The 72,089-nt window shown below is 38.1% G+C and overlaps 1 long non-coding RNA gene across 1 annotated transcript; it reads left to right on the top strand.

Annotated features, from left to right (window-relative positions):
* Positions 1 to 15,829: 15,829 nt before the first annotated feature.
* Positions 15,830 to 59,019, top strand: LOC137449020 (uncharacterized). Its single transcript, XR_010989297.1, has 3 exons — positions 15,830 to 15,912; positions 37,128 to 37,198; positions 58,978 to 59,019. It is a non-coding gene; the product is annotated as an uncharacterized lncRNA (long non-coding RNA).
* Positions 59,020 to 72,089: the final 13,070 nt, after the last annotated feature.

The raw sequence follows: 72,089 nt of genomic DNA, 5'->3' as shown, positions 1-72,089 counted from the left end.
TTAACAAGCAGCATTTTCCTCTTGGGAGCATCAGTACAGAAAGCAAGCCAGCTCAGCTAGTTTGTCCACCACAATAATTTAAGGCTAACATAATATATTAATGCAAAACAGCAGTATTAAGAGAATTGATAATTTTCAGGCAGGTTTTCATTCTATTCAGAATGCAGAATGTGCAAACAAAGGAAGGAAGGATTTTTGGGGGGAGGGGTTGGGTTTTTTTTGGCAGTGAAGTACTTAATAAAAAAAGGAGGTGTTGACCCACTATTCATTTCTTATTTAAATTCTCCTTAGCCAAGCAAAATTCCCTTTGGAAATTCATCACTTGACTTCCATTGAAGTTTTTGATAAAAGAACTTCTGTATTTGTTTCTGATGGTGAATTCTTTCATTTTCCTTCCTCCTGCTTTGTAAAGGAGCTTTATGTGCATTGTACCATGATGTTACATATGTGCTATCATTCACATTTACTGCAATTCTTCAACAGCCACTTTGACCATGTAATTTCCCATTCATCCTTTCAGCTGTTAAAGAAGCTTTCAGGGACTTGTAAATGTGCATTTTGTGTACAAAATTTCAGCTGCCAACTTGTACTCAGAGACTTGTCCTTTATAACTGTTTCCCTGAGTCTGCATTTCTTAAAGATCAATGATGGGAGTAGTCTGTAATGCAGCTAGGGAGTTACTTGCCCTCTGTCTCTCCAACTTCATTGCAAGTGACTTGAGGGAGAGCTGCATCTCAGTAAACAGGAGCAGAACTGCACCACAGAGGCCCAAATTCCCCAAATAGCGATAACTATTTTAAACTCACTTCCTCGGTTCACTCCTTAAGCTACTGTCTAATGCTCTCAACCCAACAGCCAAATCCATACCTTTAAAAGTAGCAAAAGCTATGAGAGAAACCAGATTTATTCATCTGGGGTTTGTAGCTATGCAAAATTTATGTCTCTGGAAGTTGTAGTAAGGACTTGATTCATTCAGTTGTCTGTACATCAAGAATATCTCTGGAGCATTTACTGTGCTTTGTTTCTCCCTATGCAAATAACAAGGTCATGGTTCTGAAGTGCTTTTGTCTTTGATGAACAAAATCTCTGCTATGTGTGGTTTCGACCTTGCAATGCATGTAACTTAGAGTGCAATTTAAATCAAATTCTGATACATCATTGTAGTTATCTCCATTTCCCCACCCATTGCTGAGTATGATTAGAGACAAAATTAAGTTTTCATCTCAAACATTGGTTTGGAAATTTCAGTACTATACAGACAGGTACAAAATGTCCTTTATTTGTGTTTCTAGAGATGTTGAAAGTCAGACATGGAGTTAATCAACAACAAAAACATTGTTACTATGAATTTAAAATGTGTTGGGACACGTCTAATTTACCAGCTTGGATTTATATTGCTCTTCAGTTAAATCTATTCTAGTCATTTGGGGTCCACCGAATGTGTGTTTTGCCTCAAACTCATAATTCTCATGTCTCCTGTGATTCTTTTAGTTATTTTGTATGGCTTCACAGTGACAGATTGAAGTCTTTTTATAGTTATTGAAGCTGAAACTTATCTTGATTCTACCGTCTCATGTTTTAGTGGAATCTGCAATAGAAATAAAGCTGTACATCTAGAAGAACTCTCTAGTGATCTTTTATCTGGCACATCAAATACAGAGTTTGTTAAACTTTTTTGTTTGGGTGTTTTTGTTGTTGTTGTTGTTGTTGTTGTGTTTTAGTCACAGAATGTTAGGACTTGGAAGGGACATTGAAAGATCGTCTAGTCCACCCCTCCTTCCAGAACAGGATCACTTAGAGCAGGTCACACAGGAGTTGCAACTAGGCAGGTTTTCAATGTCTCCAGAGAAGAAAACTCCACATCTCTGGGCAGTCTATTCCACTGTTTTGTCTCATTTGCAGTGTCAAAGTTTTGCTTTGTTTTTTATGGAACCTCTTATGCTCCAGCTTGTACCTGCTGCCCCTTGTCCTATCACTGGACATCTCTGAGAAGAGTCCTGCTCTGTCCTGCTGACACTTCTGAGGTGTATATTATGATTTTTACTTAAGATATGCTCTTGGCAAGATTTGTTGGTGGTTGTTTTATGCTCGTTTAATTGCTAAGTTTTGTTTGTGCCGTCCTAAAGTAGGTCTTGTAACTACTTGGGATTTCAGTAGAGTTTATAGCCATATTATAGGTTTTACAACTTATAGGGAAACAAATTTACTGAATGACCTCTCTGGTAAAACTGGGGTGTTTATTCTTTTACATGCTTCATGTGGGTGGATGCACACTTTCTTTTGAAAGTCACTAAAGGGGTAATGAATGAGTTGTAGATAATAACGAAACAAGGATGAAAGAAATTAGTGTTCTAAAGACTTCTATGAAAACTCAGGAACTTTTCTTAAAGGTCATTGCATCCTGCTAGTTTTGCCTTTAATGTGACTGACTTGAAAGCATGTGAAAATAAAAGCACAACTAAATACTTGTCTGTAGCTTTGCAGGATTTTTTAGGAAGCTGTAGATTTTCTTGGGCATAAATGCAATAAGAGGTTCATCAGCAATTCTTGCAGAAGCCAACTGTTTTTTCTCTGTAAACAATAAAATTCCACATTTGCAACACTTTTGCAGCTGTGTATAAAAGGATGTGGGTTTAGATCTTTGATTTGTGCTGATTATCAATAAATGGAAAGTGTTAGGAGATAGTTTTTGAAACCTGAAGTGAATAGCTTCAATTACGTTCATCATATTGTATTATCAGAAGAGGCTATCAGAGCTTCCACAGTTGTGATATGGCAACAGTTTATTTCATTTTAGAATCTGGTTTTGAGCCCCACTCACAACACTATGGAAAAATTTCTGAGCAAAATCATGAGTCATTTCTGTTGCTCTCCTTTAGGTGTAGCAGAGTCACTATTTATTTAGTTTAACAGGAAAAAAAAAACCCTGCTAGTGACAATGTACACATCATGCTCTACTACAAAAAGGCTTTAGGATACCTAAAAAAATCATAATGATAGAAAACTTGAGTAAAATAAGTCAAGCTGCTTTGTTGATGCACATTATAAAAACATCTGGCTTTTTCAGAAGTGATGCTCTCTTGAAAAGCAATCAGTCACATTTTGCACTTAAAGACTGCAACCAGAACCTTTATGAACACATTTCATTCATAATTATTATTTTATAAATCCCAATACAAAGAAATTAATAATTTAGCTTATTTGCTCAAGGGATGCATTTCTTTTTGAATAGGATAGAAGACATTAGCAAGTTAATATCGTCCCACTGTGGTGGAAAGTGAGTGAAAATTAATGAAGATAATAGGCTTTACTTAGATCACTTCATTATTGTCATAGCTTTACCTGCCCTGTTGTACAACTGGCTTATTGTCTGCAGTGAAATTACCATCTTAGCTCTGCCTGAATTACTTTATAAAACAGCTAAAAGGGATCAAATTACATAGAGTAAGTGTTTTCACATCTTGTTGCTGCAATTAGTTGTTTTTATAGGTAGTGGGTTGTTTTTTCGTGTGTGTGTGTGGCTTTCCTAAGGTTTGCAGAAGTAGGAGGGGATGTATTATTAGTTTTGAACTACACACTGTATACCTAAATTCAAATGTAAGCTTCTGTTTGTGGACCCTGATGATTCCTCAGTTCTCATTGGACCACATGACCGTAGAGAAAACTTCAGGTCCCTAAATGGCAACTTAAACTTTCTCCTTCATTAGATGATTGGCTCCTTTGGGGCACTTTCCTGAAGGATGCCAAAATTTATCTGTCTCTGCTAGGGGATGGGAATAAATAAGGTACATAAATAAAATCTCCCTAAATGTTCACAGGAATACTCAAGGACTCTACTGAAACATCACTAAATGTGACAAGTTCCCATTATGACCTTAAAAGCATGCAAAGTTCATGTTATTACTTTTAAACTTTGGTGTGTTTAAATACCTCAAAATGTCTGCTTCTGACAGGAAGCTCGCCAAAAGGCGAGGAACACCTGCATGGTTCAAACTATTATTTATTTTATTTTCCACCCTCTAATAAAAATTGAGGCATTTAGATAAAAATTAACAATGCCTATGGGAAATAGTACTTCTGTGGGAAATTCATTTGTAGAAATTGAAAAAGTTTTTGAAACAGAAAATGCTCTACTGACTCTCTGGGGTAGATTATTGAACCTTTCTTCTTGTTGCTGCTGTATTAGTTCAATAAAATACAGTAATATCAACACATCTACTACATTTTTCTGTGTGACACAAAATGCTCCCTTAACACTTGACTCAAGTAGCATCTCTCCTTGGTGGTAGTACCAGGACTTAGCTGGTGCTTCCAGCCAGCACACGTTCTTGTATTTGGTTTGCTAGGCATATTTGCTTTCCCTTTAGCTCTTCTTCTCTGTCTGGCATGCCAACATTTCTTAGTTCTATCCCATCCTTATGCTTGCTTTCAGTTTTCATTTTTCTCATGCCAAATTTTTTTGCCAAATGTTCTATTTCTTCTATGGATGTGTTTGCAGCAGGCTCCCTCCAAATGTCTGTGTTTCATATTTGAGCAGCTCATCAGCGGGCAGATCAACTGCTCTAGCTGGGAATTTGTTTTCCTCCTCAAAGAGATCTTTGCAGCTTGATGTTGACAGCTTTTGTCTTCCCCTGAGGCAGTTTTCTTTAGGGTCTCTGGGTAGCCTGTCATCTGCTTTTGTAGAAATAAAAAGGCAAACAACTATGCTAATTACTTCAAACATGGCTTGCATGCAAAAATTGCTACGAGTGGAAAGGACACTGTTTTGACCCTTTATTCAGGACATAATAATTCAGACCATATACTTGCAAATATTCAGGTTTCTTTAAAAAAAAATAAAAAATTGAAGTTGTAATTTTTACTAGGGTGTTGATTTCTTTATAAAGCTCCTAGCATCTGCTGATTTGAAATACCCCTTCAACCAGGCTGAAAATGGAAATGTTTCCACCCATATTCCTTACTCTTCTTCTGCATCCTCTATCAGAAAAATGACAAACACAGATATAAGAGGGGGGAAGGCTCCTTAGCACACTGACAGCTCTGGATCGCTTTCCAGTCACAGACCGACAGAAAATGCTCCTTGACACCACACGAGGGTAGGACCGGGGGAAGCACAGACAGGATTTGACTTCCTCGTGACATTGGAGGAGGTGTTACGTGGCAGGTGGCAATGTAGCAGTCTTGTGGAGACCAGTCAGGAGTAATGGGCTGGAAAATCCAAGGTCACCAGTGCAGTTTCATCCTAGTGCTTGCTGCTGGTCTTTCATAAAACAGTGGCTAGGATTATTTAAAGCACAGTTGTAGGAGGCAAAATATGATGCAGCACAGTGTTCCTTCCTGCAGCTTGTTTTTTATGTGAGACTTATTTCATTTGTGTTTTAGGGACAGATGCTCATTTGGTCTTTCCTTTTACACCTGGAAACTGTTATCCATGGCATCTGTCAGCCTTTCCTGAAGTCACATAGTTTGGTGCTGGCTAGTGAGGAATTGAGCCCAGATGCTGCTAAACTATTTGGAGCACTATTCTCCCCGATACTTCATTCCAGGAGTATTTGCCTTTCTTGAAGCAAGTCTGAAAAGGCAAGAAGTACCTCCCAGTGAATACTTGCAGGGGTCTGGACCAGATACCCCATTCAAACTCAACCATTCTGTGAAGTTTGAAATCTAAAGGGATTTCTTTTGAGCCAAATGCTTTTCTTCCATTTGAGTGAGCTACTCCTAACCCACCCGCATGCTCTTGTGTAAGCTAGAATGTCATTCTGTAGTTTGATGTGTTAAAATGTTTCTAGAGGCCCAAGGAGGATATTGCACCAAAAAGGTGAGGGTGAGGTGGAGTGATCTCTACTGCAGAACACTGTTTGCTTTTTTTGTTTCAACAACTAATTATGCAGGCATTTGGTTGGTTTATTTCCACCCCAGATTTTACTTACTTTTGATGGCAGATATTTGCATTGTGTTGGCTCATATTTAGCTGTCTGTCAACTGATACTCTCAGATCCTTGTCCACCAAGTAGTTTTTATCCTCTCTTCCCCAAGCTCGCAACCTTGTGTGGGGTTGTTGTGACCCAAGTGTAGGACTCAGAAGTTGGCTTTCTTGAAATTCATACCGCTGGTCTTGGGTCCATCAATCCAGCCTGTCTGGGTCCTTCTGTTGAGCCTCCCTACCTTTGAGCAGAGAAACACTTCACACCTAAATGGTGTTGCCTGTAAATTCACTGAGGCTCCCCTCATCCAGGTGATTGATAAAGATATTCAAGACCCCAATACTGAGCCCTGAGGAATACCAGTTGGATTTAACTCCATTCACCACAACTCTTTGAGCTCCTCCAGACACTTATTTCTTTTTACCCAGCAAGGCATATGCTCATCAGACCAATAAGTATCGAGTTTCCCCAGGGGAATTCTGTGGGAAACAGTAGTAGATGATATAAACCATCGTCCTGTCTGTTCAAGTAGTTCAGAATACAGTTTCATTTGGTTAGGTGCTTTGTTGTTTGTTGGGTTTTTTAAGCTTGATCACTTTGGTGTTCTTATAGGAAGACAAAGAGAATGACAAGAATAAATATTGTCAAAAAAAAACAACAAAACCAACAAGCAATCAAAAAAACCAACAAACCTTCCCATCCAGTTTCTAGTTTGCACATGTGGATTTTGAGGGGCAAGGGAAACAGCTGAAAGTGATGTCTTTGTCAGAATGGCAGATGATCCCAGTAATGAAACTACCAGCATTGCCAACTCCATTGGGCTAGCTGCCTGTTTCCTTCAATGTCTCAAGATAAGGGACAGCCCTGATAGCAGATTCCCTGGCTTCAAGAGTCCCTGACTCTGGGGCAGGGTAATAAATTGTGTCTGACTTAAGCCAAAAGGTGCCTTTTTCTCTGGGGCCTAGGCAGATACACTTAAAATGTGTACCTCTCAAACCAGATCAGGCAGATCTGGTGTGTTTCAGAGGGCTGGACTGTGCAGCAGATGATGTGTAGTAGTTGTGAGTAGCTAAAGAGAAGGTAAGATGCTCAAGCCTATCAAACAGTAATATTTTTACCTTTCAAATCAGATGAATTCAACTCAGTAGGTATTTGAAGCAGAGAGACCCTGCCTGCATTTTGAAGCTTATGCAATTGAAACATATTTTTGTTACATTCTAGATATCTGATTTGACTTTTGATCATCTACTATGACTCAGGGAGGGCAACATGAGCTCACTGCATCATTCTTTTAAGTTTGCCTCTGTGGCTTTACTTGTTCTCACCTGAATGTATGTAGTCAGAAGATGAGACAAACTTGTCCCACAAACCATCTCTCTGTTTCAAAAGACTCAATTCCTTTTTTTTAAGCTTCATCCTCCCCCTTTATTATACAGCCTACCAGCCTCTCCACTTCCTCTTTTTGACTGTAGTCCATTCATGTCTTTTACTGCTACATTCATCCTGTAGCCTTCATCATCTTTGTAATCCCACCTTTTCAGAATTCACTTGCACATAACCTGTAAGTTTCCAGAAACAAATCCTTACCAGCTACATTTTCCTATTCCTCTCCAATACTTGCAAGCAGATGGTCTTAAAAGTCATTCTTTAGAGAAACTGAGAATAATAGCTCCTCTGGATGTTAGCACAATTTCCTTGAGGAGGTTCAGAGTTCTTCTGCTGTTGAATTCTGAGTCACTGAATGCAGTACCCCTGTGCTATGTCTGTGTTGTCTTGGCTGAATATACCATTCAGCAGAATCATGTACATTTAAAATTAAAAAGTAAGAGTTTTGTTTCTGTAGCAGAAAATTGGAGGAGCTGAGACAGCTCATTTGGCATGGCAGCATTCCGTTGAGTTGAAAGGTAATTTTCAGGGGCTGCATCTTTGGTAAGTATTGCTGCAGCAGTGGGGTAGTGATTTTAATGTGCAGTGCTGCATTTTAATAGCCAATTGAGATGGCTATTAAGATATAGCATTGTGCATTAACATCACTGCCACACAGAGAGGCTGGTGACTGCTCCTCTGACGATGGCTCTCTCTTCCTTCTGCTTCATAGCAGTGGTTTTCATAGTAGCTCTTCTGGTCTCCTGCAAGGGGAATAAAAATCATTATCTAGTTAATATTTCACACTGTGTTGGGCATCCCGATCCCAGAGAAGAGAGCAGGAGAGCAGAGATGTGATGTGGGTGGTTGTGAGGGAAACAGAGGAGGAAAGAGTGTGAGAAAGAAAATCCCCTTGTGAAAGGATCATTTCTTGGTTTTCATCTAGTAGACTCATTTTGGCTCAGTGAAAGCATGGCTTGCTAACCCTGAGCCTTAGGATCCAGTGCTTAAGGGAGGACTGTCAGAAGTAGCTGTGTGTAGCTAAAGAGGCAGCTGAGCACTGAAAATTCATAAGGTGCTGAGAAATGTGAGAAACTGCAAGAATAAATATACAACTGAAAAACTGCGTGTACTTGAAAGGTTACCAGAAGCCTTTAAGAAAATCATTTAACTTCTACCCTTTGCACTTAAAGCCAGCTCATAGAAAGCAAAAGCCTAATTAATTGCCTACCATACGACTTGGCATCTCTTTGCCTATAGTTTTCTGAAGCGAAATGGTTTTTGTTTACTGTCAGTTTGTGCAGCTCACAGGCATCTCCCAACATTTGCATTGCTGAGACTTCAAAACTGTTTTCCCGTGAAAAAACCCTGATTGCACCTGAACAACTTTCCTCACAAAAGTACAGAAATTACAGGATATTGCAGGCTTCCATCTCTGGCAATAGTTGTGAAATTACTCACAGAACAAGGGAACAAATTAATCCCTGTAACATTCTTCACTCCCTTACTTCCCATCCACACGTGGACTAAATCTGCAGATAACCTACGACAAGGAAAGAGGCTGTTGTGAAATGTTGCTATAATGGGGGAGAGATGTATTCAGATACTCCCTTGAATGGCCTTACTGTATCATTTTATCTCCATATTTTCCTTAGGAACGAGGGATGGCAATTATCTTATGACTTAGTTTCTGAAAACTCACTTGAAGCAGAGCTCTGGAGGACACCAGCTGAGGTCAGTAGCTCTGCCTTTCAAATTCTTGCAAATTCACATTCTGTTGAATGGAAATGTTCAGAAGTTTATTTCTAGTTGACAGATTAAATATATATATATAAAATTCCCAGGAAATTGTGAATAGCTTTGGTTGGAAAAAAACCACAAAAAACCCATGCATTGCAACTTAAAAATAAATGAGTATCTGTGAATTCTCATATTAATTCAGAGAATACATTAAACTCATCAGACTGAAATTACTTACTTAAAGCTTCAACCTATAAGTGTTATACATTTTTTTGCTAAGCATTTTGAAAGACAAAATAGAAGGGTTTGTTGGTTTTGATGGAAATAAAGACATCAAAACAAATAGATCTAAGAGAGAAGCACAGAAATGTAGTAATTTCATACATAACTTGCTAAAGAATATATTAGCTCTTAATTGCCTACCTGTCTGTACTTTGTAGTGTGACAGTGAAACCCACCAGCTGTATTGGCTATGTGTGGGTTATCTCTGTTTTATGATACTGTTTATAAAAAACAAGGTTAAATTAATATGGTAAAAATTTATCTTGGTGTTTTCCTTGTTAGTAGTTCATTTCCCAAATATTGCTTTGATTTTAAGATATTTCACAAATACAGTGATGAAGTCGTCTTAACATGAAGGTCTAATTGAGACTAAAGAATATCTCCTGTGAACACCTTCTTTATGGAAAAATCATAGATTTTGATCTTCTTCAGTGTCTAGAATGTCCCAAATGAAGTAGTGACAGTGCCAGCAAGCTAAAGCTTACCTGTTTAATCAAAAGCCTGTGATAGAGAAAACAATATGAAATGGTAAAGACTTGCAGGATGTTTTTTTCCCCAATTATTCTAACGTAATAGTGTCAGCTCAAGGAATTTTTTTTTGTTTGCTACCAAGCAGAAAGCAATGAAACATTCACACTTTTTGCTGTGTGTCATATTCTGCTGTTCTTCTAATTCAGACAAACCAGTGCAAATGTTTGCTAGTTTTTCTTACATGCTGTTTTTAAAACTACGAGGAAACAGAGCAGCAGATCAGAACTTTTGTGCTGATATGCACCACTAGAGGCCATCATATACCTCCTTAAATATTAGATAGATATGCAAATTATTCTAGAGAAGATATGTATTCCCAATGAATGTAAAAGTCACTATAAAAGGGCATGGAAAACTTCTTATTTAAAGAAGACTTCATCACAGCTGATTAGTGTGAACACTACGTCTTCTCAGTCCAGTTCTAATTGATTCGGAGCACCTATATTCTCTCATGCATTCCTGCATGACCTTTTAATAGATCATCAACTGTATGGGGTAAGTGAACTCTGGAGATGGTGCCTGCTCTACACAGTTTGCAGACCTTCTACATCAGTAGATACAGTACAGCTTAGAAAACAAAATGGGAATCTTTTAGGTTGATTTTAGTAGGCTTCATTTTAAACAAGTTTTGCAAACTCATATTAGCAAACTAATGCACAGCACACCATCTGCCTTCACTTTCAGATCTTTACTGCTATGAAAACAGGGGGATTTTCTGCCCATACTTTGTATGCTTCCTTGAAAGGATTGCTGAGAAAGCAGGCCTGTAAACAAGGCCCACTCCGCACCATGAAAGAATGGAAGGTGGATTTTGAAGGCGTTTCATCAAGTCTCAAATTCAATTTCCATTTCTGCACTACCTTCTTCAGGGCACCTGGGCAGCGTGTTCGGAGTCCCTTGCATGGAATGGAGATGTGTGGTGCAGATAACTGACTTGGTCATAATGTAAGTGTGCACAATGCAATGCTTTCTCTCAAGACTTGCTGTCTTGCCAAAAATGGTGCATTTCCAGTCTGTAGGGCTTCTGTAGTCAAACTGACACATCAGCATTTCTTTCCACTCTGTCAATTTATCCGTTTAGATGTTTGTTATCTCCGAGAGGACTCAACCATGTTTCACTGTACGGTGTTGACATGTGATTTGGAGCATGTTGCATTTCATCTTTGTGACTCAATTTCCCACCTGGGAGATGGTGATAACAATGTTAATGTGTCTCATTATTGTCTTGCCTATTTAAACTGTAAGCTCTTCAGGGCAAGGACTGTCTCATACCATATGTCTTCACAGAGACTGGCAGAATGAGTCACTGATTGCATTTGAGGTCTCTTGATGCCACTATAATTAAAAGAGAGACAATAATATTAAAAAGGAAGAAAAGGGGGAAGGTAGGTCTGGTATCAAGAGGCTTGCAGATTTCCTAGTAGCAACCCAAAATCAAGGAAAAAGTTTATCTCCAAGGAGAATCTTTGCTTCTTCAAGTTCTCCAACTCCAAATGTCATTGTTTTTCAAAGAAGTACAACATGAGAGCTTTCCAAGCAGAGTAACCCAGAAGCTAATGGGTGGTATTTTACCATTCCAGATTCTAACTTGAAGAAAAGGGTAAGTAGTATGAACTTCTGCAAGAGTGTGGGTTGGAGAAGAGAGCAAGTTTGAAATAGAATTGCACCTATACAATTAGTGTTTCCTCTTTCCTCATTAGAGGTTGAACAGACGTTTCTGACAGTGGATGAGGTGTTTCCACTCACAGGGCTGCATGATCTGAGAGGAAGAGGCTGATTCACGTTGTACTGGAACACTTCAGCTGCTGGTAGAGCTGTGTTCTGTGCCAGTTCATGGGAAGAAGTCTTTCATCAGTCATTTTATGCAGTAAGATGAGACTAATGACAGGTGTTGCTGCGGTTACTTGAATTAGCTACTGAAATGTAGTTGTGTATGGTAATAGCTCCTGCATGAGCATTTCTAAGTCTAAGTATTCATTGAATATGTTCCTAAGATTTGGGTCCAGTACCCATTTTGCATGTCAGATGAGGACTTCTCTGCAGAGCTAGTATTTTGCAAAACTCTGGACTTGATCAAATGTACCATATACAATAAATCCCTGTTTACACTTTGTCCTTCTTTTTGAGCTGGAGAAAGACAGGGACATGAGGAACCACGCTGTGACTTCTCTGAGAAAGGAATAGGGACAGGAACAGTCACCACAAAAACCTCAGAATCAAAGGGATACTACAGCCTCCCCCTGCCAGAATGTAGACAGAGTCCTGTAAGTAAGTAGGGAGTTGAAGAAAGTCTCCATTAGGAAAGGCAAGCCAGCTGTCTCCTTGCCCATCATGCCTCCCCAGCTGCCACTGAGCAATAGGTATGAGGCTCTAGAGGTGGAGGATTAGTCAGCAGACTATGTGGGTTGATTCATCTGCACTGGACAGGTCACAGATCTAAAAAAGAACTACTTCCTGTGAATTACTATCACCTCCACAAAGAAGAAAAGAAGAGTCATAATTGTAGGTGACTCTCTTCTGAAAGGACAAGAGGGTCTGATATGCCAGGCAGACCCTTCTCATAAGGAAGTCTGTTGCCTCCAGGAGCCCAGGTTAGAAATATCACTAGGAAACTCCCAAGCTTGATGAAGCCCTCAGACTACTACGCACTCTTACACTTCCACACTTCCATGTGTGTGGTGAAGAAGCTGTAATACCTAGCCCATCCTGTTAACCATCCTGTGCCAACAAAAAACGTTTTATGATTAGCTGTGGAATCTTTCTCTTTTTCCATAATTTCCTCCTTATTCTAGAAGGGAAAAAATACTTCTTAGGGAACATAGCTACTTCAGCTGAAAGATGTAACTGCAAAATAAATGCAAAATGTCTGTTGAGTGGGCTGCAGATAGTCTGTATATAAGAGCTTTGCCTTTTTTTGTGCCTATGCTTGCAAAAATGACAGCAAGTCTGTAAATGGAATGGATGTAGGTTGGGAAACAAACCTTTAGTCATATACATGTTCTGTTTATCTATAAGTTTTACATTAGTTATTTCATTAATTGTGGATATTATTAGGGCCATGAGGATGATCAGAGGGCTGGAGCACCTCTCCTATGAGGACAGTCTGAAAGAGTTGGGGCTGTTCAGTCTGGAAAAAAGAAGGCTCTGAGGTGACCTTATTGTGGCCTTCCAGTATCTGAAGGGGGGGCTACAAGATATCAGGGGGAATGGAATGAAGCTGGAGGTGGGGAGATTCAGACTGGACATGAGGAAGAAGCTCTTCACCGTGAAAGTGGTGCAGCCCTGGAATGGGTTGTGCAGGGAGGTGGTTGAAGCCCCATCCCTGGAGGTGTTTAAGAGCAGGCTGGATGAGTCTCTGGCCAGCCTGATCTAGTGTGGGGTGTGCCTGCCCATGGCAGGGGGGTTGGAACTAGGTGATCCTTGTGGTCCCTTCCAACCCTAACTGATTCTATGATACTTCTACAGTTCATAATATTATTTAAATTTTTATTCATGGGTGTAAAAGGAGAATTTTTGTGTCAAGTTATGTGTGGCAATAAATGAAGGCTAGAGAGATTCAGCAAAGCACAGTAATAGTACCCCTGGCTCCACTACTCATGGCTAAGATCTTACTCTGAATTTCCCAATTGTCTAAGGGTAACAACTGGCTTAGATTTGATTTGTTAGCCTGCAGCTGCATCATTCATTTGATGACTCTTTGTTTTTTTTTCTCTGTAATTTATCTCCTTCTCTAGATCATTATGGCTTGTTATTTTCAAGATAAGTTTCAAACAAAAAGTAAGGCTCAAATTATTCAAAGGGTCTAAACCCAGGTGTAAGTTAATATTTTACTTGTGTAGGAATTTCTATTGATTTCAATAGAACTACTTATTGTGCTCCAAGGTGATTATTTTCTGGGTCATAGGCTAGCATCACATAATTCTGAGGAAAAGGACTACATTTATCAGGCTCTGCGTAGTTAATAAGGTGTAGTTAAAAATGTATCTGTGAAGTTTAGATTAGCAGGTAGATTCAAATTTCCTCAGCATTTGGGATTTAGTAGGTTTTGGGGAGATCATCTGTGGAATAAATTTTTGGGTGTTTTTAAACAGCATCTATTATCATGCACATTTATTAAACTGAAAAGACAGATCCCCCTTTAAACCCATAAGAGCTTAATGTTGTAATTGCTTTCAACGTCCTGGCCAAATGTGAATTACCAAAACTCACTGGGAAAAGTGATTACCTGCATTCTCAATTGTAGGGTGACTCTTCTCTTTGTGAATTCCAAATCACCTCATTATATTCAAGTCCTACATAGGTACTTCCACTCAGAAAGGTATTATTGATCACCTTTAATAACAATAATAATAAGGGGGAAAAGACTAGTTAGTTTGGTATATAGCCAAGGTAATTGTGTTGAATTAGCAGTTATTGTGCCATTTTTATCATACTATATCTGCTGTACTTAATCACTATATTTTAATACATTAATAGATAGGCACTAAAAGCACAAGCACCTTGTGTGAAAAAAGTTTCAGCTAACATCTGATGAAAAAGTGGGGCACGAAGGGCATAGGAAAGCTCCAGCTTCTGGCTTTCTTTTTACCACATTTGATCAAATTTCTTTCTCTAATGAATCCCTGATTATCCTAATAGGCTTCCACTGATTGACTGAGAAGCCAAGATACGAGCCTGCATGGGTCAAAAAGATCAAGAATTTATAAAACTCAGTTTTTGGAAACACAGCCTCAGGTTTTGTTCTTCCTCTATCCAAATACCTAATCCAAAACAGTATTAGCAGACTTTTAGAATCGCTATTGGGAATAGATCTGCTAATGCCGTCATTAAATGCCTGGCATTCTGATAGCCTGTTCAGACTGGACCTGGAGCACATCACAGCTGTCCTTCATCCTCCTAGCCTATATGAGCTTGCTTTTGATCACTCAGTTTTAGCAGAGAGCCCGAGGGAGATCTGGTAATCCTCCTTGCTCTAGGAGTGAAATTCATTCATGATGGAGGCAGGATAAACACTTACAACTGGGTGTTCGTGTTCTTTTAGTTGTATACAGCCGCTAATGACCTTCAGGGAAAAAAAAGCCTGTTTTTTAAGTGTGTTCTATTAAGCAGCCAAATGCCACACTAATTAATTTTAGAAAGAATCATAGGGAAGAGCAGTGACTGTTAGGGTTGGGAACTGCAATAAGCAAGGGTAACATTACCGTGTTTTACTATGAAAATTACTGAAGCGATTTATCCAGAAACTGTAGCCATTATCAGAATTCTTAACACCCAGGTTTCTCATTCTCTTTTGTAAGCATTAATCATATTTTATTTTTAACCAGAAACCTCAAAGTAGAATTAAATTAAGTGAAACTTTAATAATGAAATTGCATACAGTATTATTCAGAAGTTATGCAGAGGAGCTTTAATATACTCCATTAGGCAGAGAAAAATGTTGAAAGGATATGGTTAATGTTCATCTGCAGTCAGTTCCTCTTTTTATTACAAGAATTTTACTGTTGACTTTAATGGAAGAAAAACCAGGCTCTGCTGAGGTGGTGAAATAGATTGGGTTAGTCTCCCGAATCACTAAAAAAACCCACATAATAGAATGAAGTCAAACTGAATGATGACACCTGTTAGCACACAGGAAAGAAGACCTTTATTGAAAAGGTCAGAAGTGTGGGTTTAGGGCTGACCTGTGGCCAACATATAAATAGTCAATCATAGCAGGGGTGTCACCAGCAGAGCAGAAAAAAATGCACCTGTAGGGGTGGGTGCTCAGAATTTTGTGCCAGCCTCAGCCAGGTGAAGTGGAGGAACCACTCTTGGTGACTATCAGGCAAAAATGAAGGTAGTAGGGAGGCTGGGTTTAGCCAGTCTTTTCAAGCATTCTGAGCAGGGCTATGCAGAAAGGGAAAGAGAAGGATAGGGGAAAACTGAAAGAAACATAACATTAATTTTCTTATTATTTTTATTTTAAGGGTTAATTAAAGCTGTGCTCTTGAAAAAGTCTTAAAATTACTGGAACTGTGAAGATCAGTGAGGAAAGCTAGCAGCTCCAAGGAGCACTACGTCTGGAAAAAAGGTATGCTCCACTGAAATGTGTTACTGCATGTCTGCCACGTCTTTCAGCAGTGTGTAAAGTACGTGCTCCTTTTGAGCGATCAGTTCTGTGGCCTTAGCCAGACCCTCCGTCTGCTGCTTTTGTAAGATTTCTGGCAACGATGTAATTGTCAGATTTTAAAGACTTTCCCCCTTAAATGAGGGAGGAAATGACAATATTTTCCCCACAGAACAGAGGTCTTCTAGTCTCAGCATTCACATCAAGTATATCTCTAATCTGAAGAGAAGAACATCTGTATGACCCATACTTACCAGACTTGTTTGTTTGTGTGTTTTGTCTTGTTATTGCTGAATATTTTGCAAACATATGGAAAGGGTGCAGAAAGAGTCCATACCACAAAGAAATGCAGTGCACTAGCTAAACACATCCAGTAGGCTATGTGGAAACCAAGACAAATGAATAATAGGAAGCAGGTTACAACATAGTGGCAGATGAGCACCAAAAAAATCTTTGTGATGCTCCTGCTAAATAAATCAGTAATGTCACTGTGGTAGCTACAGTACTACCCTTATATATAACTAATATATATATATAAACACTAATAAATATATTAGTATATGTTAATATATATTAGTATTACACATATATATAATACACTAATATGTCCATTAGTATAGAATAGAATAGAATAAACCAGGTTGGAAGAGACCTTCAAGATCATCACGTCCAACCTATCATCCAACACCACCTAATCAACTAACCCATGGCACCAAGCACCCTGTCAAGTCTCCTCCTGAACACCTCCAGTGACGGCGACAATATTATGCTAATATATATTAGGCCCACTAATAACTCCCTGCAACACCTTGCCCAAAGTTCTGTCTTTAAATGGTACATTAGGCAGCATGTGTACAAATCCTACACACCATGACTATTTCTTTTATTAAGCTAAAATGAAACACATTTTTGTAGCAAAATCAGGGATGGATTTAGGGCACTTTCTGTTGTTCAAATGAGAGAAGCTGCTGAAGTAGCAGCCTTGAACTATTAGACTGCAAAAGTTTACTTAGAAGCTATGTAGTGGAAGAAAAAGTACCATCTCTCTTATTCTCTCTAAAGTTTTAAATACTTATTTTCACATGTAAAGGCTCTGAGATTCCTTGTTGGCATTAGGACAATAACCTTTTCATATTTCAAATCTATATGGAAGTTCTTTTTTCAAACATTTTATGGCTGTGACTTTCCAGACGCAGCTGTGATTTAAGAGCTCAGTTGTTACACAGACATCTCATGAAAGGTAAGTGGCATTGCTAGGGCTGAACGTTAAATGTCCTAGAATCATAGAATTGTAAGGGTTGGAAGGGACCTCAAGGATCATCCAGTTCCAGTTCCCACGGGCAGGGACACCTCACACTAAATCAGGTTGCTCAGTCTTTGAAATCCTTTAGCAACACTAGCAGTGGTCAACTAATAGCTGTCTTGTGAGAGATGATTTTTCTTTGCACATATCTTGAAGAAAAAAATGGACTGCTATACAAATAGCGCTGCAATATGGAAGTATCAACAAATCATCCCATAAAAAGGTCTGTTTTTTTTATTCTGGAGACTGTATATTTATGATAGACCACAGCTGGTATCCTTCAAAGTGACATTAGCAGATAAAATTGTCAACTACTTCATCTGTGCTTAGAGATACCTACTTCTGTGCTTCAATAGTACAACTAAAATAAGTCTATAAATGTAAAACCTTTAGCATATAAACCATGGAAGGTGGGAGGAACTTATTGAAGTGAATGAACCTGTTGAGCTGAGTAAGCCTAGACAGAATTATTTGGCCTGAAATTTAAAGCAAAACAATTTTTATCATTGGTGGAAGTTCAGTTCTTAGGACAAAATCATTGATGCGTTGATTTTCCTGGGTTAGATATTTTACCACAAGGAACTTTTCACTGAAAATGAGATTATTTCCATTGAGTGGGAATTTATACTTCAGACCTATTTGGTGGGTTTGTGTTTGTTTGTTGGTTGGTTCTTGGTTGGTTGTTTTTTTACCTTCTGAAAACTGATGAGAAAAAGCAGTTTATCTTTTGCCAGGCTGTAATATGCAAGGACAGATAGGCATCTGGTGAAGCTGTCATTGCTCCAGAGAATTCTTTGGAGCTGTAACGGTGTCTGGATTTGTCACATCACTTCCTTCCCCCAGTAGTTAGGGGGTTTCTGTAATGATCAATTAGTGTGCATGCAATATGTGTGATTTGGCATATGCCCAATATGAAATTGGGCCTGGATTTTTCTGTAGATTGCTCAAGAATTGGCTCCTGAGCTCTCTGAAGCTTTTGTATTTTTTCCTGGCAGTCAGAATTGTTGATTTCTGGTGTTACAAATATCACCGAGAATACAATTAGCACCTTTCCCTGAATGACTTGCTTCTTTCTACCTTGTGGAGATGGGCATCTTTTGCAAAGTTTACAGTTGTCTCATCACCAATCTAAATATTATTTCAAGAGATGTTCTTTGAACTACTACACTCCTTATTGACCAGAGGAAACTTTCTGTTGACAGTCCATTAAAAAGTCACCACTGTGCCTGGTTTACCAAAGTGGGAAACATACACACAGCTGTCTCAAGAAGTTGCCATGCCCTGAATTTAGAATAAAATAGAATAAACCATGATGGAAGGGACCTTCAAGATAATCATGTCCAACCCATCATCCAACACCCATCTAATCAACTAAACCATGGCACCAAGCACCCCATCAAGTCTCCTCTTAAACATCCCCAATGATGACAACTCTATCACCTCCCTGGGCAGCCCATTCCAATGGGCAATCATTCTCTCTGTGAAGAACTTCCTCCTAACATCCAGTCTAAATCTCCCCTGGTGTATCCTGAGACTGTGTACTCTTGTTCTGGTGCTGGCTGCCTGGGAGAAGAGACCAGCCCCTGCCTTCAGGTACCTCACTTCAGGTAGTTGTAGAGAGCAATAAGGTCTCCCCTGAGCCTCCTCTTCTCCAGGCTAAGCAACCCCAGCTCCCTCAGCCTCTCCTCACAGGGCTTGTGCTCCAGACCCCTCACCAGGTTTGTTGCCCTTCTCTGGAATTTTGTCACTTTTCTCATGATATACCTGTTTGTAACTGTGCTTTGCCTTAAAAATACCTTCTGACATATAATTTTTGCTGTATATTTAGACTTCCTGAAGAGAGGAAACTTTATGGCTTCAGAATTCTGTAATCTTTCTTTGACTTTCATTCAGATTCACAGCAGGATAAGTTTGTCCCCTCTATGTATTTTCTGTCAGCAAACTCTCACCCACAAACAGATGCTGCTCTGGCTTCTGAGGTCTGTGAGCACAGTTGCCATCTGCTCTCTAGCTGTCCAAGAAGCTCCAGCTCTGGTGCCTCTTTCATCAGAAGTCTGTGAAAGTTCAGACAGAAAATACTCAAAAGCTCTCTTCTTGATCCAGAAGGTCTCTCACTATTGCTTATTCCCGCGGAGAAGATGATGAGCCACTCCTTTGTATCAAAGGAGGAAAAAGCTCTGTGCAGACACACTGTGAAATGGTGGGATTATGGAAAACACTAAAATCTTGCTTTGAAGTTCCAAAGGCCACCGAGTGTAATATTTTCTCCCCCCACACTGGTTGTAGAAATATGTTGAAAAGTGTTAGGCTTTAGAGAGTCAAAGAGAGTGCTGACAGTATCTCTACTGCTGGAGTTAACTACTGTGGTTAATGCCTGTAGCTCCTCAGCAGTAATCACGTACCTGTTGGTGTAAGCTGTGCCAAATCCTATGGTGAAAACTTGTAGGTTGTGTAGGTATGAGTGCTTATGGAAGTCATGAAATTACTTTTTGAGTATGTCCATCCCATTTGGAAGCATGATTCCTGTACTCATACAATTTTTCTCTGTTTTAGAGCCTTGCATAAGAACATCTTGTTTGAAGCAGCATGTTTGGTAGGTTGGGAGGAGTTTTGCCAAGTGATCTGGTCATTGCAGTGGGAGGACAGGGATCACCATGGGGTGCAATTCACAACCCTGCTGGAAGTCATTGCCTGCATCAAATACAAACCAAGATTCTGTAGAGCAGAGCAAGCTGCTCAGCAGGAGGCTGTGTGACCTCAATCGGGGTAAGGAGAAAGTTTAAGATTAGAAGTATGAGGAAAAAGAGTACCTTTGGTTATTTGATGTGTTGTGTGTGTATGTTTGAAGCTTAAACTTTTTATGGCCTTTTTTCGGCTGTAGTGTGCATATAAATCATCATACACAGAAAAAAATATAATACATGGTCAAACTAGTGCCTAGGAAATTACTAAATCAACCTTAAAATGAAGTTATCTAAGAAGGATCCTAAAAAACTCCCATATTTACAGGTGGAACAGTAAAACAGCTTTTACACATACTACATCTGGTTTTAGGTACAGAAGAATTTTGACAGAACTATCTAAAAATGTGAAACCCAAAATGGATTTGTGAGTAAGCTAATAATGAATAAAATACTGAAAATGAAAATGCTCTGTTAGAAAGAAAGAAGACCAAAAAAAAGGGGGGGGGGGGGGGGGAGAGGGAACAAGCCAAGAAAATACTCCCTTCCTCTAACTCATGAATAGAAGATAAATTGTAATTAATCAGATCCTATTTGCCTCTCAAACATGCATTAGTTCTTCTTGAGGAGATTTTAGTTCCATAGTCGACAACAGTAGGTAATTAATGTTGTTGACAGCTATCACAGACTAATTAGTAAATCTTTTATACTTCTGTGATATTGATCTAGGGTGAAGTCCAGCTCTACTTCATGATTGATATGTATTGTGGGAACAATTCAAGGGGTCGCTACTTATACAATATAGTAGTGCTCACTTCAACAGTAAATCAGTGAAGAAACACTTGGGGGAAAAAAGTGAGAGGGCTAAGGGTAAAGAGAAAGAAAACATTTTGAAACTAATTGTAATTCAATATAGGCCTGATTATGTGGGGGGAAATCTGGGAGATGTCTGAGAAAATGCAGAAGTTGCAGAGTCAGTTTGCTGTGTGGTGGAGAGAGATTACTCTAAAGTTTTACCTAGCTGTAGGCTCTATGTGGTGTAGATGGAAAAAAAAATCATTTTACTTAGCCACAGTTTTCAAGTCCCTGCTAGTCTTCTCAAGGAAATTAAAGAGTTTGAGACTTGACATTAACATATGTTTTATCTTTAGGAAGTACCAGATCTAGATTGAAGAGAACTTTTGTATGAGTAACAGTGGCTCTTTTGTCCTCTCATTAGTTCACAGCACTGCCATTTCCTTTTAAGTTATGACAGGCTTTGCCCCACTCTTCTGGCTATTCAAATTTTGGCTCCAGAGTAGGTTGGTAAAATCTCCTCTTCTGTAGTCTGTGCCATAGTGGTACACTAAATATCTAGAGCTTTTCTTTCATGAAGCTACATTCATTGCAGCTTGTCATGTCTGAAACAAGCATTCAAAGGGTGATTTGTGTGTCTACATGATAAGTAGTCATCAGATCTGTATCTTTTATGTCTGGAAATTACGTTGTGCATCCTTAGGATGCTTCTAAACAACAGTAAAAAAGATAACAAAGCCACAGTAATTTCTTTAGTGTTGTGCTCTGTATGAACCTCTGTGTGATAGCTCTTCAAGAGCAGCTGTAATATTTCTTGGAGAACATACAACACTTCACACGTTGATATTTTAGTATTTACATTCCAAAGCCAGAAGAAAGAAAACAGTACATCAGCTGGAGATCTTCTCAAGGTTAAAATTCAGCTACAGATTTACAAGTTTTCTGCTTTTGCAGGTATTTATTTGACTAAATGGTGCTAATCTGGACCTATAAATTTGAAGTGATAGAGCTTGATGACCTTGGACAAATTATGAAAGCTTCAGCTGAAATTTAAGTTAAAATTTCTATTTACTTATTTTTAGTTTTATCAGGTTCAGTCTACTGAAAAAAATTGTTAAGCTTTTTACAGATTCTGTCTTTCCATTTTTGTGTAATGTAAGAATCGGAAAGGTGATGAGGATTATTGAGGTAGTGTCCAAATTATATTTCATTTTCCTAAGTGGAAGAGAGCTTTGGGGTTTGTTTTTTTTTTTCATTTTCCCATATGACACATAAAGAAATAATCATTTTTGCAAGCTTGTTTATATTTTCTTTTGTTTGAATGCCCCAAATCCAAATGTGAACTCAGATACAAAGCAGTTATATTCAAAACTTAGCCTGACAGGAAGGTGATAGTTAATTATCTGCTCTGTTTCCAAATACTTGCAAGAAATATGCATTTTCCTTTTTACGATATCATAGTTTTAGAAAGCAGGAAGAAACTGGAAAACAGCCATACACATGACATAATTCCCTCAAAGACTGGAGGGTGTCCAGATAGGAACATCAAGACGCTTTGAGTGTTGTTCAGTTAGAATCAATTTCCATTGTGGGAGGGGGGTAATTTGCAGACAGAAAAGAAAACCAATCTGCAATAGAGATTATGCCTAATAGGTATGGAATAGATGATTACTGAATTTCTGTTTCCAACCCTTCTCAAGATACCATTGCTATGAAATAAAAACAAACAGATCTCTAATTAAATCACCATGATGCATATTCTTGGGTCATTTTCATAGAATCATAAAATGCATTGGGTTGGAAGGAACCTCTAGAGGTCAGCTGGTTCAATTCCCCTGCAGGGATATCCCTGACTAGATCAGGTTGTCCCATCAAGCCTAATCTTGAATGTCTCCAGGGATGGGGTCCTCCACACCCCCCCAGGGCAACCTATTTCAGTGTTCCACCACCCTCATAGCAAAGAACAGATCATCCTGGAATATATGCCAGTGCACATGTGATATAAGGAGGTTATTTGTGACAGCCGATAGGGTTTTGCTGAAGGCAAATCACGCCCAACAAATACTGTGGCCTTCTACAATGGGGCTGCAGCATTGGTGGATAAGGGGAGAGCAACTGATATCTACCTGGACTCATGAAGAATATTTGTCACTGTCCTTTAAAATATTATTGTCTTTAAATTAGAGATACATGATGGACAGAAGGACCACTCCGTGAATAAGGAACCTGCTGAATGCTTGCATTCAAAGAGTCTTAGTCAATGGCTCAATGTCAAGGTGGAGACACTAATATAAAAAGCAATTGGATATCTTTGCTCACATCAGCTGCTTATAAAGATTTTTCATTTTACTTTCTTGGTTTACAAATAATCAGCATGACATGCCTCTAAAAAGATAAAATACAAAATGCCAATCACTTCAGTCTCTAAATACTGTTATGTGCTAAGGAAAAGAGAAGAATTTGGGGTTTCAATTCAAAATGCCATTGCATGTTGACCCTGATGAGTTACAAAGCAAAGTTCCCGAATTTTAGAGCAGGAAGTTACATTTTCAGAGGGTTTGTGTTTTCTTGTTTCAATCAAAATGGGAAGGCAACCATCAACACTGGCGACCATCAAACAAGACCTTTTAAATAGAACAAGACCTGAGTATGTGTAAACAGTATCTATTCTTCTCCTATTCAGGGTCTATCCTTCAAAGTTCACTTCTCAGAACCAGATAGGCATTGAAATGAGCAGGTTAACAAAATGCAATCTGTGAAGTAGTTTCTGACATTTATCTCTAGAGGTAGTACTTGGGAAATCTGTCTCTATTAGAGAACCCATCCTTAGGAAAGCCAGTTTTATCTGAGACAGGATACATACAGTTTAATGCTAGAAATTAACTCCATTCAGTTGGAAAATGTCTATCAGCACAGTATTTTGTTGCATACTGTAATTACAAAGTTAATTTTGCAAATCTCATAAGCTGAGCACTTTGAAGATTCGTTTGAATTCTTTAAATCCTGAGCCCAATAATGTTGCTGGTATTTGGAACAATTTTATTAACCCAAAGTATATTATTCTAAAGCCTTTTAAAAAGAAAATAAATGAAAGGAAAGAAAATAACTCAAACTACTTTGACTTCCCTGTCATTCAAAAGAATAAATCTAGAGATAAAAAGAAGAAAATTTTTAAGGAAACCAATTCTGTTAAGGTCTGATGTGATATTAGTGGATCTTACAATTCCTTGTTTCTGCCTCTTGATTTATGCAACACAGAACATTTTAGCAATGTATCTTTGTTTTGATTCTTAACCCTCGAGATTTCTGAAAGATCTTGAAAACAAGAAAGATAGTTTATCTTCAGTCTTTGGAAAGAAAAGCATGCCAAAAGGCAAATAATACAGCCAGAGGAGAAGACTGAGATGTTAGGTTTAGAGTTGAGCATCCTGGTCCTGATGCCAAAGCTGCTGAGAAGGTGCAGAAACTGAAAATGGATGACAAGACCTTAAGCAAAATCTGTGTCTGTGTACAGAAAGATGAAAGGATGTTCACTTTACCTGTTCTTAAGAAAGAGTCTTCAAGGTTTAGGTAAGATGTATGAGGACCAAGAGGTGTCCCAATTAAGAATCAAATAAGTCTGAACATAATCTTTAAATCTATGCTAAAAACCATCTTTTTATTGACAGGGATTGTTAAGTATCGGTTGAGACAACTGTATTTATGTTGGTGTTACCCCTCTTATAATCAGTAAAATTAAAAATGAACTTATAAAAACTGTTATCCTAAGTGACATTAAATTATTGCTAAGTTGAAATCACTACTTGAATACCATAGGTCTGTGTGCATTTTCCCTCAAATTCCACTGCTAAAGCTATAGCAATTTTTGATCATGTCTTGCCTTGTAGAGTATAAGATGGAATTTTGGATCTGTGGAGGAGCTTAGTATCTCAAGTGTATTTATATCAGAAGCAGAATTTATGAGGATACTTAAAATAAAAAGGATGCTGCAGAGGAGCTTTGGTTTCCTTCAGCCTTCCCCATGCAAGAGTGGCCCAAAAAACTAGCTATTGAAGTGCTTCTAAGCTGCACAGGAATCAAAGCTGCAGATTCAGATGGAACTGTCTAGATCTGATCAGATATATTCCAGGAAAATATATTTGAGAAAGCTTTGATTTCTTTTTATACTGGTTTTCACTAATCATCAGGAGACTTTACCGAAAAAAAAAAAGCATATGGGCAAGCAGGGGGAGTTATTGAAATAGCCACTTGCAAAAAGGCTGAGTTACAAACTCATGAGCAAGATCCTGCTTTCAGACCAGGGCAGGGTAGGTAACCGGGTTTTGTGTAACTAGTATAGGTACAGAAATCCCAGGGCTGTAGGTCCACTTTTTCTGTTTCAGTGGCTGTTTCTTTATGCAAGCAGATGCCATTAAGGAATATGAGAATTAGTGTGTCATTGATAGTATCTCTGTAGGAATAATACCTGGCTTAAATAAGAAACCTTTTCTTGGCCAACTAGGAATCGTCCCAAGAAAGTTTTAAGAGAACGTGTTATTATTATTTTCCTCTAATGAATTGTGCAATCAAATTCCAAGGTGTTTCCTGTTGCTTTTTGAGAAGCATGTTTTTTCCTTGCTTGTTTGCTTTGATATTATTTTTTAAATGTATTTAGAACAAACTCTAACTTTTCATCACAGTGTTTATTTATGGCATTCCAGCCTATACCATGGCATATGCTCTGCTTTTCAAAATTCACCTGAGCTCCTGGGACTTATATGCTGTGCAGGAATTAAGAAGAAAAGAAAGGGAAAGGCTTTGAGACTGTGTGGTATTAGTAATGTTCATTTGACTGTAAATCAAAAGAACAATGTCTATCCTTACACAGTGATTTCTGAGATAGTAGTCTCTTCTATAAATGTATACATAAAATCTAATGTCCTTGATGAGGGACACCAGTTCATCCAGACATCACTCAAACCCAGGACAGCAGGCAGATGTCTTATTCTGTCTCTGGTCACACAGGAAAACATTGTGTGATTCGATCAAAATAATACTTGCAACAGTTCCACACAGTTAGAGTAGCAAAACTAAATAAAACAAAGCCTTTTGAGAATCATTTTACTAAGCTGAGAAGGTGGGGATTCTGTCATGACATTAGGGAAAGGCCACTGCTAAATTTTTCTTCCAACTGTGCACATGATGCACAGCTATAGAGCAAGCATATGTCAAAGAGGTGGAGTTCTACTAAATGGGTATTTAAGCAAATGTTGTAAACTGTTGCTTATGTATGCATATAGAACATCTTTTATACCACTTACTCCAAACTCTTTCTTTCATTTTTCCCTCCCCCTGTGCCCTCAATCCTGTCTTAACCTTTCTCCTTCATGAATGATGGTACAGTGTGTGTGAATTTTGAAGTGTGTCTTTTTTCTGGATTTCAAATTTGGTTGACAAAGGGACACAAGTCTCCTTTGAAAAGAAGAGGGGGGAAGGAAAAAATGTCAAACTAAACAAACCAAACCACCAAAAAAAACAACCCCACAAGTGCTCTTCTGCTTTACTAGATCAATTTTAATTTGAAGGTACCACAAAGTGTTGCACTTCAGATTTCAAAGAAGGTTAATTTTAAATACTTTTAGCTCAGCACTCCTCTCTTTAAGAATTTAATTACAGATATTGTCAGGCCAAAACATTCTTTCCTTACAAAAACCTTTCTTTAGTGTAAACCTAATTTTCATTCTCACAGTGAAGGGAGACAGCACTGCATCCTGTCCCAAATGGAGATGAACATGTGACAAGCTGGGAAATAAGTGGAAATAAAATCAATTTTTCCCTATTAGTGTCAAATTAAAAGCAAAGTAAGCTGTAGAAGTTGCAACAGCAGAAGTGACAATTGAAACAAGTGTTCCAAACAAACAAGCAAGACCAATAGAGAATCAATTTTAACTTTGTTAGGTAACGGGACCTTTGTTGTGGGATTTCACTATCCACAAAAGAGTATCTGTTCAAATTCCAAACCAGCAGCCAAAGACTCCACGTCAACAGGAAGGAAGCTAAAGATGTGAACATAGTGAAACTTAATGGGAATTATTTTTACACCATTTAAATTGTTAATACAGCCCAATATGTATGTCTATGATATCACTAACAAAAATATAAACTGTTGTGGTTTTTCCTTTGATTTGAATTCTTACCGTTTCACAAACTGAAAGAAATGTTTGCATGAAACACAATTATGGTTTCTTACGTTTTCTTCCCCCTTTCTTTTTCACTAAATTCTTTTTTTCTTTTTCTTTTTTTTTTTTTTTCCACCTCTAATTCTCTTAATTCCCTCTGTATGCCTTCAGGACAGTAAACATCTCTTGTTTCCCTTTCTCTTTTGCTTGTGTCTTCCCCTGAATTTGGTACCCGACTCTCTCCCCTACATTAATTTCTCCTAGCTGACTGTCTTTCCCACTGTAATTTATTGTTCTGGCTGATAACTCCAGACATTTACAGCAGCCCTAGCTTATCCCTCTCTTCAAGAGTGTTGGTGACAATACTTCATCTTTCTGGTTTCTTTTGATGCATGCCAGCCTAAGAATCTTGGTACTGCCAAAGGTAGGAAGCAGAAATGTGCAGTAGAATAGATCTTGCCAGGTGATCTGTAAGAAATGTTTAGCTGGGAGCTTAAGGAGAGGACTGATCATGAGAAGCTGACTCTTGCAACAGGATATGATGTACATTAGAGTCATATCCCACTTTCTGTATGCTCTAAGAGAGTAAATAACATTTGGTGTCTATTTTTTCTCTCTTAAGCAAAACAAGAGTAAAAACTTGTACCTGCTTCCAGATTGCTTGTTTTCTGGTTCTGACAAGCTTCACACTAGTCACTTTTATATTCAGGTAGGGATGGGTAAATAACCAAGTTGTTTCAGTTAAAAAAAAATCAATCTAGAAATATATAAGTCAATCTCTGTGACTAAATATCAGCTTTATAAAATGTTTTCCCTTGCTTGCCTTGCACAGGCATTTTTCCAGCTTAAGGTGTAAGGAAATACCAACAATCTGGGTAGTCCAGTCATGGGTGTATAAATAGTGTCCAGAACCACTGACCTATAAATGAAAGCAATAACACAGGAATAATGAGGGAAATATAATTTCTTGAGCTCACTGATGCATTGTAAATAATATATTCTCATAACTGTATTTTCACAATGCCATAGATAATTTGCTTTACATTTTCTGAAGAGATTTGAAGAGGTTTTCATCATCAAACCTATGCTGGAAGTGCTCATTTTGGACTTTCTTTTCAATATCATATGATTGAGCCAATGATTTTACCATCCCAACCCAACATTTCTTTCTCCCCCTTCCTGCCCCCCCCCCCCCCCCAACTCTGCTACAGCTAGAACGGGAAGAAATTGTCAACACACTAAATGTAAAATGCTAAAAAAAAAGGGAAATTTTGAAGTGCTGTGAAGGACTGAAGGAAATTTTTCTGCTATAAAGTCAGTGGTTGCATAATTAACATAAATTGACATAACCAACATTTTGTAATTAGATTCTTTATTAATAAATTCTAACTGTAAAAACACATGGCTTTAATTGACATTTAACATGTTAGCTATTGCAAGCTTGATATCAATTAACACACTTATCAAATGTCAATTACCAGTTTTTCAGTTTTAATTGCTGTGAAATTGACTTGCCATGGGCTACCTTTTTAAATGTTAATGTATTAACAGTGTTCACAGATTTGATGTAATAAATATGACATCTAATGTGCACTTACTGCTTATGCAATTTGACTGCATTATATGAAAAGTTACGTGTGTTTCCTTCATACTTATTAAGCAACAGTAAGAAGCCTTTTACTCCTTAATTTGCCATACAATTAAATGTGATGCCAGTTTGAAATAATTATCCCACAGCTTTCAGAATAGCTAGTCAAAGAGGCAGGTCACCATTTTAAACCAGCATTAGCAGGCATCATTAGAAATATTTCTGAGCGCTGTACTGCTCTGCCAACTTTTTTTAATGGCAATTCCCCATACACCTGCTATATTCTCCTGTGTTACCTCCGTAAAGTAACACGAGGTTATATCCTGCATCCATATGAGACAAAAAAAAAGTAAAAGCCAAAACAACAGCCCTGGAAGTCCAGCTACTGATAATGATCCTTTTGAGTGAGCTGAATAAATATGTCCCTTCTCCTATTCATGGCCCAGCTGATGGCACTGGGCCATGCTACTAGTACAAGATTTTGGCTGCCAGGGGAAGTTTGGGGTCAACATCTCTGTCATTGATATCATCTAAAAGGATGAAATGTCCTTTGTGTGTAGAATAATTACACTAAGTTCATCCATAGCATTTTATTTTAATCTGTAGAACTGCCATACTTTATGAAGCCGAGCACTAGCCCCGTTTTAATAGAGAGGAAAGTGAAATGCAGTAAGGTCAAGTGATTTGCCTAAAGTCCTGAAACTTGTCAGTAGCAGAAGTAAGGAAAATAAGTTCTGGTTCAAGTTACATTTTCAGAGTGGCAAGAGGATCAGGCTTTCCCAAAGGCAGTGTATAGTGGTGACGGATGAAAGGAGCGTTAATCACAGGCCTCCTGGAAAGGAGGGCTGCTTATTTAGCAGAATAGAATGAATATTTAAAAAGACCTTTCAGAGTATTGTGGAATAAATGCATATATCTGTAAGTTATTATGGCTTGAGGGCTAGCTATTAAGTGAAAGGATCAATGCATCAAATAGTAAATGCAGAACTTTTAGAACTAGAGCTATGTGAATCATGGTTTCCCAGTCCGCTATTGAAACACATAGAGTCAGGGATCAAACTTTTTATCAGACCAAACTTAGAATGGAATTCTCCCTTCTGTCCCCCAAGTAGGAATGATCTCTACTGCTAATAAAGCTATACTTCATTAGTAGCAGGGGAAACTCTTCAGCCTGTGTGCTCAAGGACAGCCCCACGAGGAGCAGCCAGCTGTTTCCGCGCCCTGATAGCTACAAACCAAACAAGATGCTTTTCAGAGGTCAGGTAGAACATTTACATCAGCACTTGGCCAAAGGAAGTCAGTTATCAATGAAGTCAAAACCTGCAAATCAATCCCACATTTGCCAGTGTCTCCAGGAGCAAAATCTAATTGAGCTTTTAGTCAATTGTGCATTCATTCCTTCTGGTCTTCATCTGTGGTTTCTGCTCCTTCAAGCTGTGCGGTAAGACCTAGCCAGCCAAGCCTGTTAGCAATGGCTACTGAATTTGCTATTCCCCCTGATGGGTGGCATTTTGGAGCTATTGACTGAACACACATTTTTTGAAGTGTTCTGGTTCCTTGATGGATTATAGTTGTATTCCTATCAAATTAGATGAAAATTTCATTTTAAGTACCATATATGAGTTGATGGCCCTGCTGGATCCAATATAGATTCTTTTCTTCTGAGAGTCACCAAATCATCCTGTTCAAATCTACTTTTTTTTTTTTTTTAACTAACCCCAAACTAACCATATGACAAAATGTACAAATCTTAGCCTTGTCCTTGCCTCATACATGCCTACTTTTCCTTCAGGACCATTTAATCCTCTTTTAGAAATGTGCTCCCTTTCTTTGTGTTAGGATGGAGCTGACAGAAACATGGAGCACAAAGGGCTTCACTTGAATTTAAGGAGAAACTTCTTTGAGGGTGCTGGAGCACTGAAACAGGATGTGAGGAGAGGTTGTGGGGTCTTATCTGGAGTCTTTCAAAACCTGGATGTTTTACTGCCTGGATGTGCTTCTGTGCAACCTGATCTAGGTGTACTTGGGTTAGCAGGGCTGTTGGATTGCATGATCTCCAGAGGTCCCTTTCAAACTCTGCCATTCTGTAATTCTCTGATGCTCACTCTGAGGTGAGTCTCTAATAGCTGATTATCCTAGGTTATTGCCCCTGCTGACATGAGGATCCCATCAGTGTGTTTCCAGTTCAAAAACTATTATGATCTGCTAAAGTACTGGTAGGCCATCTGTTTTAGAGGTCTTCCCAGTGAAAGCCAATTCTCACTCCCCCCAGAAGAAAGCATCTAAGGGTTTATAAGAGTTCAAATGCAAAAACTGGGGGGAAGGAGGGAATAAGAGGAAGAAATCCAAAGTGACCTGTCATGATCCTTTTCTGAAGATCAACAACTCTTCCCTCTACTGATAATTCCCTAAATGATCCCACCAGCTTTCTTGCCTGTTGCTTTCGTATGTGCTGTATCATGACTGCATGTGAGAATTATGAAAAGAAGAATGCAACAAATTAATGAAAGAGTGATTTCCAAATTAATCTATTGTCTCCTTCCAGTCTCAGAAGTCTCTGGGTGCCAATAGAGTTTCATTACATCTATTAGTTTATTATAGCTTTTTGATTGCTATTACTTTATCAAATATATTTCAGGGGAAAAAAGTATACCCCAACGGTGTCAAGTCAGAGAATAATATGAAACCATCAGCTCTACAATACTCTTGTGTCTCTGATTATTAAGAATCATGTTTCATCTGAACTTTTTAAGTGGATTTTTGGGGAGTGAAAATGTTGGCTTGCCATCAACAATGACTACATTTAATTAAAATGTCTCTTCCTGTTCCTTCCAAAAATAATGGCTCTGAAAGTAAACTATCATTTAAGATTTTATTTAAAGATAATATAACAGAAAAAGTGGAGAGTACTACAGCAGACTTACAGGCTGGGGGAAAAAAGAAGGATTGTGTGTCAGGCAAGAACTCACAACAAGTGCTGGTGGTGTTAGATGACATTTGGTGTTTATATGGTAATTTTGTACTTATGCAGTATTTTTATTAGAAAAGAACAAAACAGTATACATTCCAGAGTATTGAGTATTCATACTACATGCCCATGAATGCTAGCAGTATGAAAGGAATCATGCCTTTGATATATGTATGTGTGTGTGTATATATATATATATATATATATATGTATGATTCAGGATTTTATTAAACTGTTATAACTAGCAAATGACAGACTAGGAGGCTTTGTGACAGATTCTCAGAGCTATAGGGTAAACCACTTACATCGTGAACTTTTGATTGAGTCCCTGGCATTCTATCCTCTAATCCATCTCTCCTGAGACTTAATTTCACGCTCCAAACACTGAACAACTTCAGGCAGCTGCCATTTAAAAATAAACGAACATAAATAAACCATCAGTAACAAAGTCCTTCTCCTCTCCAGACGACCACACAGATGCTCACCCTGATCAGAAACAGGACTGCTTTTCCATTCATAAGCAGAATTTTTCCCAAATGTAAGCAAAATCCAGGTACATAATATCTTCCACCCATCTCATTCCGTGGTCTGTTACTTAGAAATGGAGCACAAGCTTCTCTGTTGCAAACCAGAAATTTGTAGGCATTGCAAACCATCGAGGATCCTCCCTCAGAAAAGAAAGGTGCAAACAAAGGGGCATTCCAAGAGCACTAGTGATCTCTCTTAGTTTTCAGATTACTTAAATGCCCAAAAGGTCACGATGCACCAAGTTGTCAGTAGTCTGATCTTCACCTGAAGCAGGCAAATAGTTTATCCTTTTTTTTTTAACTCTTCTTCCTGTCATTTTTGTCTGTCACATGTAATGCTACAGATTATGAACCCTAAAATGTAAGGCTACAGGGGAACACAGAGTTTCTGGCTAGCCAAAGAGCATTTTTCTGTGAAGTTGGCGGAGGTGCTTTCTCAAAAGCATGGCACCCTTGTAAAGCTGATTTACGTTCTTGGGGGGGGTTGGCTGAATTTCTCTGTGAGCACAGATGGGGCCATGCAAGTCATAGTCGAAACAAACTGGAATTGCAGGTGGAATATGCAACTGGGATGGCAACTGTCCTCACCAGTTTGACTGAATCCTCGATAAAACCTGAAATAAGCATCAGGTAACACAATGTGATATTGACAGCATGTAACATCTCAGAACTGAATACCCACTGATATCAGGGTTGAGTTGTTAGAAATGTGTGGTGATAGAGAGGTTTCTGTCAGCACTAATTAAAGAGAATAAACCTCTCTTTGATTTTTCTGCCTGGACTAAAATTGATACAGAGAGATAAATGCCGTATATAACGCCACTGCTTTTTCTGTATTGTGTTTATGTACAAATCTGAGCCATTCAGGCATTCCCAAGCCTGTTGGGTACACAGGCATGAAGTGTCTCAGGCCCATGAAACTTGCATGATTACAGGAAAATCACAGTTGAGTTTTTACTTCTGTTGAAAAATATGTTAAAGAAATGTATATACATTTTATACATGCTCTACATATATTCAGGAAAGATCAAAATATATTTCTGGGATTTTTTTATTTATTTTTTGCTATTCTCAGCTCTTTATCCAGTTAAGTTTGGTGCAGCTTTAAAGGACACTTTGAAACGCTGCCGTTTTTCTTTTCTCACCACTCCTACACTGTTGTATCATAGATAGGTGAAAACAGACTGACTGTTCATGCTCATACAACAAACAGACTTTTCTTTCCCTTTTCTCAGTATATGGAGTCAGGTTGGGGCACAGTGTCAAAAGATGTGATCCTTAAATTTCTAACCTTAGCAATAAAGTGGATGAAGTAATTTTATCCATTACTTCCATGCATTTTTTTTGTCTATAGACCAAGTAACAAGTGAATAAATTTTGTTTTACTGTAGATATAATCAGAGCTATAAAAATTTATCACTACATTCAGTAACACAGCCCAAAGTGCTGGGACTACAGAAAGCAATAATATACAAGCAACCCTTCCTTATTTTCACTACTAATGCTGTTATTTAAGTACTCGTAATTTTATTGGAACTAGAGGTTTAAGAATAACATGTAGGACGTTTAAATGAAGGAGAAATTCACACCTGTCTTCAGAGCTAATCTTGGACTTGTTGTGGCATCTGGCTACGAATGAAATAATACCCATACATTCTAAAGAGGTTTTGGAGTGCTTAATTTTGCAACTAGGAAATAAAATCTCTAGAAACTGTGACGCCAGATACACTGCTTTTCATTTGACTTATTAAAAGATGCTTAACAACTCAAGTGTGGAGCAAGGAATAAATTAGTTAGGGTGAGATACAAATGAGTTATGGCTTGAGTGGTTAGAAGGCAGAAGTTGTCGACAATACTGATTCACTGTAAATTTTTTTAATGTTTTTTTTTGCTAATGGTTGCAATCAATTTTCTGAGACTAATGTATTACTGTTCCTCCTAATGATCACTTTTTGAACAATATTTTCTTGATTAGTTGTCATTACTAATATTGGTGCCATCATCTGTGAGACAACTACCAGAAAGTGAAGAATCTTTTGTTGGCATGACCTGACTTATAAAAGTATTAGAAAGATTTAGTTGTTTCATGTCTCTATGACTTTCCCACCAGGATAAGGTGGTCTGGGGAACTTTCCAGGAAGAAGAGTGTATATTCTTGAACACAAATGTTGTTACTAAGTATTGGTTGATGGTAGGCTGAATATAAGCCTGCAGAATGCCCAGGCGGCCAAGAGGGCCAGTGGCATCCTGGCCTGTATTAGGAACAGTGTGGCCAGCAGGAGCAGGGAGGTCATTCTGCCCCTGTACACTGCACCTTGAGTCCTGTGTCCAGTTCTGGGCCCCTCAGTTTAGGAAAGATGTTGAGTTGCTGGAACGTGTCCAGAGAAGGGCAACAAAGTTGGGGAGGAATTTGGAACATAAGCCCTATGAAGAGAGGCTGAGGGGGCTGGGGTTGCTTAGCCTGGAGAAGAGGAGGCTCAGGGGAGACCTTATTGCTCTCTACAACTACCTGAAGGGAGGTTGTAGACAGGCAGGGGCTGGTCTTTTCTCCCAGGCACCCAGCACCAGAACAAGAGGACACAGTCTCAAGCTGCACCAGGGGAGGTTCAGACTGGGTGTTAGGAAGAAATTCTTCACAGAGAGAGTGATTGCCCATTGGAATGTGCTGCCCGGGGAGGTGGTGGAGTCACCATCACTGGAGGTATTTAGAAGGAGACTTGATAGGGTGATTGGTTGCATGGTTTAGTTGATTAGGTGGTGTTGGATGATAGGTTGGATGCGATGAGCTTGAAGGTCTCTTCCAACCTGGTTTATTCTATTCTAAGTGTGTGAAAGGGATTGTTACACCTGATGTGCTGAGGTTGAGGTGTAGTGAGACCTAAAAGAAAATTTTAGGACTTGGTTGTCAGTGTGTACCAGTATGAGTGGATTTGCCAGTTAGTCTCCAGTGTTCATCCTCTGAATGTAAATAAACCTTATCCTTGATGGGAATCTGAAGATGAGCTTTTGAAAAGCCACTCAGAGTTTTAATTCTGCTCAGAGGATCTAATACGAATGAGAGAAGCTTGCATAACAACAGATTTGTGATCCTGTATGAATTATCAACTAGATCTGATAGCTTAGTTATGCCTTATTGTTGTTTTTATACCATCTGATTATTCTCAGCTTCATGAATTAGTAACATAATTTAATGGAGTACAAGGAGCCCTAGAATAATAACCTTAGGCAAAGTGGGATGATTTAATAATGATCATTGTAGCCTCACACATTATGGACACCACTGTGACATTTTTTAGTGTTTTAAATTTGCCACTGCAGTTGCCATCTTGGCTCAGAATCTGAATGTTTTCACCTTTACTGTGTGCAGGCAGGTTTGGGTTTTAATGAAGTACTAGAACTGTGCAATTTATATGAAAGAACAGGTTTATTAAACTCTCTTTGTTCCTTTTTTTTTTTTTCTTTTGAATAACAACAATAACAACAAAACCACAATGGCTTTAAAGAGTATATTAGGGAAATGTTACAATTAACATTGATCAATGTAAAAGATACTTAGTGCTTCAGAGGAAACTTGTTCCCTTTACAGTTGTCTAGTAATACAAAGTTGTAGCTGAGTCACAGTTGGATAAAAGCAGAGGAGACAAATTTAACAACCTAAACACTGCTGCTGTGTATTCTGGAGTCAGCCTCTAGGGCTACATTTGTGCTAACAAGTCCAGAAGCCCCTCCCTGCTATTGAAGCTAATGTGGCATGGAGCTCCCTAGCTGCCAAACCCAAATGACTATGTGCATACTGACAGTGGCTATGGAGCCTCTGCTATTCAGGCTCATGAAATGAGGCCAAGAACTGCTTTGGAGAATGCTGGTTGAAGGGAGCCAACCACCAGGAAATATTCTTGCAGTTTCAGTGTCATTTCTTTTTCAGTGTATAATCATAGTCCATGCCTTAAGTAAGCGTAGACACGGCCTTCATGCTGTATCCAGAACAATCTCAGGGAGGTATCCTGATACCTATTTCCCTGCAAAATTCTATCACTCTTATGTCATTTATTTAGTCCCTATTTAGGTGCCTTAGTTGCATCTCCCACTTAGCATCCACTATCTTTCAGATTTTTTTCTTACTGCATTTGCTCTTTCTTCACCTTGTTTTTAGGCTGATATTTCCTGAAATATGGTACCAATAAGTAGTCTGAAAGACTGTGAATATAAATTAAAAGGATTCCAGTTGCAGTTAAATTTAGCAGACCACTGACTGGGCTGATTATTTTTTTCCATTTAAGTTCATTGTTCTATCATTCCATAAATATTCCATTTCCCTTTCCTCCCCATTTCTCCCAGATATACTCTGATCATCATACACTGCAAATTTGTCTTACAAATTTCTAATACTTTGGCTTCTAATCTTCTATAGACATAATGATTCCATTTCAGTTCTTGTTCACTGTTCTCTTCCTTAATACTTCTTTTGAGCTACGGCTGTTAATTAAGAGTCAAATTGTCCATTTCCTCTAGAAAATGAATTACTTTCTTATTAAACTGATGCATTTTTTCCCAAGGGATTGTCTTTTAAGGTTGTATTTATTAATGTTTCTAAATATATTTCTTTGAATCAGTTGAACACTACTTTTTTTGTGGGTTTTTTTTTAATAGGGTGTGAGGTTTTCATGCTATTTCTGCATAAACAGATCTGGTTTGATGCCACTGCATTATTTCCACATTATTCTGACATGTCTTTATTTTACTGATGTTGTTGAATAACTTCTTAACCATTGACAATTTCATTAGAAAAGAAGCCCTTTTTGTTCAGCAACTCCCAAGTTTCTCATATTGTTGTATAACAATAATAACAAGCATCATGGTGACACCCATACCATTCTTTGTCTTCATTGACAGTCTTATTTTTAATATTTTAAATATTCTTTAGCTGGGAGCCACACCAGAGGAGTCTGATAACACACTGCCTGGAAGTCAGGGATTAGGGGAGTACTACCTCAGAGTGTCTTAACCTTTCATACTGTTGTTTCAAGATGTGAGAGAGATATTAATATAAGCACATCTTGAAATATAAGCTTGTCTCAACTCTTCCACAGCATGTGAAATCCCCTCTAGAAACCTTCTTGAAGTTGTAATGAACAATTATGCTTACCTGTCTTTATTAGGCTGTTTCACCTCTTCCTGCTGTGATGAAAACGGGGAAAGATCTGCAAAACCAGTGCTGTGTATCTCAAAGGTAATTAAAACTTTGGGTTTTTGTAAATTGTGTATACTACTGAAAAGTAATGCAGTGAAGTTTTCTTCACATGCTATTTTGTATTGAAAATCTCCATGGGTAAAATGTGCTTTAACATTCTCCAGCAACCTTTCCCTAGCAATTTGACGCATATCCATCCTATCTAGTGGAAAAGGTTGGCACTTTAAATACATATCATAGAATCAATAAGGTTGGAAGAGACCTCAAAGATCATCAAGTCCAACCTGTCACCCAACACCTCATGACTAAACCATGGCACCAAGTGCCTTGTCCAATCCCCTCTTGAACACCTCCAGGGATGGTGATTCCACCACCTCCCTGGACAGCACATTCCAATGGTCAACAACACTCTCTGTGAAGAACTTTCTCCTCACCTTGAGCCTAAACTTTCCCTGGTGCAACTTGAGACTGTGTCCTCTTGTTCTGGTGCTGGTTGCCTGGGAGAAGAGATGAACCCCCTCCTGACTACAACCTGCCTTCAGGTAGTTGTAGAGAGCAATAAGGTCTCCCCTGAGCCTCCTCTTCTCCTGGCTAAACAATCCCAGCTCCCTCAACCTCTCCTCATAAGGCTGAAGGAAGCACAGATGCCTCACTGGTAACTATCAAAAGAACAAACGCTCATCAAAAGTAGAAAGGGTCATCTATAAATAGGGATGGGACCCAGGAAGCAATAGGATGAGAAGGCTGTAAATAAATACAGGTTTTGCTGGAGAAATTAAATGGTGCCTGCAATAGCCATTTAGTTGTCTTTCCTGGCATTTATATCAAGTTACACTGAAATAAGGGGAATGTTGTTGGAATGTAACAAGCTAGTCCAGAAACTTTTACTTTTGATTTCCATTTGTTAGTGCAAATAAAAAGATATCTTGGCCACAAGCAATACCAGACTCCTCACACTGTTTGCAACAAAGTGCTGTCAAAATATTTAACAGTGTTGTGGAAACCCATACAAAAGACACAGCTATAGTGTATTATGCTTCTTTATGTATATGTTTTGCTTTCACTCTTTCATATTGGTTGGCTTCTTTCATTTTAGGTATTATCATAGTTCAACATATTTCACATCTGACTTCTCAAATCAAGGTGTATAAACAGAAAAGATCAGTCCTAACAATACTGAATTCTGTGCTGCATTCCTCAAATTAAACTGTTTCCATTCAGGACCAGCCTCTGCAAGTGAAGCTTTTTCTTCATACACTAAGGTTGTGACCTTCTTTAAACTCCTCCACGTCAGTGGAACAACACCAAATGTGTGACCTTGTTTTCACTATCTTTGTGAAAATTTGCTTTTATTTATTTATTTTATTTTGGGAGAGTTTGAACAATACTGATTGTCTTATAAAAGAAATAGGAACTTTTTGGGTTTTCTTCTTCCTGTGACCAGGGATAGTTATTCTTAGTAGCAACTGTTCACTTTTCTACCCTGTTTGTCAATAAATACCACATAACTCTTCTACAGAGAAAGCAAAGCAAGAAAAGAGACAACATTTAGCAACCTTGTGCCATATCAGAAGTGGTAAATTTCCTGCTTCCCTGTGGAAACAATTTCCATACAGACCTTCTAGAATGGATATAAAAACATAGTACTATGAAACAATTTATCATTATTGCTAAAGGTACTATTGATAAGTGAAACAACCAAGGCATGTGCACAATCATAACAGTTGAATGTGAGCCAGTGAGGTATTGCATGGGCTTGTTTGCATGGGTGACGGCAGCCCTCTGAGCTCTCTGCAATTCTCCCTCTGACTTCTGCTTCCCACTCTTAATGTTTTGATAGATCCTTGCTAATTGCCTAGTCCTCACAGTCAGGGCAGAGAAAAGGGATAGGTGTGAGGCTTTTCCTGTAGAGCCATGAAATGAATGACTTGAATGGAAATGGAAATTAGTTGGGTCCCTACCAGAAGAAACTCTTTTCAGCAGGACTGGATCTATAGTGGCCAAGAGTCAAAGGGCACAAACTATTGCAGAAACCTTGAATTTGCTTGTTAATGGTCCTCCTGGGAAGGGAAGTACAAATTGTTCTCCTTGCCAACAGTTCAGCCAAAGACTACTCTGTGGTAACCTCACAATTGTTATTTTTTCTTTTTCACTTGAATGTTTCTGTTTAATTTTCTCACAAATGAGCCCAGGGTGAATCAAATGAACAGGCAAGTGTCCCTTTGATGACTGGACATGCTAACAAAAGGCATGGTGGGAGCTGACATGGCTGAAAAGCTTATCTTTGTCACCTGAATAGTCAGTACTTATCTCCATGGTAGATGCATTCTTGATTTACATTGAAAATGCAACTTACTATATGAAAAATAGTGTGCTGCTTATTTAAGTATCAACAAGAATCACTTAGAAATACAGCACACTCAGTGGGAAAGAGACACAGTGCTGATGGAGAGGTGTTCGTGTAAGCACTACTATTGCAAAGCATTTATCTGTTTCTTTAAAATAGTTTGGCAAATACCCTTCTTTAGAAGATTTATATGTTAATATGTAAATATAGAGAGAGATACATATTTATATGGAAAAGTACCAAGCAAGCCACAGGAGAAACTCTCTCTATCTAAATATTTGGGAATTCAGCTGTCATCCTGTTAAAATGTCCACTCCTGAGAAATACACAGAGAACTTCCCCCAGTAACTCAGTTCTTTACAAACTCATTGATTCAGAAACAATATTTTTCTTCAAGGGAACTTTTCAATATATTGAAAGTTTATTAAGAATACAATAGCAGCAATTCACTGCTGCTCTGACAGTAGGACAGTCAAACAAGAACAAGTAAATCAGTTAAGAAGAAACACACTAAAATAAAAGTCTTCAGCATTTTCTTTCTCACGGAAATTCCTTCTGTTCCCTCCTGATTTCCTGACAGGGTTAGGTCCCTTACCTAATGTTAATTTTAATCACACTTTCCTAGAGCACATCAAAAAAATCTGCAGCTCATCAACTTTACAGAGAACATTGGGAATAGAGAATGTTCAGTGTTGTTTGCATGCAAGAAGATGTAAAATATAGATCAGCTTAGATGGTTTCAAAGGTTTCACACCATTGTCCCAGTTCCAGTTTTGTCTCTGTTGGAGTTTAGTACAGAGGAGGACTGTACAGAGCACATTTCTTGTCATCCTCCTTCATTCTCTTCAGTCCATATAAACTAGAAGAGGGGGCCAGAAGAAGTTGTTCTCTCAAACTGGAGAATGTCTTGTAGGCATTACAAGAAAGGCAACTGTCATTATCCATCCTTACCACTTCCAACATGTGGAAATACCAAGGGTCTTTAATATTCTCAATGAAATACACAGTATCTGTTTATCTTTGTGACAGAAGTAAATCTTCCAGGGAAGGTGTGTTATGCATTTTCAAAACTGTGGTTGTAAAGGTTTCTTTAAAGGCAACTGTTTCAAGTGCTAATAGGCAAATTCTTTGGAGATATTTTTGAGAGATTCAGGATTAAATAACAGGTTGATGCATTTCAAACTCTTACAGAAAAGTTTAATGGGAAATACCAGTGCAGATTTAGGCAAAGATTCCTAAAACCATTCCCCACTGACAATTGGCAGGAAGCTGTCTTTGATAACTCTTTTCATAGCAGATGCATCTGAATGAAAATCAAATAGCAAGAAATTCAATGTGTTTTCTGTATGACACTCCTTTTGTTTAGATTTATGTGTGTGTGTGTGTGTAAACAGATAGGATAGATAATATCTCTCAGTAGGACTCTTGCTGTGAAATGGGTCAGTGATGTGTTTGAGAACTTAGGTAATGGAAAAATAACAGGCAAACAGCATAATGGGGCACTTTCCATAAACACATAAGAAATTTAGCTGTTAAGTTCAGAAGAAACTGATTTTCTTCTATATGCAATTAATAATTATGAATAAAACAATTATGTTTTAAATTTCACTATCACTTTCAACAGGAGGATAGATGAGGTTACCCAACATTACAGGGCGACCAAAGTACCAGTTGCCATCCAGATTCTTATGAACCTGTTCGGTGCTCTGCATGTGATGGCAGGCTGAGCCAGCAGGGAACTTGGCTCTTTTCCTCACTAGTTTCGCCTATGCCTTTTGTTCCCCAGAATTCCTACAGCAGATTTAAAAAGTCTTTTACTAAGCTCTTTTGTTTAGTTGCTTATTTGCTTTATTAAAGCTTCAATGTTCAAATGATGTTTCTTATACTTTTCCAGACATTAAGGATGAGCTGTGTGCTTCATCCTGACTTTAAATGTTGTGCATGAGCATTAAAAAACAAATAAACAAACCTACAAAAGTATTAAGGAGGCTTAGTAGTTTCCAGTTTATCACAATAAAATGTAATTTATCAGGAACTGAGAGAGATGTATAAAACCTTGGTAAGCACTATGAGGATGCTCACTGAAACAAGAATGAGTTTACATCATGTACTCTGCAAGCGCAAACAAGCAAATCCCACAAAACTCCCTCAAGAACTTCAGCAAAGAGTGCTGATAAGTATTTATGCTAGATCTCTAAGGAATGAGCCTTAACCTTGGCACTCTGAAGGAAGTAAAGAGAAAAGTACCCAGGTTCTGCATCCCGACCTGGAAGTGCTCCAGATCTTGGTTTAATTTGTTCATGTGAAAGTTCCCCAAACAGCTGCTGCTATTTAATTTCTCACAGGTAATGACTCACCTGCTTACAAATACCATTTCTCAGCTCAGGTTAGGGTTCCTCTCACAGCCTGTATTGTTTTTCTAAGAACTCATTCAGACTACTTCACATACATTTCTTCCATTTTTAAAGACACTGGTATGACACATCAACAGTTTATAGCAGAGGAAGAAGGGAAAGAGGTACAAACAATATGACAAGATAGAGAGGAAAAAAATACAGTAGTTTATTTCAGAGCTTGAGTTGTTGGGGTTTTTTTAAGCCATCCCTATGCAAAAATGTCTAATATTTCTTATACATCTATAATGTATTATGTGATGAGATTATTTTTTCTAACAGGGTTTTTTAATCAGGGCTGAATTACTGACCATTTCTTTCCTTGCTCTTCCAGAGGCTAAAGAATAAAGTGTGAAAATTCAGTTCCAATAGGTACATAAGTTTGGGGAATAAAAGCTTCCATGCACAAAAACAACAAGCAGGCACATAGAAATACTTTTGTTCTGTCTTATAACTATCTTTTTCTCTTTCTATTTTCTCTCGTTTAAAGATTGAAACAGGTGCATCACTTGCTTTGTAGAATTAAAGAGCAAAAGTTGATTATCAGAGAGAGAAAGATGTATTCCTGCAAGTCTTAATAGACAAATATATTCTTTTTTTTGTAACTGTTTCATGCAGTAAGAAGGGGCCATCCTCTGTGATTAAACCCTTGGCATCAAACAGATTTAAATACAGAATTATTATTTTTCCATCCTGTTCCTTCTGCTTTCTCTTTCCCAAAGGGGCTGCAAATCACACACAGAATCACACACACAGAATCACCGCGGTTGGAAGAGACCTCAAAGATCATCAAGTCCAACCTGTCATCACAGACCTCATGACTAAACCATGGCACCAAGTGCCAGTTTTGATTATCTGCTTATTAAAATGTCTGTCCTTTTTAGAATAATATTAACAACATTTTCTTTTTCTGATGAATAGTTTAAGACTATTTTCTGTGACTCATTTTGTCGATCTCAAAGTACAAAATGCAGTTATCAAATACCACACCAGCAAACCATATTAGTGTCTTAATGTCTTAAGTGTCTTGAGTATGTAGTCTAAAAAAAGACAAGACACAGAATGTAGGTCTGCAGTTTATTTTTTTCCCCCCAGACTGCTGTAATACTTGACTATTCTGTATGATATTTGTTCAGTCTGGATGGAATTAAAAATGGCTCAAATTATTTCTGCAGGGACAGTCAAAAAGTCGAGTTATCTTTTTAATGCTATTTTTTTTCAATGCTGTTTCTTTCTTCACTGCATTTTGTACTATTATTTTTGTGAGCTAAGTAGGTAGACTCAATCTAATAATGACGGTAAGTATGGAAAAAGCAGACCATAAAGCATTTCAAATGTGTCATTTGGAGGGCAGCTCTTTGCTCTGTGCTTGATGGGTACGCTGCAAGCAGGCAGCTCCAGCCAAGGCTGATGCACAGGTAGAGGGAAAAATAGCCATTTATTTCAGCTTGGACATGTCTGATACCAGAGAACACTCCTAAGACCATAACTTGTTTCATGGTACTACTAACCCTCACCTCCCCAAATAGCCCAAGGACCAGTCCTTGCCCCTCACAGCATGAAATCTCACCACAGAGAAATGTTAAAAGAATCTAATTTAAATGACCTTTCTGTGAAATCTGAAGGCCAGTCACAACTTTCTGATAGAAATTCTGCTTTTGCTTTACACCTAACAAAGGGATTTGGCCTTCCCAAGTCTTCCTTTATATAATAGGCACATATCTAAATATGTATTTAAGTAGATTATATATAGATACAGGTATAAGAGGAAGATATGATTGGAATGATGTGTTATGTTTTTAATGGCTCCCTGAGGGATATATTTCTTTTTTCTTTTATTTTTTAAAACTTTATTTAAATAAGCATTTTTCAGGTCTGCTTAAAACAAAATAATGGAGGCATGCTGTCTGTCTGGAAACATTGCAAAGACAGATAATATCCAGAATTTTTCCTTTCATAGCTCATTGTGTCCTAGAGATTTTGTTCATATGTTTTACTGGTGATGACATATGGTGTTATGGCTGCACCTTGGAGAGTTCCTGCATATCTTTACAACTTTTGAGATGAATGACACACTTGATCAGCAAGCAGGGCATTTTCATGCATTCAGTTTGTGGCAGGGTATTTTTGGGCACAGTGTGTAAGTTGTGTAAGAGAAATCTAGGTTTTAGTCTGCCTGCTTCCTTGTATTCTAGGTATGAATGTTACATTAGGATTGCATCTCATACACGTTTTCATGATAAATAAGCATGTATTGAAATTAGAGACTCCTTATTGAGAATATCATGTTGTTCACTTCTGATGGAAGTCTTAGTAGTCTGGCATGAAGGGGAAATAGATTTATCAGAGCAGCTTCTCTGCTAAATTAACATTTTAGGCATTTAATCCTTCATGAACTAACATACTTTGACTTCTTGACGAACCTTTGTCCTTTTGTAAGTCATATTTCACTTACAAAATATAGTCCTGATGCCAAACTGCTTCCTGGGTCCTGCCCCTAGCCAGTGTCAGAATATTTGCCTTGTTCCAGTTTGCAAGTTTTCATCCAGTGATTTTGGCAAAAGCAACCAATACTAACAAACTACTCATAAGGCAGAGTAAATAAGTGTTTCACTCAGTTTCAGCTGCAGCTGATGATGGTACCACACTCTCAATGCAATCCCTATGAATGGGGCCTCTGAGCTACAGAGCCCACTCATAAGATCAGTAGGGTTCCACAAAGATTTCTGCTTTGTGTATTGCATTTTGATATCAGACCTATTTTTTTTCTCCTGTTATATACCTAGAGTATTTCTAGGAAAAATACAAACACAGCAAAGTCTTTATATCCTGAAATGCTGCATACCAGGTGTCAGCCTACAGCAATTCCGTATGCATCGACCTACGTACAGTGCTGAGAAAAACTAATTGCTCAGAAATACAATTTTGAAAAGCAAAACTGTTATTTGAAATTTAAACACATCCCTTCTTGGCTATTAAGGCACAGGCAAGATGATAGCCAAGGTTTTCCTGAAATAGTGGAGGGAGTGGACCCAAAAGCTTCTCTAAATGTATTATTTGGGAACTGATTGTGAACCAAAACTTACAGGACTAATACAAGCTGTTTCTCCTTCAGGAATCCACAGAGCATTTCATTAGAAATGAAAGGTTATGGGCATGCCAGCGTTCTCACAATTGACCTTTTGCTAGATGGCTTTCTAAAACACTGTTGAATGCCTCCAAGGATGCAAATGTAGTTTCTTTAAAACACAGTGACTCTGAACTTTGCATGAAAGCAGTCTAATTCAGAGAATTGCAGGACTTTTGAGTTTACTGTACTGATCTTGATGAATGTTTCTCTGTACAAAATAGCTTACCTTTTCTAATTCTGACATTTCTTTTTCATCCTTAGCTTTAGCCTTTACATCAATAGTTTTCCTCTTTCTTTAACTTCTCAGCATGAGTTAAGGGGGCTGGAGCTCAGAAAGCAAGAGAAGTTTTCATAAAACATCTGCTTTTGGTATTGATTACTGGTTTGTGTTATAGATGATGCTTTAATGGTGAAGGACTCCAGCTGGTCTCTTGTTCCTCAGGCAAGCAGAACTAAGAATAAAAGGTTTCTGCAAAGTTACTATCTGTCCATATATTGACACCCCAGGATTTGTTAATGCATCCAGAGAACACCACCTTATTTTTGGGTAAACACTGAAAGTGTTTAATGAGCAAGAGCGTCATTTCCTCCTCAAGGGCTGAGAGAAGTTTAGGGCAATTTGGGTATCCATAGATATTAACACTTACAGGTACTGGGAGGAAACGCAAGAAAAAAAGGTAAGAGTTCTAATAATTTCTAAGGCTCTTACCTGAAACCTGATAATTTCCAATTAAAGAAAGCAGAGGTTAAATATTTTTTGTATGATAAAAATAATTCCTTTACAGCTTTGCAGCTCAGAGGAAACAGATCTTCACAGCTCCCAGCTAAACAGCTTCATTACTGAATTGCAAATACTCCACTTATGGGGCTTCCATGAGCTCAGAGGTTTTAGAATAGAATAGAATAGAATAGAATAGAATAGAATAGAATAGACCAGACCAGACCAGACCAGACCAGACCAGACCAGACCAGACCAGGTTGGAAGAGACTTCCAAGATCATCGCGTCCAACCTATCACCCAACACCACCTAATCAACTAACCCATGTAACCAAGCACCCTGTCAAGTCTCCTCCTGAACACCTCCAGTGATGGCGATTCCACCACCTCCCCAGGCAGTCCATTCCAATGGGCAATCACTCTCTCTGTGTAAAACTTCCTCCTGACCTCCAGCCTGAACTTCCCCTGGTGCAGCCTGAGACTGTGTCCTCTTGTTCTGGTGCTGGCTGCCTGGGAGAAGAGACCAACCTCTGCCTGTTTACAACCCCCCTTCAGGTAGTTGTAGAGAGCAATAAGGTCACCCCTGAGTCTCCTCCTCTCCAGGCTAAGCAGCCCCAGCTCCCTCAGCCTCTCCTCATAGGGCTTGTGTTCCAAGCCCCTCACCAACTTCGTTGCCTTTCTCTGGACTCGTTCCAGCAAGTCAATGCCCTTCCTAAACTGAGGGGCCCAGAACTGTATGTACATGAAAGGCAGAAGTTTTGCACGAATTGGGGTGTCAACATGATGCTTGCTTCAGACTTTATAGAATCTTTAAAAATTAGATCAAAACAAGAATAAAAAAAACCTAGCCATTAAGCAATTTTGTCCAGTAATCATAAGTCTTCATTTAGTCATTTATGTGCTTTTATAGAGTTTTGGTAAGGGTTAATTATTTTAAAACCATGCATTTACTTTATGAATAACCTCTCTTTGTCCCTGAAGGGGAGGCTACAAATATGTATCACACCTTGACAATGTGGATTTCTGTTTTGGCAGCTACAGTACTGACATAACATTTGGAAATATGGCATGTCTTTTTTATAAAGTAAGCATTCAAAACTCCCAAAAGGCCAATAGATGAATCAATATAATGTTTAATTATTTATTTTAGAACTGAAGAATGCTAGGTGTATCATAAAATATCTGCACTCATTTAGGTTTGTCTTCAATAATGGTTATGATGAAATTATATATATAAAAAAAATATTACTAAGTGACTAGACAGAAAACAGTCTAATTGGAAGAAGTCTAATTAAAGCTAATGTGGGATGTCTAAATTTTTACTACATAGCCTTAGATAAATATTTTTTAATAGCTATTGTCTGGCTTTTGAAAAATCATTTCCAGAAATAATTCAGGTCTGTGTCACACTAGCTTGTAATCAGGGCTTAAACATGCCATTTAGTTCTTCAAAATGCCTCTAAAACCAGACCTTTTTTCTCCCCTTAAACTTGGGTCTTTGGCTGTTTCTCCCCACACCAGTTCTTGTAACAAAACCATAATGGAAAGCAGCAAAGTGTGATGTTTTCTGTAGAACTTCTCAAAGAATATTTTTAACATGAATTTCATGAATCCCTGATTTAACATTGGGTTTATAATTTTTGAAGGCATTTGATATCTAGAAATTATCATAGTTTTTGTTCAAGTGTGGTATCTAAATTTGTCAGTGACTGAAAATTAATTTCCCAAGGCTCTGGAAAGCTTTGTCCTGTTAAAGATAGAGCTTTACAGAGACCGAACGGGGAATGCGTGACAAGATCTTTCAAAATATAGAAGCTTGGTGCTTGTTTGTGATCCGATATGCTAGGCTCAGCGACTACAATATTAGCCCAATTTATTTAATTTAGTAAATTACACTGCTGTTCAACATGATTTACTTTAATATTGATACATTCTTTGGATGCTATGTTTCATTCAATGCCTGATGGCTTCGATGCAGAAGGTACGGTGATTTAGATTCAATAGATTAAGTATCTGATTAGATAGGTTATGTATCTCATTTGGAACGTGGATGATTTAAAAGACTTTTTATATCTATGTAATCTGCAGTAAATTCTCAATTTGTTTAATTCAATATGTGATGTATTTGCAATATATGTAATTGTAGTTAATGTGTTTATGGGAGTACGTAATTCATCTGCAATATTTCTGCATTTTGAATATGCCATTTCAACTACATTTTCCATCATGGGCACAATGCTATAAATTCCTTCTCTTTCTAAGATTTTTACAAACACTTTAGCAGTAAGTCAGTTTGTTGCAGCGTAGATTTGCACAGGATTCTGGAAGGGATTTATTTTTTTTACTGTATTTTGCAGAGAAAACTAATTTGCACTTGGTGCCATGGTCTAGTCATGGGGTCTGTGTTGATGGGTTGGACTCGATGATCCTCGAGGTCCTTTCCAACCTAAGTGATACTGTGATACTGTGATACTGTGAGATGCCTTCTGGCATCGTAAAAGTGCTCGGCCCCCACTACTTATTGATAGAGATTTGAGTGAGACGATGCCTTATGATTGGGCAGAATCTCTTGGACATTGAATGCAAAACTAATATCTTTTATTAGTGTTTCTGTCGTGATCAGGTAGTAGCTGTATCCTTATTTGATTTGAAAGAAAAGTACCCTAAAGAAAGATGAATGCTGGAGAGTACCTTGAGCACTGAGTCCAGTTCTGGGCCCCTCAGTTTAAGAACATTGAGACACTTCAACGTGTCCAGAGAAGGGTGATGAAGCTGGTGAGAGGCCTCGAGCACAATCCCTACGAGGAGAGGCTGAGTGAGCTGGAATTGTTTAGCCTGGAGAGGAGGAGGCCCAGGGGAGACCTTATTGCTCTCTACAACTACCTGAAGGGAGGTTGTAGCCAGGAGGAGGTTGGTCTATTCTCCCAGGCAATCAGTACCAGAACAAGAGGACACAGTCTCAAACTGTGCCAGGGCAAGTTTAGGCTTGAGGTGAGGAGAAAGTTCTTGACAGAGAGAGTTGTTGGTCATTGGAACGTGCTGCCCAGGGAAGTGGTAGAGTCACCATTCCTGGAGGTGTTCAAGAGGGGACTGAACATGGCACTTGGTGCCACGGTCTAGTAGTCATGTGGTGTTGGGTGAAAGGTTGGACTTGATGATCTTTGAGGTCTTTTCCAACCTTATTGATTCTATGATTCTAAGTAAGCAAAAATCACCTCAAGTAGTATTTAAATAAAGATATCAAGTACGATTTTGATTTCTTTTAAATATACCTTCATGATTTCCTATGACAGGTAATTTGAGAATGCCAGGCATTGATAATTTAACAGAAGTGTCTGAAGTTCAACTCAGTTTAAATAATGTATTTGCTGAACCAAAATTTACTTGGAATCATTTCTGCTTAATATGTTAACATCTAAAATGAAGCCTGTTTGACCTCTATCAAAAATACCAGAAGTTGGTCTCTCATTAGCCCATTGGCTCATTGCGTGTGGCCTGGAAGCTCACACACAAACCCATATTACAAGAAATCCAACACTCTCTCTCGAAGATTTAGATATATCTGAAGTGAATTTCACATACCTATTCTAACAAATGGTAAAATCAGTAACTTTCAAAGTATTAGCAGAGTGTGCTTAAAATTATAATTGACTTGATTCAGAATTCTGTCAACTATTTTTATTTTAAGGGTCTGGTGAATTAAGCAAGGATATTTCATTAGTATTTTTGCCATGTGATGATCTGTTTCAACAATGGCATAGGATCACAGAATTATCAAGATTGGAAGGGACCTCAAAAATCATCCAGTTCCAAGCCCCTTGTCATGAGCAGAGACATCTCACACTGGATCAGGTGAGATAGAGATTTTAGTTGTTACCTGCCCTCGGTACTGACAATGTTTAGTGCTTAGCTTTACCAGTCTAAACATTAAACTTATGACTTTGTCGAGCTATGGATGTAATGTCATTGAAAATCCAAGTACTTACATAGATGACTGCAATTAGTGTTAAAGGGAATTGGAGATTTATACGTGCCACTGTCATTATCACTAATGGAAATTTCACATGTAAATTGCCACGCATGGAAATAATACGCTTCTCAGTATGCTTTATCTGAAAGTCATCTGTGCAAGCAGTCAATTTAAATCACAAATTCAGTCCTCTTACACCATGGCAAATACGTCTTTTTAAAGAATCAACTTACTGATTTTCATGTTAAGAATTGTCTTTATACTATTTAAATTAATGAAAATTAAAGGCTAGTCTGTGCCTGACTGTGACATGCAGCTTCCATTGATTTCTTGAGATTACAGGGAAATGTGGCTTTAAACACAACATTGAGAGCTCCTAACTCTACCACAGCACTGGTGTACTTGCTCACAGCAAAATGGTTTTCTGCATGTCATAGATAAGCAGTTTAAATTTTTTGTTCTGATCAGGTTTCTTATTTTACATTTGACTGTTTTTACTCTTTTATGTTCCTGGAATAGTGGAATTTCATTGTCTGCAGCTTTTATATATATAATCACATGTCACTTTAGAAAGTAAACCATTACAAGAGTCCTAAACTAAATGTTCATTTAATTTCCATGGCTAAAAAAGAAGCGATATTAGGATATTAAGAACCAGGCATTAAAGAACACATCTTCAGTGTAGAGGGTAAACAAAACCCGATGAATTTTCATATGCTAAAGTGCTCTAGGTAAAACGTAATAGAGAGAGCATGCTTTACTTAATTCATTAAGCTCATTTATGAAAACATTATCTTCTATCTACACTGGATGTGTTGCCTAAAGAGCATAAATAGACCTCCTAGGTTTAAATAATTCCATAATGGAGGTTTAGACATATCCACACACTTTTCCTTTCTGCTTTTTTAGGAGATTGTGCCTTTGGATATTCAGGAACTGCTTAAAATAGTCAAACTCTCACTGTATCAGGATTAGATGATATAATTAAAGGTTATGTACCTGCTCCAGGTCAATATGCTAAGAGCAATAGTAAAGTGAAGCATCCTCATGAAGATATTCAGATGTTTAAAAATACCCAAACAAACAAAAAGAAGCCCAACCAAAAACAGAACAAAAATGTTTGCTTGACTTATAAAATGTATCTGGTTTAGTGTTGCTTTCCTTAATCAGATATTCCTTTTATATATATATATTTATTTTTTTATATATATATATATATATATTCTATTTTACATAGCTCACACATTGCAACAGACTTTTTAACTTATCTCACTCATGAAATAGTTAGATAAGGCCATGCTCTTAGTAAAGCTCCTTTAAAATAAGAAATGCCATTGCAATTTCACTGTTTGTTAACTATTCTCATGTCTTAATACTATGAAAAGCTTCTCCTCTATTTCCATAGCAAAATACACGAAATGTGGGGTTTGTTCCTCTTCTTTTTGGAACTCTAATTATTTTTTCTATCTTTATGAACATAAAAAACTTATGAAGGAATTATAGCTTTCTGCTCAGATTTGGTTTAGCTTAGTGTAACTATTTAGTTAGGCAAAAGTTGTCTTCCAAAATAGTTATCATCAGATGGTAATTTCAACTGTCTAATTTTTACCAAGTGAAATCGTATGAAATCTTCCTGGATGCTTTCTGGTGAAGCTCTGGGATTTTTAAAGATAATTATACTACACTAAAGTTCTGCTTAAAATTTACGGAGATATATTGTTAGTTTATACATTGGACTTTTATTGTAGTCTCACATGTTGAAGTGAAACAACATAAACCTCATAGGATGATGATGAAAGCCAAACACAGAAACTGGAAAATGCCATGAAATGCATTCCTAATTCTCTTCTTTTGTCAAAATCTGAGAGATTGTCTAGAAAATTAACTTCTCACAAAAAAAGATCTGTTCATCAGAACAAGAGGACACAGTCTCAAGCTGCACCAGGGGAAGTTTAGGCTGGAGGTGAGGGGAAAGTTCTTGACAGAGAGATTTGTTGGCCATTGGAATGTGCTGCCCAGGGAGGTGGTGGAGTCACCATCCCTGGAGGTGTTCAAGAGGGGATTGGACGTGGCACTTGGTGCCATGGTTTCGTAGTCATGAGGTGTTGGGTGACAAGTTGGACTTGATGATCTTTGACGTCTCTTCCAACCTTATTGATTCTATGATTCTATGAATAGGTTTTGAGTTTGCTTGGTTTACACTGCTCTGAATCCCTCTTCCTGTCCGTTGTATCAAAGGTTGAAGATGAAAGAAGTTTGTTGGGTTTTGTTTGTTGTTTTGTGTTTCTTTGTGTATGCTGGGTTGGGTTTTGGATTTGTGTTGGTTTTATTACTGGAAAGATGTGCTTTAGTGTGTCCTATGCATTTTCACAGCTACGTGCATTTATGTTGACAACAAAATTTCTTTGTCAAATGCAGAAGAGGACAGATGACTGAATACAGCAAAAACCTTTCAGTGAGGGAAGACATTTTGAATTTTGGAGATCCAAAGTGTTTCTTGCCCAATGGACTTAGCTTTTATTGAGGACAGTCATAAATAACTTTAAAATATTCCAGTGTGATAGGATGGAGCTGCAGATTAGGTCATTATGGAATTATAGTTCCCTTGCTTAATGATTTTACAAAATTGCCTGGCAATCCAACAAAGAGAAGGAGCACAACGTGGTGAATGCAGGCTAATTAAACCAATAATTGCTTCTTGTTGTGTTCCCAGATAATGTGCCCCTGATAATTTTAAATGAAGTCTTGAAGCTGACTTCTTGAATGAAATGCTGTGCTAGTTAAAGCTTCACTAACTCTCCATGAGCTTAGAAACTGGCCTACTTCTCAAGGTCCCTTGTATTGCTCAAATATTACCGTGGCATGCAAAGAGCACGGGGATAGCTTTCCTGTGCGTTAGGTAGTGGGGCCCTGGATTTCTGTGTTTTCCCTCTTTGCAATATTGTGACTAGATCATCTGATTTCCCTTAGCAATTCTGAAATTAGGGGCTGCAAATTAAGTCTTTGATGTTCAATGTTCTGCTTCCTCTCTGTTTTTAAGACTTTAGAAAAGATGTAAACCTTTATGTACCTCAGGAATGCTACTGTGAATTTAGAGTCACTCCACTGAGAGATGTGAGGAATCTTTTTTTTCTCTTTTCTTTTTTTTTTGAGTTATATCTGTGTCAAATTCTAGTATGTGACTGTTGACTGGCATCTGTGTTTTGAACTTGGGAAATATTTCATGAAGTCCCCAAGAATTTCAAGGTGATCTTCAAAGAGATATGAGGAATAATCTGGGAACTTTTAATGTTAAATTTAGAGGAAGAGTCAGTATCAGTTAATCAGGTAAAAGGACTTCTTCAGATGAGTTGTAATCAAGCTGTAACTGAAACAAGCTGTTGTCTACATTTAACCTGTATCTCTACAAGTGTGACACTTGTTGAGTCTCTAGATCAGACATATTGTAGCTGGGAAGGGGTTGGTCTCTTCTCCCAGGCAACCAGCACCAGAACAAGGGGACACAGTCTCAAGCTGCGCCGGGGGAGGTTTAGACTCGAGGTGAGGAGAAAGTTCTTCACCGAGTGAGTCATTTGTCATTGGAATGTGCTGCCCAGGGAGTTGGTGGAGTCACTGTCCCTGGAGGCATTCAAGAGGGGATTGGATGTGGCACTTGGTGCCATGGTCTAGTCATGGGGTCTGTGTTGATAGGTTGGACTCGATGATCCTCGAGGTCATTTCCAACCTTAGTTATACTGTGATACTGTAAGTATGTGCCATGCTAAGATGTGTGCATACTCATCATCTTATCTAACCTCAGTAAATAAATGCATGTTATTTCTATTTGTTAAACAACATGTATTTTAGGTTACATGCAGGCTGACTGAACACCCATTGTGAAGAGTTAAAATTTTATGAAACCTCAGAAGTGGTTGATCTTTATCTCAATACTATTTAATACTATATAATCTTGAGTGCATGTTTCTTGTCTCCATTGGTGCTTAAGGATTTTTACTGAAAGTTTGGACTGCAGTTTTATACCTTTCCATGTTTTTTTTCTTCTGAATTATCATTCCATTATCCTAGTGGAATGACATAAAGGAAGGTGGTTGAACCATTACCATCAGGACCTTCAAAGTTAGGGAAACTATCTACTACTCTTTTGAGAACTGTCTCAGTATAAGAGAATGTGTGATGCATTTGACTAAGTCAAATGTATGCTTTTGGATGTATGATTGCATTTTAAGTGTTTTCCAAAATTGCTTCTCTAGGAAACATTCAAAATAAATACATGGATGTAATTTTAAAAGCTTATTTTCTAGTACTGAGAACCAAGTTAAAATCACGGTTTCTGGGATAATGAAGACTTGTCAGTCATCGCAGGTACCTACCATATTACAGAATGCACATATGTTTTGTCCTCTGCAATCTGCTAGCCTGCAATAGCCTAAAAACAAAAATCAGAGTCTGTTAGGTCACATGAGCTAAAATTCCTATTGGAACTGATGAAATAGTAAAGTCAAATCTGGCAGCAGATCTTGCCAGTAGTCACTTTTGTGCTAGTTCTTACAGTAAATGTCCATGACTGAAATCTGTAACTACACAGCTCACAAAAATGCCTCTCTGAATTTGTTGTCTTGTAAATTGATAATTATACACTTACGAGTTGTGAAACTGCTTTTATTTTTGTCAGCTTTTTAATGAGAGATAGGTCCAATATATCTTAGCTGGCAGCAACTGGGCAATGAAAAGCAATATTGCTAGTGAAGGTTTTATTTCTGTTTGCTCTGTGTCTTGTTAAGCTTTGCTGATAAAAACCCATCTGTTTAAAAAGCTGTAAAAAATAGACTGCCAACACACATAAAAGCTAAGCACAACAAAATAGTCTTAATATCTACTGGCTGATAATGTGATGCAATGAAAAATGCCTGAAATGGGGGGATGGATGGATGGAGAGGAATACAATTAGCTAAGTGGTGACAATTAAATGGCTGCATTATTTATGATTGCTAATAATCACTTTGTTTTTCTTTAGTGAATATTTATTCACACTCTAATATTTTCTTATCTTAAGTTGTCCTTAAATAGCTTTAAGTGTTACATACAAGTATACTGTTGGACTATACATGACCTAAATATAACGCAAGACAGAAGTAATTTAAACTGATCATATAAATATTGTAAGGAGTCATATATAAAAGCAATAGTATCACACATACCAGGACACTGAAAAGCTCAGGGTAGGTTGGGTGAACCATCATGTCACTGACTAGAAACAAGCTGGGAAAAAAAAAATTATCAGCAATTTGTCAATAAAAACATTTTCCAATGTGTTTGTGCCCTTCTAGGAAGTTCTTCACCATGAGGGTGGTGAGACACTGGAACAGATTGCCCAGACAGGTGGTAGAAGCCTCATTTCTGGAGGTTTTTAAGGGCAGGCTGGATGTGGCTCTGAGTAGCCTGATCTAGTGTGAGGTGTCCCTGCCCATGGCAGGGGTTTGGAACTAGATGAGGTCCCTTCCAACCCTAAAAATTCTAGGATTCTGTGATTTATGTTTTGAAGTAATATTGGCAAAATGAATGAGATCCTTTGAAGTTATAGGGATTTCTTTATATGTATACCTATATATAGATATATCAATATATATACCCCTAGATAGATATATCTATATATGTATTCTTTTATATATATATATATATATATGTATGCATTTAAAACTTTCATTGAAAAAAAATATTATAAATGTCTGAGTTGTGCATAGGAGTTAAATTTTTCCTGGATAAATATACTGAAGACATTCTTCCCACATGAAATCATGATTTACTAATTGACTAAATAATTCACAATGATTGTTAAATCATAGAATAATCCACAAGCAATAATGATCTCAAGGCAGAAAGAGTACAAAGCTAGATTTAACCTCTTCACTGTGAGCTCACCAATATATAATGCACAACTTTATCAAGATTAGAGTGAAATATGCATTTTGATTATTCATAAATTTTATAGTATCTTTCATAAAATATTATTTGTCAGGTCATGTGTAGCTATACTTAAAATACTGAGAGCATTTGTGTATGAAATTGTGGCAAAGTATAGGCACTTTGTTAGCAGTAAAATCAATAATTGTTCAATAATGATAGAATTGTTAAACAGGCCTTTATCTGCTGTTCCCCAGCATCATAGTTCTATTGCTGTTGGTTAAAAGAGGACCACATACCAGCTAAAAGAGGAAACAAGATAAGCAGCAATACAAAAGAAGGGAAATCATGGTACAAATCACTGTTAGAAAGTGTAGAAAAATCATTGCCATGCCTAGATCATATAAGATGAGCAATTTTAGTTTTGATTGATACTCATGATTAAAAGATTTTAAAGTTAAGAAAAGATAACCAGTGAAGCATATATTTTCAGTGTAGTATGTGATCTGTGAGGAAGACTAGAACAGCAAAAACTATGCATAAATAGTGACAGGAAAAGGAACTCTATCTGAGCACAGCTTCGAGATATAATTACCAGAGTATTGTATCTACTTGTGTCCATGAATCACGAAGCAATGGAGATTTTCAGCTGAAGAGAGCTACATGAATGATTCAGTCTGGGAAATATGTTTTGTACCAAAAAGATTGATCTATTTCATTTTTCTGAGAGAAAATGAAGTGACTCGACAGTCTATAACTACCTTTCCTGATTTCTGACAGTAGCCTTCTTATTTATCAAATAGAAGAGACAGAATGAAATCTGGAGTCAGACTAAAAATAGAGACAAAAGTTGAGGTAATTAAGCATTAAACATTTGGATGCTTATTTTATAGGCAACAGGATTAAAATATTTCTGTTACTCTTATGGGCACAGACATTAATGATGTGGCTAATTTTAACTTTGAAGGCTATAGATTTTAAACACATATGATTAAAATGTTTGACGTGGATTTAATGCCTTCAAAACATGGCTTAGTGATTCGTTTACTCATTCTACTTCCATAGTACTTATTTTTCAAACTCACAGTGCTAGAATCAGTGGATGTACACACACTTGCTTTTTAGAAAGGCTTTAATATATATTTGTATTTATTTTTAAAAGCTAGGTAGCAGATGGTTAGCCTTAAAGCACCATTCCCTCGGGTATTTAAAACAGGCAAATATATGAGAAGAAATGAAAGGGAGATGAACGAAACAGATGTTGTGAAGCTGCCGCTGCTGGGGAGACATTGGAGGGTAAGCAGATGTCTTACAAGTTCACCGATCAGTTCTGCAAGGGTGCTGACCACTTGTGAGAGATAATACTATGGCATTCTTTTCTCTGAACATGGATGAAGTGTTTGTCTAGGCTTTGAATGTAAATTGAAAGGAAATAGGCCCCTTTTCATTCAAACTTGAAACTACATTACAGAGACTGCCACCTGTAGTTTCAAATATTGTTCATATTACTCACTGATGAAGAATCTCAGCAGTCTTAAATCATGCAGATCTAATGGGGCTATAACTTGTATGCCAAGACTGAGACAATCTCAAGTTTAACAAACATTTTATTTATATGCAGAAGATTTAGACATTAACAAAGATTAGAGGGTTATTTTTGCTTGGTTGGTTGTTTCGATTTGGCTGTTGGGTTGTTTTTTTTCTGGTTGTTCCTTGACTAGCATCTAGCCAGACAAGCAGAACAGTGCACACAGAATACAGAAACAAAGCAAGAAGGAGAAGATAGAGAAAGAGCAAGAGTCCTGACAATACTAATGACATTCTAATTAAGTCTAAGAACTGAGCTTGTCTGGGCTTACAGTCTTTGGAAACTTTCAGAGTACATGATGGCATCCTATAGGTGAAGAGATTTTGAGATAGTACAGATGAAAAATGAATACACAAGTACAAAAACTTACCAATCAGCTTTGAATAAAACCACAGCCTGGTAGTGACAAGTTATCTCCTATTAAAATATTAATATGCAAACCCAGGAACTGCAAATAACTTACTGAAAATAACCTCAGAAAATACATTCCTCTCTTATCTCTAAGATGCATGAGCTACTGATGTTCATTTCCTCCCTGAAATCCAAGGAATTTACAGATCTTGTTACAGAGTTATGCGCTATGTATCAAATATTTGGCAATGATTCATAGTCTAGTTAATTCATAGATTCTCATTTTGCATGAAGCAAGATAAAAGAAAAGGAAGCTAGCAAAGAAAAGGGGAATCACTCCCCTTTCTTGCACAACTATTGCTATATCTGTGTAACTAAGGAAAACAACTTAAAAAGGGTACTCAAGATTAGAGACTGATCTGTGGAAAGACACGGGACTAGGATGAAGCAAAACATCAACACATAATTTTTTAAAGGCTATATTTTGCATTGAGAATAAACCTCAAACTGATTCCCACCTTTTTAAGGATTTACAATGTTTCCTTTATTAATTTATTTCATGGCTTCCCCCATTTGGTTCGTGGATTGGATTGAAAGGCGGACATCAAACTAGAGCAAGGAGCTTTCCCCTGACATTTTTTATCTATATGATTCCATAAAGCATTTAGAAATTCACAAGGAAAGTCTTTTTCTAGTGTCATCCCTTGAAATTTTTCAGTAATCCTTTGTGTGCTCCAAGATTCATCTCCTAAAATCTTCTGCATTCCTTTCCAAAATTTAATGCAACAGCAATAACCATTACACTAGCAAGAGGTAAGTGGAAGAAGGTTGTTTGCGCTCTTTGCCTCAGCAACACAGTTTGGCATAAAAAGTGCCAGAATCTGCCCTGTAATTATCAGCTTAACATTTTCTGAAGTAGAGAGATGTACAATTAATCATTAATTACTCTGCATCCATCCATCCTCATTGACCTCCAACCTCCAGGCTTGCAATTTGCTTGCTTCCCATTTATTTTAATCTTCAAATCATTTTATTTTATTTTTTTAAGTAGATAAGTTTTATGTGGAATAAATAGTTATCTTGACATTTTCTGCCTGAGAACATGCCTAGAAATTGAATGGATTTGCACCATTCTGGACAGCAGAATCAATTCTGAAGCCTCCCTAACAGTGCAGTTCACATCAGGGTGGAAGTTGTCCTATGTTGTGTCATATCTGGGACTCCAGCTGACTTATGCTGTGAAAGCATCTTTCCTTTAATCATAGATACATTTACCTTTTTATGTGTGGTATGAACTCTATTTGCAAGGAGTTTGGTTTGTTAATTTTGGTGTTTTGTTTTGTTTGGGTTTTTTCAAGCCAATACCACAGTTTTACTGAGGTTACATGATGAGAAAATAAAAAAAGGATTGTCTTGGTAGGTCCTACACCATGGTTCTGTGATGCTGTGAACACCATCGAAAGTGAGATGTGAGTACCTCTTCACTTATCCCAGCCCCTCCAAGAAAAAGCTGCTGAATATTTACATTTCTCCCTGCTTTTTTTCTGGTATCAGTATCCCAACAGGATTATTTTCTTTTTTGGTGTACAAAGTGCTGACATTATTTTGACTGTGGACATGAAAGTGAATGACTCAACATTTAATAAAGACACACACCTTCATGCTCAGTCAAATTTTACAAGTATGTTATTTGAGAATTATTCAAATTACTTTCCACCTTTCTGATTCATTTTTCTTCCCAAATGGCCAATTATAACTTATTGTTTTTATTAGGCAGGAAATGCATCCCTTATAATTCTTCTCTTTTTCTGGTTTGCAGAAGCTAAGAGGCTGTAAATCTGCCACTTGCTCACAGTTGCTGTGTCAGCTGTGTTACACTGATGTCATAAATAGATTTAATTAGCAGAAATCAAAGGTGGTACAAAATGGGAAAGTTCTTCTTGATTTATGGTTGTCAGGAAAAGAATACAATCCTCACAGAAAATAAGACAACAATCCAAGATAAGAGAGTCCTGTGCGGGTTAGCAATTTTGTACTTGTACTTCAACTTTGTCTATGAGCAGAGAATAGGACAGAACAGTAATTCTTTTTCCTCCTGATATTATTGAAGACTTCAGCACTATTTGGCCCAGGTCCTGATATAGAACTAAATATTTCTAATAGAAAAAGCAAAGTGGAAAAAAAACTTGTAAAATGAATCCTAAAACAGCTTATGAACACCAGTTTCACCTGCCATGTATGCTTTCCTAGGAAACCTTATGCCCAGCTATTTAAAGTTCAGGCAACCTGGATTTAGATTCTGGAGAACAGAATTAGGAGGCAAAACTAAAACTTTAATGTAGACCAGAATTAATGCTAGTATAGTCTGAATGGGTTTGATATGGACAGAATAATTTAATCCAGCAGCATGGTTCTTCCCAAAACTGATCCTCAGCTGCAGCTGAGGACAGTGGCAGAAGTACACTTGGCTTCTACCTCTTATTGACTTCAGTCTACTTTTCTGCATTCTTCTGGGCAAAACCAGAGACTCTTTCACAGTGAAGTTAATAGCATTTTTCTAGGGGCCCCCAACATCACGCTTGTTTCTTATTTCATGCTTGATCCCTTCACAGGGTAGGATTTCCCCTCAAAAAAGTTGTGTTTTTTTCCTACAAATCATACTTTTAAAAGTTGTTCAATTTTAATACAGTTATAATAATGACATTGTTATGCTTTATGATGCATGCTGACAATTTCCCATGTATCACATGTAGCATTTCTCATTAATTACTTTATTGGAGGTACTTTTTCTCTAGTAGTCCTTATACCTTACACTGGGCTACATAACTATTTCTCATGCACGAGAGTGATACAAGTTTTGCTGTGGCTATACCGTGATTATTTTTGTTCCCCATTTTACATCGATTGTTGTCGTTCTGCTGCACTCAGCAATTCTTTTGAACATTATTTGTATTTCAGTCAGATTAGGAGTAACACTGGGGCATGATTTCAATGCAGTGGTTCTGATCAGGACCTGTGGTAGCATCTGTGTGCATATTTTAAGTTTCTGCTACCTGAATTAAAGTCTACTATATCAAGTTTCAGTGATCCATTGACCTTTGAAATTGCTAACGTCTAATAAAAGAACAAAGAGAAACCTCTTGTCGGGAGTGTATTTACATAATTCCCCAATGACAGAGGATAGACAGACTGCCTACACTTCAAGCAATCATGAACTGGTTTAGTTTTGTCCTTTCTTCTCTGTAACAAAAGTTGAAATGGCTTCTTTAAGATTTACTTCAGGGAATATATCCAAAACTATAAAGGAAATTCTATGTTTGGCGTGCTTTTACTCTTCACAAGCTTTATTCTTATGCATTTTTTATTTCTCCTTGTTCTCTGCAGAAGTACTTAACTTCCATAACATCTATTTTGTTCAGCATTCATTCCCACATAGTTAAATCAGTATCATTGTGTAAACATAGCACACAGTGTTCAGTCATTCTTTAAAATCTACCGATGCCCTATAGATTGATTTTTAATTCCACCTAGTTAGAAAACACACATATAAATACAAACAATGAATTAGCAAAGAGAATGCTTTCCTATAAACTAGCAAAACAGAAGTCTGATTATTTATATAATTATAGAGCTAATTTTTATGTAGCAATTTGATTCTCTTTTGTTTAGAAAAAAGTAAGTTTAAGATGACTCAATTCATCAGGTCATTATTCAACCACCCTTCTTACCTAAATACAGTGGCTATGTTTCAAATCCTACCTTGAATGGTCATATTGTAATTTGTAGAGGAAAATTTCATCTAGGTTCCCAAGTATGGAGGCTTAGGTTGCATTTGTTTTGGAAATAAAAAGTTGTTGTAAGTTTTATAGCCAAGGATCCAGTTTGTTAGATGTACTATGTACAAGTCCTATAGAAAATACATTGTTCAGTGCTTTGTCATTTATATTATTTGCAGTGGTTACTGTGTAAAGGTTAAAGAAAGATCTCTACCCTTTTATTTAGTCTATAAAAGACCACTCTAAGACTTCATCTGTTTAGTTGATAAATAGATAACTGCAATGCCAGTCACAAATTCTGGGGCAAAATTATCACACAAGACTGTTAGCAACTTTCCTTTTTTTTCCTTTACCTGAGTTGCTTTCATTCCATAGCAACATTAAGAAAAGTAAGGAATTCCCTTTTGCAGGAATATTGCAGTGTTTGCTTTTAGTCTGCATTGAAGAATAAAAGGCAAAATTTATGGGGGGGGGGTAAGGTCCAATCTCTGACAACTCAATAGATTAATGGCAGTCTTTTGAGGGAAGCTGAGAAGTGACTTTATTACAGTGTATAAATATGGTTTCAGAAAGATGAGGATACTGAAAAGTTCCAAGAAGCTCTTTAATCTGCCAGCAGCAAACGCAACAAAGGCTGTGGCTGGAAGATGATACAAACAACAAATGAAGTGAGAAATGCAGAAGCAATTGCCATCTTATAGGACTCTGCTTCTCTGCCATTTTATAGGACTTGTAGGATGGAAAATGACCTACTGATCAAAGATGGAATTTGGAGATTAAATGGACTAACTGTTTGCAAATAGGGATGTAGGTCTGTATAGGGCCTAAGGGTTCCTACACAGACTGAGATGGAAAATTAAGTGGACATTTTTGAACATCATCAAAAATTTAAGGGAAAATATCACCTCACTTCTTGTTTTGAATCCAAGAGCATATGCCATTTTAGAAGACATACTTGAGTAAAATATATTTCTCTTGCTATACAAACAAGAATATAAAGGATATGCAATTCATTATCCTTTCAGACCTTAAAATAGAAATACAATGTAGAGTAATTGAAAGGAGTCCAAAGAAGAAGAAAAAAAGATATCAGAGTCCAGGTAATGTGGCCTACAGAAATTAATTAGTCCAGTTACTTAAGGACATGGCTTTAAAATTCAGTCACAGGTTTAGTTAAAGTTATATCTGTATAATATTGTAAATAGTGTATATTTTGTATACATTCATTGCATTCCATTGTAGAGTGCAGTTTTTGCTTGTAAATACAGCTTCATTTGCTTCTAACTGAGCTGGTCTGGCAAAAAAGTGATGCTGGGGGTAAATTTCAACCCACCACAACTTAGAATAAACTTTAGAATAAAACTTTAGAATAAACCAAACCAGGTTGGAAGAGACCTTCAAGATCAGCGCGTCCAACCCATCAACCAATCCAACCCACCCAAACAGCTAACCCATGGCACCAAGTACCCCATCAAGTCTCCTCCTGAACACCTCCAATGATGGAGACTCCACCACCTCCCCAGGCAGCCCATTCCAATGGGCAATCACTCTCTCTGTACAGAACGTCTTCCTAATATCCAACCTGAACCTCCCCTGGCGCAGCCTGAGACTGTGTCCTCTTGTTCTGGTACTGGGTGCCTGGGAGAAGAGACCATCATCCGCCTGTCTACAACCTCCCTTCAGGTAGTTGTAGAGAGTAATAAGGTCACCCCTGAGTCTCCTCTTCTCCAGGCTGAGCAACCCCAGCTCCCTCAGTCTTTCCTCATAGGGCTTGTGTTCCAAAACCCTCACCAACTTTGTTGCTCTTCTCTTAATAGAAAGAAAGCTGAGAGGTAGAAGAGGAGTAGGTAATATGCTTAGAGATAAATTATATCAATTTCCAAAATAATAATTGAGACTTTATAGGTTATACATTTGAAGATTTGTTGATGACTTGGGACAGTGGAGGATTACTAAGGTTGGTTACTGATGAAATCCACACACAAGTTTTTATTGGACCATCAATGTGAGGTGCCAAGTGCATACTTAAAATATATATCATGAAAGGCAACTTTAATTAAAGTTTATATATTTAAAACAAAATCAGGCATGGTAAAGTAACTGAAAGATGAACTTCACATTTCTTAGCTCTACTCTAAACATCTACAGGTACAGTTGAATTAAAGAGGTTTTGGATTCCTTGCTAAAGAGGAAGGATTGTGTAGAACATTTGAGGAAAACCTTAGTATTAGTAAAGTAAACAGAAACTGTTAAAGAAGGGAAAAGATAAATTATCATAGTATCATAATATCATTCAGGGTTGGAAGGGACCACAAGGATCATCTAGTTCCAACCCCCCTGCCAGGGGCAGGGACACCCCACACTAGATCAGGTTGGCCAGAGCCTCATCCAGCGTGGTTTTAAACATCTCCAGGGACAGGGCCTCAACCACCTCCCTGGACAACCCATTCCAGGGTTTCACAACTCTCATGGTGAAGAACCTCCTCCTCACATCTACCTTATTTGGATTTGCACATTAAAAGTCAATTTGAGGGAAGTGTCAAGAAACTGGTATTTTGTCTTATATGCTGAAATTTTGCAATCATTTAAGTCAAAGCAAATGCTTTTGGCACCTTTGCTTTTGATAGGGAGTAGCTATTTTGATTTCCAACCAAATGTATTGAGTTATAATCATGCTCTGTCTTGGTACGGGAAACATGCTTTGAATATACATTTGCTGTTACATCCATGTAAGAAAAGGATCAGTGCCATCTGTCTTTCTGAAGAAACCTAATGGCAAATATGACAACTCTCCTACAAACAAAAACTCAGCTAACCGTAAGTGTGTATGGAAAATTTATGTAACAGTGAACTATATATCTCAGAAACATATATTTTCAGAGCTTAACCTCATTTCTATGCCATGGCAACATGACCTAAAATATATAGTACTGTTGCTGTTCTCTGAATATTAGCAATATCTAGTGCATATATGTTTGTAAATCCTAAAGTTCAAAGTTAAAATTCCAAGCAGATAATTTGAAGGAGAAGTAATAAGTGCTGTGAAAATATTTTAAGTTGCTTTTTTCCCCCCCCATGGTTAACCTTGCAGAAGAGTACAAGAAACCCTTAACATCAGTTTTCCACTTGACCTGAGAATCTGCACACATATGCAGAACCTTTGGCAGGTTCAGTTGAGTATGCAGCTAAGACACTGGTAAATAAAATGTTAATCCTTCAGTTGAAGCACAGAAGTGTTTCCACACTGCCTGCAGGTAGGAGATGAATATGCTAATTAGGCAAGCCTGACTTTCCAGTGATTTGCAGGTGAAAATGTAACTGTTGATAATTAAAGGCTAATTACCATTAGCTTGCAAGTGGGAACCAGGTGCTCTAAAGCAAAAGATTCTGTTCTGTAGTGGTAAAACCTCCTTGTGGGGGGATGGGAGGAAGAAAGAGGGACTATGGTTGATTGTGCTGTGGGTTTTTTTGCTTCCTTAGCCCTGAATGTTCTGTTTTTCTTGAAGCAGAGGGCAGATGTGAAAAAGTAATGTGCAAACTTTCTGTAGGTTTTGAACAGTTAGTTTTGGTTTAATTTTACCATTATTTTCCTCAAGAGATGCCAAATCTGAGTTAGGTAGTAATCATGAAAGTGTTCTGGTTATTTGCATGGTAGCAATATTTCCATCGCAGACAACATGGCCTGGTGTGAATCCTACTTGAAAGCAAGCTCCTTCTCAAATGCTTATTAAAGGAATCTCTTTCTGAAGCTTCTGTCAATGGCAGTTTTCAAAGGCACCTCTAAGAGTGAATCTTCAGACAGATTTAGAGCATTAGAGCTTCCCATTTTTTTCCATTTTGCTTTTATGGTAGGATGTGTTCCTTTTATGGTCAATCTTCCCTTTGAAGGCTTCTTCATCCACTGAAGTTCAGGATTTTACATCCAGACTCTCCTGTTTTACAAGGCAGCACGGTCACTATCACAAGGATGGTCAGGAAGACATTTCTTTGTCAGTTGGGTGAATTTAGGTAGAATTTTTTTCTAAAATAAAATAAAAATAGCTCTCTGTTTAGAGAATTACATGTACCTAATTGCTGGTTGTGTCTACACAATTAATCACTCTGAATTGATGAATCTATAAAGTAATGTCCCTAACAATCTTTGTCTTGCAAGTTACTGGAGTTGCAAACACGTGGGCCACCACAGGTGTCTACGATGAACATTTAGGCTCAGCAGATCACTCAGAATTGATCTGTGCTTAGGCTCCAGGTTATTTCCAGTATCTAAAAGTCAAATGCTCCTTTTCCAGGGGAAGTTACCAACCAGGTAAGTATCTGATTTATTTTTAAGCTATTCACTTTTTAAATGTTGTGTTCTTTACCCACGGTTGTTGGTTGGTTGGTTGGTTTGTTTGTTTTTAACTGATCTGATAGATGTGTTCTGATTATCCTAAATCTTACACTGAAGGTACAAAGAGGGAAAAACAAAACAAAACAGTGGCACAAATAGTTAAGTTTCAAGCAATAGTTGAGAGGTCAATGTATTCCTGTGGGACAGGAAAGTGTAAGAGCTTCCTCAGCTTAGGAAAATCTGCTTTGACCTGAAAGGAGGAGTAAGACATCTTGAACTCACTTTTCCTGGCAGGATTTTAAAATAGAAGCCATCATCAGATTGTTTTAGAAAGCTATTTCATTAAATTGTGTTTACAAAGAATTATCACCAAGTGAGACATTTCTTGTAGCTCTTCAGGTTAAAATTTCTTTTGAAATGTTAGAGAGGAGCATTTGTATATGTGTATGTATATAAAAATCTTTGTGGATTTGATTGAGTGGGTTTGCAGACTGTTTAGTTGCCAACTGGAGATCTGATGGGCATCCTTCAGAGGTAAACTTGATTTCTAGCATGTCTGTCTTCTTGCAAAAGTGGGGAGACCCTTAGGGAGAGATGGTTAGAAAACCTGCAGTAAAAGCCTGTGCAGGCATGCAGGCTGGCCACCTCACCTCCTCAGTTTTGTGTTAAAAATGTCAAGAGAATTGATGTGTCTTTTTGAACTTTGGTAGATTTTATTGCATCAGCATCTTTTGCAGAAAAAAAAATGTTCTGCTAGTGCTTTTTTTCCCCCTTTTTATTAGATCTAATTGTAATTCTGATTTCCATTAGAAAGAGATTGTATGTTCTCATAGCTGTGCTTCTGGATGAAGGGAATTACAATGAGGCTTTCATTTTTATGGACAACTATGTAAATAGAATGGTGGAATCCAATACTGTATAATTACATTGATCACTAAGTCTGATGTGGTTTTGCTCCTGTAAGTCTCCCCTGAAATATTTCACAGAAAGGAGGAATAAAACAGTGCTTTTAAAAAGCAGTAGCAACAATGGTTTATACGCATTTACTTATTAAAGCATTGAAACATTCGGATTCCCTATCTGTCAGGTCGAATGGGCCTTGCAGGCTGCATGAAGAAAACCAAATTGCCACCTTCTCATTGAAAATACCTTACTCTGTAAGCTGCAATGGCTGTAATTAGCAGAGTGAATTACGAAGAAGGGCATTTTGTGAAAATCCAGCCCTATACTTCAGCAGCTTAGAAACTTCCACGTAAAATTTACCTTGTCCTAAAGATATTATTTCTCTTTCTCATCATCTTTCTGGATGCTTTATCTTGAGAAACACTCATGATAATTAAAAAAAAAAAAAATAAATAGGTGTTTATTTCTCACTAGCATTCTGTTTAGTAAATAACCAGTCAGAGAGCCATTCATCCAAATGTTCTCCAAGCTGTTTTATATGAGAAGGCATGGTTGGTTTCTGAATTCCCTGAAGCAGGAACTCTCCCACCAAGCCTTTGTTCGGTACCTTTGCCCCCATTGGACTTACAGATAAGGATGTCCACAAATTATTTTTTATTTTATTCTTCCCTTTGTAGCTTTTTTTTTGTTTAAATTGTGTGAATTTTCATCCTGTTGATTGTTTTGCTCCATAGTGGGTTTGCCTGGATTTCTGTTTTGGGAAGATACCTGCTTGGCATGAATAATCTTTTGCATTTAATTATACTTTAGCTTGCTTCTTCCTGTAGTATCTCCCCCACTTTCCTTGAGGAATACTCATCTTTGATGTGTGCATGCAAAATAGGTAATCAGGAAAAGTGGAAAAAAAAAGTTTAAATTCATTTTAAGAAATATCTTTTCCAATTCAGTTTGGGTTTTGTTTTGTTTTTTTGTTTTTTTTTTTCATATTTTAAAGCAGTTAGCAAAATTCAAATAAGTCTGCACAGCATAAAATAGTCTTTATTTAGAATAAACAGATAGATAGATAGATGGAAACTTAATTTAGAATAAACCAAACCAGGTTGGAAGAGACCTTCAAGATCATCGCGTCCAACCCATCAACCAATCCAACCCACCCAAACAGCTAACCCATGGCAGCAAGCACCCCATCAAGTCTCCTCCTGAACACCTCCAATGACGGCGACTCCACCACCTCCTTGGGCAGCACATTCCAATGGGCAATCACTCTTTCTGTATAGAACTTCTTCCTAACATCCAACCTGAACCTCCCGTGGTGCAGCCTGAGACTGTGTCCTCTTGTTCTGGTACTGGGTGCCTGGGAGAAGAGACCATCATCCGCCTGTCTACAACCTCCCTTCAGGTAGTTGTAGAGAGTGATAAGGTCACCCCTGAGTCTCCTCTTCTCCAGGCTGAGCAACCCCAGCTCCCTCAGTCTTTCCTCATAGGGCTTGTGTTCCAAACCCCTCACCAACTTTGTTGCTCTTCTCTGGACTCGTTCCAGCAAGTCAACATCCTTCCTAAACTGAGGGGCCCAGAACTGGACACAGTACTTGAGGTGTGGCCTAACCAGTGCAGTGTACAGGGGCAGAATGACCTCCCTGCTCCTGCTGGCCACACTGTTCTTGATGCAGGCCAGGATGCCATTGGCCCTCTTGGCTGCCTGGGCACACTGCAGGCTCATGTTCAGCCTACCATCAACCAGCACCCCCAGGTCCCTCTCTGCCTGGCTGCTCTCCAGCCACTCTGACCCCAGCCTGTAGCACTGCATGGGGTTGTTGTGGCCAATGTGCAGAACCCGGCACTTGGATGTGTTCAATCTCCTGCCCTTGGACTCTGCCCATCTGTCCAGCCTGTCGAGGTCCCTCTGCAGAGCCTCTCTACCCTCCAGCAAATCAACTCCTGCCCCCAGCTTGGTATCATCAGCAAATTTACTGATGATGGACTCAGTGCTCTCATCCAGATCATCTTATAGAAATGTAAAAAAAATAACAGTATAAAACCTAATGAATGAAAGAGTTTATCATTTTGTAAGTGAAGTTTCAGAAAATCTTCTGGATAGAAAGCTTTCCTGTTCATCTGACATGTGTGCCCTTGAATTTCACAGATAGTGAAAAACTAGTTTATCACACTTCAGTAAATTCCTTATGCCCCTGTTTTCCAACAGTGATAACTTAATTTTCTCAGTGAAGTGCTGGAAAATGCAACATTTCAGAAAGCAAATTATAATAGAGAAATAGAAAGCAATAGATAGGAAATTTTCTCTTTCTTCTTTACAAAAGGGGTTTTATTATTATTGCTGTTTAAAATACCCACATTGATGTTTGAAGAGATTTTTGGGTTTGTTTCTTTTTCTTTTCTTCTCAGGGAAGGAAGGAAAGGGAGAAGTAAGTTTGGTGATTTAGTAGGTCTCTCATATTGCTTGACAGAACTGCTTGAAACCAGCAAGATGGGGCTAAAAGAAGAGAAGAAATAGTCTTTAATAATATGGCTTTGTATTCCTTTTAATAAATGTTTGGTAAAAATCTTTAAATAAGCCCTTCAGGCAACTTGATCTAAATTGTTCTTGGAACCTCTGTCATGTCTGTGGAGACTGCCAGTAAAACAGCCAAATGTAACTGGTTTATCCGAGTAAAAAGGAAGATGAATCTAGATAATATGGCTGGGTATAGATGCAATTGTGAAAGCTAGTGGGGGCTCTGCATTTACCATTTTCTGCCCAGAATTTCAACAAGTGTATTATTCAGGTGTATGAAGGAGAAAGAGACAGACATAATAACTTGATTATTTAAAAAGAAAAGGAATATGCAGCTCCCCTCCATGTGCCACAGCTCCTGCCAGGAGCCTGCTCTTGCACTGGCTGTCCATGGGCTGCAGCTGCCCTCAGGGCACATCCACCTGCATAGTATGTGGGCCTCCAAGGGCTGCACTGTGACTATCTGCTCCAGAGTGGCCTTCCACTGGGCTGCAGGGGCACAACCTGCTTTAACATGGTTGTCTTCACAGGCTTCAGGGGAATCTTTGCTCCAATGTCTGCAGAGCCTCTCCTGCCTCCTTTTCTGCAGTTGGTGCCTGCAGGGCTTTTCCTATCACATTTTCTCACTTCTTTCTCACAGATGCTACATGGTGTTTTTTACCCTTCCCTAAATATTGCATGACAGAGATGCCACCAGCTTTAGGCAGTAGTGAGTGTGTTTTGGAGCCAGCTGGCAGTGGCTCTGTCCAGCACAGAGACAGCTCCTCATCTCTTCTCACAGAGGTCACCACTACAGCTCAATTCCTTCTACTACTAAAACCTTGCCTGGTAATTCAATACAGTAGGTTATAAGTATGATTAAGGGGGTGAGGGGGAAAGCATCTTTGCAAGATTAATTTTTCTCACTTTATGTAGTGTACCAAAGTGTACTTGTGTCATGCTTTGTACTTACAAACTAGTTGGCTCAACAGGGACTGGTTTTTGCTTATGCATTGGTGTTATATGAGTGACCTGGCTGATTTGTTGTTATGTGACATTCATTTACAAGGCTTACTTGGTGTCTTGGGGAAAAAAACACCTGTCCAGTTCATGCAGTTAAAAGCAGATCAGGATGGGTTTGTTAATGGCACAATAAAAAACAAGACATGTTACTGGTTGACAGCCAGCTGAGCATGAGCCAGCAGTGTGGCCAGGTAGCCAAGAAGGTCAATGGCATCCTGGCCTGTTTCAGAAATAGTGTGGTCAGCAAGAGCAGGGAAGTCATTCTTCCCCTATACTTAGCACTGCTTAAACTGCACCTTGAGTACTGGCCTCCTCAGTTTAAGAAGGACATTGAGATACTTAAATGTGTCCAGAGAAGGGCAACAAGGCTGGAGAGAGGTCTTAAGCACAAGCCCTATGAGGAGAGGCTGAGGGAGCCAGGGGTGTTAAACCTGGAGAAGAGGAGGCTCAGAGGAGACCTTATTGCTGTCTACGACTACCCAAAAGGAGGTTGCAGATAGGTGGGGTTGGTCTCTTCTCCCAGGAAACTAGCACCAGAACAAGAGGACCCAGTCTCAAGCTGTGCCAAGGGAAGTTTAAGTTCGAGGTGAGGAGAAAGTTCTTCACAGAAAGAGTACTTGGCCATTGGAATGTGCTGCCCAGGGAGGTGGTGGAATCATCATCCCTGGAAGTGTTCAAGAAAGGATTGGACATGGCACTTGGAGACATGGTTGAGTTAGTCACAAGATGTTGGGTGATAGGTTGGACTTGATGATCTCTAAGGCCTTTTCCAACTTGGTTTATTCTGTGTGTCTGTAATTCTGTGTATGGTGAGGTAAGATTACCACACCTGGGTATTCCTACTTTTTGAAGAGAATGGGGCTGCTTCAGACTGGCTCACAAATCCTAAAATAGTGACTAATTCACTAAAGAGCACACAAGTGTGTACATATAAAAAAACCCCAAACCACACACACAAAACTTAAACCATCACCAAACCCAACTGTATTCATGTGTTAGAAATAGAGGGAGTGGGTTTTATTATTTGATATTTTTTAATACATGCTTTAACAGTGATGCTTTCTTTCAGGTTTTCAATAATATAAAGATTTCTTACTTACCTTCTATTTGTCCATGAGCACCTTTAGACATACAGGAGTGTTTTTTCATCCTGTCATGGTAAAGCACTAGTATAAATTAGAGGTGCAAAACTGAGTGGAGCTCGACAGCTACACTATAAAGTCACAAAGGCGTGCACAAGCTGATGAGTGAGTGGAGGAGCACAATGTTCCTTGAACAAGGGAAGATTTAAGAATGTCAACTTTCTAAGATCTCAGGAGATCCTTACATAAGCAGGATACTTAAATAGTTCCCTAACTCTCTCTGCAGCTTCTTTGCCCTCTGGTCCCTCTCAGAATGTCTGTGAGCATGCTTGCTTTACAGGCATGGCCCTTTCAGAGCCTCACTGAAGCCTGCTGCCCTCGGGCATATTTCGTTCTACATGGCATTATGAGGTTGGGTTGCTCTATTTCAAGAAAAGCAACAAACTTCTTCTGTATGTTCACAAGACTCAGGGCTACCCAGTGAGTGCTGAAACTGATTTATTTTGTATTTACCTCATCATCTGCTTCAGGTACTGTCATTCACAGACCCTCTGCTGGGTCTATGGTCTTGTGTTACAGAGAGATCACCATCCATGACAGTGGCTGAGGGTGTCTTTTCCACTTCCCTACAGGTTATTCCTGTTCCCCTAAGTCAGAGTCCTTGTCCCTTATGTGTGTTGCCAAAGGGGTCTTCCCAGCTCTGCTGTAAACCATCAATCAGTTTCAAATCTAAACAGTGGGTACAAAGAAGTATAGTTTAATTTTGGGTAATTGCATGATCTCAAAGGTCTCTTCCAAGCTGATTAATTCTATTCTATTCCATTCTATTTCATTCTGTTCTATCATCTTGGCTGTGACCCCTTCTTTCATAGTCGCTAGCCTACTGTGCAGACTATGCTAAGTGATCCTGCTTTTGCAGGGGAGTTG

The sequence above is a fragment of the Melanerpes formicivorus genome, unplaced genomic scaffold, assembly GCF_026170545.1.
Source record: "Melanerpes formicivorus ecotype bairdi unplaced genomic scaffold, bMelFor1.0.p_v2 SCAF_27, whole genome shotgun sequence".
Lineage (NCBI taxonomy): Eukaryota > Metazoa > Chordata > Aves > Piciformes > Picidae > Melanerpes > Melanerpes formicivorus.
Note: the sequence above shows the minus strand (reverse complement) of the source record. Positions and strands in the feature narration are given on the sequence as shown.